Source organism: Miniopterus schreibersii (assembly GCF_964146895.1).
Source record: "Miniopterus schreibersii genome assembly, chromosome: 5".
Classification (NCBI taxonomy): domain Eukaryota; kingdom Metazoa; phylum Chordata; class Mammalia; order Chiroptera; family Miniopteridae; genus Miniopterus; species Miniopterus schreibersii.
The window spans coordinates 82331062-82403150 of NC_138106.1; the positions used below are offsets into that span (position 1 = coordinate 82331062).

Here is a 72089-nt window from a genome sequence, read left to right on the forward strand (position 1 = left end):
AAACAAGAGGACAATCTAAGGGAGCTGTGGGACAACATGAAACTTAACAATATTCACATCATATGAGTACCAGAGGAGGTTGAAAGTGAGCAAGGGTTAGAGAACCTGTTTGATGAAATAATGACAGAAACCTTCTGTAAACTGGTCAAGGAGAAAGTCACACAAGTTCAGGAGGCACAGAGAGTTCCAAGCAAGAAGAATCCAAAGAGGCCCACACCCAGATACATCATAATTAAAATGCCAAAAATTCAAGACAAAGAGAGAATCTTAAAGGAAGCTAGAGAAAGAATCTGTTACCTATAAAGGAGCTCCGTAAGGCTGTCAGCTGACTTCTCATCAGAAACTCTACAGGCCAGAAGGGAATGGCATGAAGTATTCAAGGTAATACAAAAGAAGAATCTGAAAACAAGACTACTCTATCCAGCAAGATTATCATTCAGGGTAGATGAATAAAGAGTTTCCCAGACAAAAAAGGCTAAAGGGGTTTATCACCACAAAACCAGCATTACAGGAAATGTTAAAGGCACTGCTGTAATTAGAAGTAGAAATAGAATGAGAAACATAGGCATAAAGAAATAAAATGACAGTAGATAAGTATCTTTCAATAATAACTTTAAATGTAAATGGATTAAATGCCCCAATAAAAAGACATAGAGTGGCTGAATGGATAAGAAAACATCACCCAAGAGATCATGTTTCATGCTGTCTACAAGAGACCCACCTCAGAACAAAAGACTCACATAGGGTGAGAGTGAAGGGATGGAAAAAAATTTTCCATGCAAATGGAAATGAAAAAAAACCTAGGGTAGTAATACCCATATCAGACAAAATAGACTTCAAAATGAAGACCATAATGAGAGACAAGAAAGGTCATTAGATAATACTAAAGGGATCAATCCAGCAAGAGGATATAACCCTGATAAACACATATGCACCCAACATAGGAACACCTAAATTTATACAAAAACTTCTAGGGGATTTAAAGGGAGAGATCAACAGCAATACAGTCATACTAGGGGACTTTAACACCCCACTGACTTCATTGGATTTTTCAGACAAAAAATCAACAAGGAAACAGTGAACCTAAACAATACACTCGATCAGATGGATTTAATTGACATTTACAGAACATGTCACACGAAAGCTGCAGAATACACATTCTTCTCAAGTGCACACGGAACATTCTCAAAGATAGACCACATGTTAGGACACAAAACCAGTCTCTACAAGTCAAGAAGATTGAAATCTTATCAGGCATCTTCTCAGACCACAATGGCATGAAATTAGAAATCAACTACAATAAAAACACAAAAAAACATTCAAACACATGGAGGCTAAAAAGCATGCTTTTAAACAATGAATGGGTTACCAAAGAGATCAAGAAAGAACAAAAAAAATTCCTGGAAACAAATGAAAATGAACACATGACAACTCCAAATCTATGGGACACAATGAAAACAGTCCTGAGAGGGAAGCTGATAGCACTACAAGCCTACCTCAAAAAACAAGAAAAACTTCTAATAGACTCTAACCCCACAGCTTAAAAACTTAGAAAGAGAACAGCAGGAAAAGCCCAGAGTAAGTAGAAGGAAGGAAGTAATAAAGATCAGAGTAGAAATAAATGGCATGGAGACTAAAAAAACAATACAAAAGATCAGTGAAACCAAGAGCTGGTTCTTGGAAAAGATAAACAAGATTGATGAACCTTTAGCCGGAGTCATCAAGAAACAAAGAGAGAGGACCCAAATAAACAAAATAAGAAATGAAAGGGGTGAAATAACAACTGATCCAACAGAAATACAAAGGACTGTAAGAAAATACTATGGCCTGGCCAGGCATGGCTCAGCAGTTGAGTGTTGACCTAGGATCCAGGCGATCAGGGTTCGGTTCCCCGTCAGGGCACATGCCCGGTTGCGGGCTTGATCAATGACTCTCTCATCATTGATGTTTCTCTCTCTCTCTCTCTCTCTCTCTCTCTCTTTCTCTCTCTCTCTCTCCCTCCCTCTCCTTTCCTCTCTCTGAAATCAATAAAGATATATTAAAAAAAAGAAAAAGAAAATACTATGAACAACGATATGCCACCACCTGGACAATCTGGATAAAATGGACAAATTCCTAGAAAAATACAACCTTCCAAAACTCAATCAGGAAGAGTCAGAAAACCTGAATAGGCTGATAACTGCTGATGAAGTTGAAGCAGAAACCAAAGGGCTCCCAGCACACAAAAGCCCTGTTCCAGATGGCTTCACAAGGGAGTTTTACTAAACATTCAAAGAAGAATTAACACCTACCTTCCTAAAACTATTTCAAAAAATCCAAGCTCTTTTTACAAGGCCAGCACTTGCCTAATTCCAAGCCCAGATAAAGACACTACAAAGAAAGAAAGAGAATTACAGGCCAATATCTCTGATGAACATAGATGCTAAAATCCTCAACAAAATATTAGCAAACCAGATCCAGCAATATATTAAAAAGATCATACACCATGGCCAAGAGTGGGATTTATTCCAGGGGTGCAAGGCTGGTACAATATTTGCAAATCAATAAACATGATATATCACATAAATAAATTGAAAGACAAAAAGTCACATGATCATAGTAATAGATGCAGAAATAGAATTCGATGAAATCGAACACCCATTTTTGATAAAAACTCAGCAAAGAGAGAATAGAGGGAATATACTTCAACATAATAAAGGCCATATGTGACAAACCTACAGCCAACATCATACTCAATGGGCAAAAACTAAAACCATTTCCCCTAAGACCAGGAACAAAACAGGGGTGTCTACTTTCACCACTCTTATTCAGCATAGTACTGGAAGTCCTAGCCACAGCAATCAGACAAGAAGAAAACATAAAAGGCATCCAAATTGGAAAGGAGAAAAAAAACTCTCATTATTTGCAGATGACATGATATTGTACATAGAAAATCCTAAAGGCTCCACCAAAAAATGACTAGATTTAACAAATGAATTCAGCAAGGTAGCAGGATAGAAAATTAACACCCAGAAATCGATGGCATTTTTATACACTAATAATGAACTCTCAGAAAAAGAAACTAAAAATACAATCCCATTTACCACTGCAACTAAAAAATAACATACCTAGGAATAAACTTAACCAAAGATGTAAAAGACCTGTACTCAGAAAACTACAGGACACTGAGAAAAGAAATAGAGGAAGATATAAACAAATGGGAAAATATACCATGTTCATGGATTGGAAGAATTAATATCATTAAAATGTCCATTCTACCCAAAGCAATCTATAAATTCAATGCAATCCCTATTAAAATACCAACAGCATAGTTCACAGATCTAGAACAAACACTTGGAAAATTTATATGGAAGCAAAAAAGACCCCAAATAGCTACAGCAATTGTGAGAAAGAAGAACAAAGTTGGCGGGATCACAATACCAGATATCAAAGCCACTGTAATCAAAACAGCCTGGTACTGGCACAAGAACAGACATATTGATCAGTGGAACAGAACAGAGAACCCAGAAATTTACCCACGCCATTATGGTCAATTAATATTTGACAAAAGAGCCAAGAGCATACAATGGAGTAAAGACAGTCTCTTCAATAATAAATGGTGTTGGGAAAATTGGATAGGTACATGCAAAAATATGATACTAGACCACCAACTTACACCATTCACAAAAGTAAACTCAAAATGGATAAAAGACTTAAATGTAAGACACAAAACCATAAAAATCCTAGAGGAAAACATAGGCAGCAAGATCTCAGACATCTCTCATAGCAATATGTTTGCTGATACATCTCCTAGGGCAAGAGAAACTAAGAAGAAAATAAACAAATGGGACTGCATCAAAATAAAAAGCTTCTGCACAGCAAAAGAAACCATCAACAAAACCAAAAGGGAGCCCACTGTATGGGAGAACATATTTGCCAAGGACACATCTGATAAAGGGTTAATATCCAAAATATATAAGGAACTCATATAACTTAACTAAAGGAATACAAACAATCCAATTAAAAAACAGGCAAAGGACCTAAAGACACTTCTCCAAAGAGGACATACAAATGGCTAAGAGACAAATGCAGAAATGCTCAACGTTGCTAATCATCAGAGATGCAACTTAAAACCACAAAGAGATATCACTTCACACCTGTCAGAATGGCTCCATCAGCAAATCAATGAACTACAAGTGCTGGTGAGGGTGTGGAGAAAAGGGCATCCTAGTGCACTGCTGGTAGGAATGCAGACTGGTGCAACCACTATGGAAAGCAATATGGAGTTTCCTCAGAAGATTAAAAATTGACCTGTGATTTGACCCAGTGATCCCACTTCTAGGAATATGTCCTAAGAAACCCGAAACACCAATCACAAAGAACTTCTGCACCCCTGTGTTCAAAGCAGCACAATTTACAATAGCTAAGATCTGGAAACAGCCCAAGTGCCCATCAGTAGATGAGTGGATAAAACAGCTGTGGGACATTCACACCATGGAATACTATGCAGCAGTAATAGAGAAGGATCTTTTATCCTTTGGGACAGCATGGAGGGAACTAGAAAGTATTATGCTAAGTGAAACGAGCCAGTTCGAGAAAGACAAATACCACATGATCTCACATATATGCGGAATATAATAAACAAAATAAACTGATGAACAAAATGGAACCAGAGACATAGAAGCATGGAACAGACTGAGGGATCTCAGAGGGAAGGTGGGGAGGGGAGAGGGGGTGGGGAGAGATTAATCAAAGAACTTATATGTTTATAAGCATAACCCATGGACACAGACACTGGTCTGGGGAAAGCCTGGGGGTGGGATGGATGCGGGGTAGAGGGGATCAATGGGGGTAAAAAGGGACATCTGTAATATTTTCAACAATAAAGATAAAGAAACTTTTAAAAAAATAATAAACTAACTTCTCAAAAAAACCCCCCAAAAGTTTGAGTAAGATAACAGGCAAGCTGGACATTGCAACTTTACTTCAGAGCAGGATATTAAACACTTAATTTCAACAAAAAGTTTAAGGGTGAAAAGGGGCATTAAAAATAACTATACTGCAATTTGGTAATGAAGGCACAACATAAAAAGAGATAATTTATGACAACAAAAATCATAATGGGGGAGAGAAAAAGGACTGAATATGTAGAGGTGAATGAACATAAGAGGTAATTAGAAGAAAAAAAGACTATTGTATATATGAGAAATTTTACACAAACCTAATGGTAACCACAAAACAGAAGTCTAGAGCTGAGACACAAAACAAGAAAAAAGAAGAAAAAGAAAAAAAAGCACAGAAAACTACCAAACCAAAACAGCAGACAGAAACACAAGGGGAAAGAAACAATGGAGATACAGAGCAACCAGAACACAAAAGATTAAATGGCTGTAGTATTTATATATCAATCATCACCCAAAATGTAAATGAACTGAACTCACCAATCGAAGAGCACAGAGTAGTGTGATGGATTAAAAAACAAGACCTGCCCTGGCTGGTGTGGCTCAGTTGGTTAGAGGGTCATCTGTACACCAAAAGGCCAGGTTCAATTCCTGGTCAGGGCTCATGCCTAGGTTGTGGGTTCCTTCCTGGTCCAGGCATGTATGGGAGGCAACCAAGGCAGTGGATCGATGTTTCTCTCTCCCATAGATCTCTCTCTCTCCCCCTCTGTAAAATCAAAAATAATAATTAAAAATAACACTATTTAAAAACAAAACAAGACCCAACTATATGTTGCCTGCAGGAGACTCATCTCAGCTCCAGAGACAAACAAAGGCCCAAAGTGAAGAGGTGGAAGAGATACTCCAAGCAAATAGCATTCCAAGCAAAGCAGGTGTAGCGGTATTTATATCAGACAAAATAGATTTAAAAATAAAAAAGGAAATAAGAGACAAAAACGGACATTTTATAATGACAGTGGAAACAATTCATCAAGAAGAGGTAACACTTATCAACATATATGCACCCAACCTGGGAGGACCCAAATATATAAAGCAATTACTAACAGACCTAAAGGGAGAAAGTGATAAAAATACAATTATAGTAAGGGATGGGATTACCCCACTCAGAGCCTAGACAAATCATCCAGACAGAAAGGCCTTAAATGAGACATTAGACTAAATTGACTTACTTGATATTTATAGAACTTTCCATCCCAAAACAAAATACAAAATCCTCTCAAGTGCACATAGAACATTCTCAAGTACAGACCATATGTTGGGGCACAAAACTAGTCTCAATAAATTTGAGAAGATTGAAATCAGACCAAGCATATTTTCCAGCAACAATATAAAACTGAAATTAACTACAAGAAGAAAGTTGGCGAAACCACAAATATCTGGAGACTAAGCAACATGCTACTAAACAACTACAGAGTCAAAGAAGAAATAACAGAACAAATCAGAAGAAACATAGACACAAATGAAAATGAAATATGACACACCAAGATGCTTAAGATGCGGTAAAAGCAGTACTAAGAGAGAAGTGTACAGCATTACCAGCCTACATCAAAAAACAAGAAAAAAACCAAACAACCTAACATTACACCTTAAAGAATGAGAAAACAAATGAAGCCCAAAGTCAGTAGAATAAAGGAAATAATTAAAATCAGAACAGAAATAAATGAATACAAAGCAAAAAGACAATATAGAAAATTAATGAAGCGAAGAGCTGGTTCTCTGAAAAAATAAAATTGACATACCTCTGGTTAAACTTATTAAGGAGAAAAGAGAAAAGACTCAAATAATGTCAGAGAAGTTACACTGTATACCACAGAAATACAAAGAACTATACAAGAATGCTGTGAAAGGTTACATGCCACCAAATTCAATAACCTAGAAGAAATGGAAACATTCATAGACGTATAGGACCTTCCTAGACTAAGTCATGAAGAAGTGGAAAACCTAAGTAGACTTATCACTAGCAAGAAAACTGAAACAGTAATCAAAAACCTCCCAAAACACAAAAGTCCAGAACCAGATGGCTTCACTGGTGAATTCCACCAAACACTCAAAGAAGATTTTCTACCAATCCTTTTCAACCTCTTTCAAAAAACTTAGGAAGAGGGAATACTTCCTAACTCATTTTACAATGCCCACAGTACCCTAATACCAAAACCAGACAAGGAAAACACATACAAAAAAGAAAATTACAGGCCAATATCTTTGATGAACGTACAAAAATTCTAAACAAAATATTAGCAAATCAAATACAATAATATACTAAAAGGATCATACATCACAATCAAGTGGGATTCATTCCAGGGATGCAAGGATGGTTAAACACTTGCAAATCAATCAATGTGATACACCACATTAACAAACTAAAAGATATTACTAGACGCATAAAAAGCATTTCATAAGATACAACATCACTTTATGATAAAAACACTCACTAAAGTGGGTATAGAAAGAAAATACCTCAACATAATGAAGACCATACATGACAGATCCTCAGCCAACATCATACTCAGTGGTGAAAAACTGAAAACTTCCTCTAAGATTAAACAAGGATGCCCACTCTCACCACTGTTGGTCAACATAGCACTGGAAGTCCTAGCCAGAGCAACTAGACAAGAAAGGGAAATAAAAGGTATCCAAATTGGGAATGAAGAAGTAAAACTATTTGCAGATGATCTGCTTCTATATATGTAAAACCCTAAAACTCTACAAAAACTATTAGAAAAAATAGATACAGTAAAGTTGTAATTATTATAAAAGCAGTATGTTACAAAAGCAACATGCAAAAATCTATCATATTCCTATATACTAACAACAAAACATCAGTAATAGAAATGAAGAAAATGATCCCATTTACAGTTGAAACAAAAAGAATAAAATATCAAGGAATAAATTTAACAAAGAAGGTCAAGGGCTTGTACACTAAAACTACAAGACATTGTTGAAAGAAACTCAAGACATAAAAAAATAGAAAGATATTCAGCGCTCATGGATTGGAAGAATTAGCATAGTTAAAATGGCTGCATTACCTAAATGCAATTCGCAAACTTAATGCAATCCCTATCAGAATCCCAATAAATCTTCTCAAAGAACTAGAATAAAAAAAATATTCTTACATTTGTATGGAACACACAAAACCAGAATAGGCAAAGCAACCCTGAAAAAGAAAAAGAATAAAGCTGGAGGTATCCCAAGATATCACACTCCCTGAATTGAAACTATACTATAAAGCTACAATAATCTAAACAATATGATATTGGCAGAAAAACAGACACACAGACCAATGGAATGTAATTGAGAGTCTAGAAATCAATCCACATGTACAGGGTGTCCCCCCAAAATATATACACACTTTGAATGATTATAAAGCCAGTGTTTATTAACATAGAGTTCATTTACAAAATTTAAAAGAACATACAGAAGTAAATACTTTTTTTGCCAATGGCTGTTTTCAAACTGATGACCAACCTAGTCCAGGCACTGCTGATAACTCGAAGCAATGGGATCATAAACATCAAGCATCATTTTGTTTGGTAGCTGTACGCCCTCAACTTATCGACTGTTGTCGGTTTTGTACCATAAGCTTTATCTTTTATGCATCCCCATTTAAAAAGTCTAGTGGCACTTTAGAATAAATTTTCTTTGTTCAATGCTTAGTCTGGCTTCACCCATTATTTCAAATCAATTAAACCTGAAAAGGCGTGAAGATTAAGTGAGTTATCAGCTGTTAAAGTGTGCATACATTTTTTTGGGACATCCTACATATGTGCAACTAATTTTTTACAAAGGAGTCAAAGACATACACTGGAGAAAGAAAAGCCTCTTCAATAAATGGTGTTTGGAAAACTTGAAAGCCACATGCAAAAGAACGAAACTGCTATCCTAACACCATATACAAAAATGAACTCAAATAAAGACTTGAATATAAGACCTGGAACAATAAAATACATAGAGAGAAAAAATAGGCACTAAACTTATGGACCTTGGACCTTGGTCTCAGGAGGGTTTTTGTAAACTTAACCCCAAAGGCAAGGGATGTAAAAGCAAAAATAAATAAATGGGACATCAAACTAAAGGGCTTCTGTATATTAAAAAAATTCTGATAAGGGGCCAATATCCAAAATATATAAAGAACTCATACAACTCAACAACAAAAATCAAATAACTGGATTAAAAAATAAACGGAGGACCCGAATAGACACTTTTCCAAGAAAGGCATACAGATGGCCAACAGATATATGAAAAGGTGCTCAACATTACTAGTTATAAGGGAAACGAAAATCTAAACCACAATGAGAAACCGAAGAGTCGCTAGTTTGATTTCCAGGTGCATGGGAGGAAGCTCAGCCAACTGAGCCACACTGGCCAGGGCTCCCAATACATTTTAACAATCCAACTTAATACTGGTAAAAGATAGAATTTATTAGGTGTGCCTAAAATATTTAGCACCAGATGTCCACAGGTGTTCAAATGTAAGCAAAAATGTACATTACAATAATATGAAACATTACTTAGTGAACAGTATGTCCATAGGGCAAGATGCAAAACATTAGTATTTTAAGCTCCATAGGGATGGACACACCCTACAACAGAAAAAAGATCACTTGACTTCCACATATATCTTCACGAATGTATTAAAACTATAGGAGACTGAACAGCATAGGCTAGGTATGTGGTTCCCAAACTCTGCTAACACGCTGGAAGCACCTGGGGAGTCTTTAAAGAACACTGATGCCTGATTTCCGCCTGTCATTGTTATTTAGTTGGCATAAAGGAGGATTTGGGCATTGGGTGTTCTAAAAGCTCCCCGGATGATTCTAACATGCAACAAAACTTGGGAATCACTGGACTGTTACCTGGGGATCTAAAAAAAACCCCTCCAAACTCTCAATGACTTAAAAGCAAAAGTTTATTTCTCATTCATGCTCCAAGTGCAACGTGAAGAAACACACCATCTCGGGCAGCGCTCTCAGCCCCAGGCCTCAGGGCCACCACAGGAGGGAGGCATGAACCGCAAGTTGGCTCTTAGATGCGCTCGCTCGGAAATGACCCACTTCACTCGGAAAAGACCCGCTTCACTCTCCTGACGTTCCAGTGGCTGAAGCAGGCCACCGCCTGCTGTGGAAGTGCAGCTCCCCACACGCCCAGGAGGTGGGAACAAGAGGTACCAGGACAATACCTCCCATCTTTTTAATTGGTTTTAACCCTCACCCGAGGATGTGTTTTTAGCGATTTGAGAGAGGAAGAGAAACACTGACTGGCTGTCTCCCGCACACTGACCGGGGACTGAAACCACAACTCAGGCATGCTGCCGTGACCGGGAATCAAACCCGCACACTTTTGGTGCATGGCAGAACACTCTGACCAACTGAGCCACCCAGTCAGGGCTCTTCCATCCTTTTTAAATCAATATATATTGAATGCTTGTTTTAATGATTTTCCCTGGTGTTAAAGACAAAATGTTTTTGTTCCCCCTAAATTTATGTTGAAGCTGAATTCCCAAGGTGATGCAATTTGGAGGTGGGGCATCTGGGAGGTGATAAGGTCACGAGGGCAGAGCCCTAATGAATGGGACTTGTGCCCTTCCCTGCAAGGGAACCCAGAGAGCTCCCCGCTCTTCCTGCGGCACAGCAGGGCGGCTGAGCCAGGCCGCAGGCCGCACCAGACCCCAGTCTTGGACTTCACAGCCGCCAGGACTGTGAGAAACGTTTCTGCGGCTGACACGCCACCTGTCTATGGCATTCTGTTACGGTAGCTGGGCGAACTAAGACACCTTGCCACATCTTTCGGTACCAGGTCTCGATGCTTTAGTTTTCTTCTATTTCATTTCATAAACCAATCTTACACCTACAAATATGACATTACTAAATGGCACATTGTATTTCCTTTGTAACCTGCACTGTACCCAGAAAGCAGTTGATGAATTGATCAAGTAGTTTTAAAAACAAGTGTGAAGGCCATTCCTTCTAAATCTGGTTTGACTACGGCATCGGTAGCTGAGGATGACCCTGGGACGAACCTGCTGCGGGCTTACTCCACTATTCCTCCTTCCTTCAGAACAAAAGACTGAATTCTTGCCAGTTTGCTCTGCTCTGAATATTAACGTTTTCACACAGGCGGATGAGCCCAGAAGCTGCTTTGAAACCTCCCTTGAATAAGAATTCTTAATATTCCTAGCTGTCTTTCCAGTATCTCATTAAGTCAAAGAAAGGCAGTAGCACCCCCCTTATTGTTTTGTTTTCTGTGGTTTCAGTTACCTGTGGTCAACTGTATTCTGAAAATATTACATGGAAAATTCCAGAAATAAACAATTTACAAGTTTTAAGTTGCACACCATTCTGAGTAGCAGGATGAAATCCCACGCCATTCTGCCTGGGATGTGAATCATCCCTGTCAGTGTGTCCACGCCGTATACGCTAACACTGTATATGCGTTAGCCACTGAAGGGCTCTGTTATCAGACTGCTTATCAGAGGCAGAGAGACCACATTCACATAACTTTATTACAGTATATTGTTATAACTGTTCTATTTTATTATCATTGTTGTTAATCTCTTACTGTGCCTAGTTTATAAATTAAACTTTATCATAGGTATGAATGTACAGGAAAAAACAGTATATATAGAGTTCAGTATTATCTGCAGTTTCAGGCATCCTCTGGGGATCTCAGAAGGTATCCCCCCTCAGATAAGAGAGGACTAGTGTACTTTAAATCTCTTTTCAAGCAGACTGTCATTGCCATACTCTCTTTCTTGTGTATCACCTAACTCTTACTCCCAGAGTATAATATATTTAAAATAAAAACCAAAGAAAATGGTAGTCAAAGAACACTTCAGTGATTTTTATATTGACGTGTGCTTGGTAATTCTTTACAAAGAATTAAATGGATTAAATCATTATAGAAAAAAAAATCTTTAAAAAAATGAGTCTAAGCATTTTGGAAGGAACAGTGATTCCTGAGAAATTAAAATACATCTGACTAAAGTGAAAGTTTCAATAATACTACCTCTGAGATAACATTTTATGAATGATTAATAAGTTTACTATAAACTATGCTATAAATGGGAATTAATTAAAACAACTGCTAGGCTTCCAAGCCAAGAAAACATTACACTGTTTCAGAACACATTATTTAACATTTTTATTAGAAAAATATTTTTTAAAGTAATATATTGTAAAAGTAATCTGCATCAATTTCTATTATCAGAAATAAATTAGTAAATGTTGAAAGCAATTATATGTACATGTATGCACACATACACTCCACACACAAAGCTTAAAATACCACTCAAATTTAATGCTTTAGGTCTTTACCAAATCTTGATAGAAACTTTGGGACATCAGTAAACTCAGTCATCTGTTCATGTGTGTCTCCCAAGGTGTTTCTGGATTCTTTTCCTTTACCTATCAGTTTAAATATTAGCTCTGGAAAATGAAAACCTATATCAATGTAGATGAAATAAAAATAATTTCAAATGTAAACCTGATGAAAATAATTAATTGTAATAAGCTCCAAAACCAAATATGAATTGTTTTTGATAGTCAAATGTCTTGGATTATCACTGTCATTTTTTTTCATCATATAAAAATACAAACAAAACAATCATAGGTCACATGTGGAAAGTATTTATCGCATCCTCAGATCACTAGGTTTATTATTTGAAATATCAAAATAAAATATTGTACTATTTTCTGTTTTTAAAGTCTATATTTACTTTAGAACTAAGAAAAACTTTACTTCAAATAATACAAAAGTATAAACAATTTAACACATTTACTACAACCTGATTTTTAAGGATTTATTTAAAGTTTTGATAATACAGTAATATTTTAGGATAAAAAAAGCCACATTATATATTCAAAGGCAATTTTCCCAAACTTGCCTTCTAAGTTAATAAAGGACCTCTTGAGTAAGAAACTTATATCAAAGCCAAAATTGATTAAATTTAAAATGTCTTTATTCATTTAAATGATAAATACCGTCTCCTCCTAAAAAACAATGACATTTGTCTTTCAATCTGTCAAGCTTAGCTAGAAAATTCATGTGTCTCTTTTTTATATCTTATGTTAACATGATAGAGGATGCAGGCTGCAAAAATCAATTTTAATAGGCATTATTAAATAATTTCACATATATGCAGAATCCTGAAAAACGGTTAAAATTAGAGATGAACATTACATGTGGGCACATGACCATTCCGTTACACCAGTTTCCACTGATTTCTGGTAACCAACTTGCTTTTTTTGAATCCTTAAATACCCAATTCCAAATCTTCCAGCTCCTGGAGAAGGGCTTTCTCTTTCTGAATTTTCTCCAACTAGAAAAGTTTAAAACAATAAAGTTATTAAATAGGAAATAATTATTGGCTCTATAGCCAAAATAGCAAAGAAGAAAATATTTAGACAGAATATTGCTGACAGTTTATCGGATCCACTGGTAAACACAGATTTAAAAGTGCAGATTGGAAACATTCTAATTGTTATCTGGTATGAATCCGGGCAAAGTACAGAAGCTGTCTTACTGCATTCCTTTAGGTCCAGTAAACTTTCCCTTCTATACCTGGGCTTAAAAGTGCTGAGGAAAGGATGAAGGGCAGAAACAGAGCAGTGCAACCTGAGATACAGGAAAGAAAAGAACCTTCTATTTGTCTAACATAAAAAATGCTTTTATTTTCAGCTGCAATAGCATTAACACACCTCTTAGAAATAGTGACTTTCTCATTCACCGTGATCTACATCATGTCTCCCTCTATCCTTCCGTTTAAGAGTAAAAACATTAAGAAATATGACATAATTTCCAAAAGATGTTTTTAAAATCTATGTGCTCTTTTACCCAATTAAACAAGTGCTTATAACACAAAGGGCAAGGAGAGTCATGACTATGAGCCCAAATTAAAAATGCAGAAAAGACCTGATTTTTTTCTAGCTGTTTTCCAGTTGCTGCTTGTTCTTTCAGTTGTTCAATCGCTTTCAGTTTCTGCAAATGTAAAGAGGGGGGAAAACAAGGCATTTTAGATGCAAATTTCCCTCTTAACAACTCAGTTATAGAATGTGAAACCTGAACAAAGGGAATCAATTATTTTACATTTGTATTAAGAATGGGATTTATTAAACCCAGCCAGGCATGGCTCAGCGGTTGAGCACTGATCTAGGATCCAGATCGCGGTTCGATTCCTGATCAGGGCACATGCTCAGGTTGCGGGCTTGATTCCCAGTTGGGGGCGTGCAGGAGGCAGCCGATCAATGACTCTCTCATCATTGATGTTTCTCTTTCTCTCTCTCTTCCTCTCTCTGAAATCAATAAAGATATATTTTAAAAAAAGAAAAGAATGGGCTGTTAAAATGCTAAGGTAAACTATTTTAAAAAATTAACTATAGCCCGGCCGAGCATGGCTCAGCGGTTGAGCGTCGACCTAGGATCCAGGCGATCGGGGTTCGATCCCTGGTCAGGGCACATGCCCGGGTTGTGGGCTAAACAGCCGATCAATGACTCTCTCATCACTGATGTTTCTATCTCTCTCTCTCCCTCTCCTTTCCTCTCTTGAAATCAATAAAGATATATTTTAAAAGGAAAAAAAAAAAAATTAACTATAGAATGAGATATGCTAAGAATATAGGGGGATGTAAAGTACAGCATAGGGAATAGAGTCAATTCATAAGTTATACAAATGCCTAACTGCTATGCTGCACACCTGAAACTAACATAATATTGACTGTCAACTTTAATTGCAAAGTTTAAAATTAATTAATTAATTAAATAAATATGCTCCAGCTCTGGGGGGGGGGGATAATAATATAGGGCTTGGTGAAATATTTCCAAGCTTTTAATTAATGTTATGTATGTGTATATATGTACACATATATGTATGTAAATATATCACCAACTTCATTTATTTTAGCACCTCACTGTACCTGGATGACACCTTTGGCTTTTTTTTTTTTTTTTTTAAATCCTCACCTGAGGACATTTTTTTCCATTGCTTTTCAGAGAAAGTGGAAGGGAGAGAGAGAGGGAGATGGGAAAGAGACAGTACACTGGTTGCTTCCCGCACACACCCCAACCAGGGCCGGGGATCAAGCCTGCACCCGAGGTTCGTGCCCTTGGCTGGAATGGAACCGGGGACTCTTCAGTCCTCGGGCCGAAGCTCTAACCACTGAGCCAAACTGGCCAGAGCACATCTTTGGCTTTGAGAGAAACTTAATAGTGCGGCCTGGGAAGGGCTCTAGCAACTGAATTTTACTTCCACAACTGGTTGCAATTTGACGAGCTAATCAACTTCTCTGTTTCCTCATCTTTAAAACCGGGGCAAAGGTCTGTTCCTACCTGTCTCACAAGTGTCTGACAAAATACTAAGTATAAAAGTGTTCAGCACATTTCTGTACAAATGTACATTATTTCTTATTACTCCAAAATCAGTAATAAAAAGACTAATAGGCATTAGAAGATTGTGAATAGAACTTAAATCATCCCTGTTACAGTATTTCATAGTGAGAAAGCAACAATGAGAATTGCTATAAACTTCTTAGATGCCTATCTTTAGGTGTTTAAATAATTCTTAATAGAATTGTCGTGCATTTCTTTCAATAAACACATCTGATTTGCATTTAATTCTCTCACCTTCTTTAGGTTCTTGATTTTTTTGTCTACCTCAGGGTCTCCAGAAGTTGGCTGAGAGACAGTATTTCGTGCGGAGCTCTGTGGGGCAGGTATAGGTACCAAATCCAGACTCTTGTCATTTCTTGCTTCCTGCAAGAAATATTTTCAAAATTCAATTTTCTAAAATAAAAACATTAAAGTATTTCAACCAAAACAGCCTTGGTATATAAAATGCAGAAACCAAAATGTGATTTTATCTTTTATGCTACATTTTATATAAAGAGAGGGTCTGAACTGAAGGTCTCACAAAGTATGCGACATTGTCCCATGATAAATATAATGCAGCTTAAAAAGGTATCATAGTATAACGATACCCAAAAGGTTTTTACTATAATATTTGTCATAGGGAACACTTTGCTAGATCTACAATTTAAAGTATCATAACAAAGAATTAAAAAATATGTTAGAATATAACAAAAGGCCCGGCCAGGGTTGGCTCAGTGGTTGAGCGTTGACCTAGGATCCAGGTGTTCAGGGTTCGATTCTTGGTCAGGGCACATGCCCAGGTTTCAGACTCGATCCCCAGTCGGGGGCGTGCAGGAGGCAGCCGATCAATGACTCTCTCTCATCATTGATGTTTCTATCTTTCTCTCTCTCTCTCTGAAATCAATAAAGATATGTTTAAAAAAAAAAAAAAGAATATAAAAGAACAAATGAAAAGAAATGAAATGACCGTAGCAGAGAAATCTAGGAGGTTTCTGTATCAGCCAATAAGCATTCAAAATTTCTGGATATTTTGGGAGGTGCCATTATATGAATGTTTTGGCAATGTGAGGGGGCCTTTCTAATCAAGGTATTTGAAATTTCACTCTTGTGATATCCTCCAAAATGATAGTACACACGATCAAGTACATGTGATGAATGATGCTACAGGACAAGTCCTACGGAGATTTATCTATCATCAGATCAGATGAGCTGATCTGAACTCTCTAACAAAGTGCCATGGAGAACTTTTTCCCTGTGTTGGGCACCATTCTGTTGCTGAACATGGATGGGACCAAGGCAGGTCTGCTGGACCAGTCTGGAAATGGGTTCTTGCAGAGTCACAAGAAAAGCATTTTGGAGACTCGTACATAGGACACAAGGCATAGTGGCAGATTTGATGGAAGGGTGCGGAGGCCAGAGATGCCCCTGAAGAGGCTGCCACACTGCCTCACCCACGACCAGGTGGCTCAGCTCTGTCTCACTGCAGGAAGAAGCCCAGTGCAGGGGGCCACAGGCCCAGGAGGAGGGACAGGGCCCAGAGATGCTGTGCCGTTGCCCCGACACGGGCACCCCAAGCATCTGTAGTCTAGCTCAGTCCCAACATGATCAGCCTCTGATGACCCTTCGAGCCTCATCCCTTCTCACCAAGGAACCACTGATTCTGAAGCACATTTATTTCCCCTAAAGTGCTATAAACTCTTGTTTCTTAGCCTTTGTGTTCACTACTCTTGTTGACTGTTCCTTGTGCCTAGAATACTTTCAGGGGACCTGACTGATTCTACTTATCCTTTAGGCCTCCCCCGAATTTCTCCATCTCCCGAGAGACCGGATTAGTTGCACATGTGGAATGTATCCCCACTGAACACCCTGTGCACTATCCCCCATCAGACTGCACCTGAGGTTTCCTTGCTTACTCTTCTACTTGTGCCCCCAGCATAACACGTGCTTTACTGCACACGCTAAATAAATGAAGGGAAAAGGAGTGATATTCCTTCTGTATTTAAGACAAGACATATATTTTGACAAAGGGGAACAAAGTTATTTAAGTCTTTACTGCCCTCAAGGTAGGGCTTCTGCTCCTTCATAGAGTTCCCGGTGGAATACACTGACCCCCAAGAATCCAAAACCTCTTACTCAGAGTTCGGGGCAGAATACTGTGAATTCCCAAAGCATCCCAGGGGGACACGGAATGGGTGTCACTCCTAGATTTCCAATTGAAAAATGTGTGCCCGAGAGTTTAGAGAGTACAAAATCACGTTTTCAGTCACGTTAGTTGCACTCTTTTGTATACTCCAATGAAAAAACATTAACTCCGTATCTTCTTTGGGGAAACACATTCCTGAGCATTTTAACAGAGTATTCAGAAAGAAACAATTTCGTTTCTACTCCTAAGGAGAAGAGGGATAAAGGAGAAGAGAGATACTTTGCTAACAAAGTTCACTTCTGATATCAGATTAAAATATTTAAAATTCAGTTGTTTGTAATAAGTTGAGAATATTTTTCTACTAAGGAGGAAGGTTAATGTTATAAATGTAAAACAACTATTAAAGTTAAGGGAAATATGAAATTTAATTTTCTATATTTTAAATACCAACAATAAGTTAAAATGTCTGCATTATTATATTTAAATTCTGGTCATTCTCTGGAAAGGGTATGTATACAATAAAACTAAATTTTTAGTTTCAATTCTTTTTGGTACAGTTCATAAGCTTATAAACCATCACCAGTTATAAAAGTATTTGGTTAGATTATATACATCTGACTCCTTTATCTTTGGTTGCTTAATTTGGAGCCAGGGCTGAGAAAGTGTGGTCAAGGTGATACTGTCATGGACCATTTACTTTGTTCTATAACACAGTCATAACTTTTACTAACTCTAGCCAGTTGTCTCAAAAATGCAAACTGTTTCAACAATAAAGATAAATTAAAACAGAAAAGAAAAAAAAAAAAAGCATACTGAAAAGGATTATCTTGCAAGTAGAAAACTTATGCCCCCAGCGTTTGCCATCACTGGGAAAACACGCAAAGATCAACTCCATAAATGATGGATTAATGGTATTATCTTTGGTATGTAACACATGTGGGTGACTACATAGTTGTATGGTGTGGGGAGGGTATGTTTTACATGAATGGCACTGAATGCTTTTTTTAAAAAAGCCACAAGGGCTTTCTTTAAGAAAGTCCAAATATTTTAATACTGATTTTTATAAATAAGAGACACTGATTCCATGATCCCCGACACAAATTTTATCAGATATCTGATAAAATATCTGATAAAAGGAAGAAATATTTATAAAATAGATTCTAAGGTGAGTTGGTTTCAGAAGGTCTTTAAGTCTCTATTAGAAAGAATCTTGCACAGCTGCTATGGAAAACAGTATGGACGTTCCTCAAGAAATTAAAAACAGAGGTACCATATGACTCAGCAATCCCACTTTTGGGTATATATCTACATAACAGAGGAAACAAAATCATTATCTCAAAAGGATATCTGTACTCCCACGTTCACTGTAGCATTATGCACAATAGCCAAGGTATGAAAAACAAGGTAAGTGATATATAAATATTTTTTAAAAATGAAAATCCTGTCATTTGCATCAACATGAGTGTACTGGGGGCATTATGCTAAATGAAATAAGCCAGACAGAGAAAGATAAAATACTGCATGGTATCACTTTGTATGTGGAGTCTAAAATCAGTTAAACTCAGAAACAGAGAGTAGTACGGTGGTTGCAAGGGGCTGGGGGCGGGAGAGTGTAGAGATTGATAAAGGCGTTGATACAACTTTCAGTTAGAAGATAGTGTCTGAGGAGCTAACGTAGAACGTGGTGACTACAGCTGATAGCACTGTACTATATCATTAAAATTTGCTGAAAGAGTAGAACTTAATGTTCTCACCTCCCCAAAAAGGTAAATGTGTGAGTTGATGGATGTGTAATTAACTTGATTGTGGGAATCCTTTCACCATGTATATGTATATCAAATCACCCCACTGCACACTTAAAAATTTTATTTGTCAATTATACTAGCTAGAAAAAAAGAAAGAAGGAATGTTACCTACTAGTAGTTATAAGGATACTACTGACTTGTAACATTCAGGGCCAGCAGAGGTGTCTCTACCCATAATGATGAAAGGACAGTCCTGCTTTTACACAAGTCTAACACATGGAGTAGATTATTTTGCTCAGAATGACTTGAACCTGAGCTATTGAAAGATATTTCTGGATGAAATCTACTAACAACAAAAGAGTACACTGATTTGTTAAAGCCAGGATTTTAGCAGAATGTTGTATAATGCAATTCTACAGCTTAAAACAGTTAATTGCCTCCAAAACCCATAGCAACCTAGAATTGTCAAAAAAATTCAAGTATTACCAGCAAAACCACATTGTTTGAATCTCAAATATGTAGTTACCATGACTTCACTAACCAGAGTCCCAGCCCAGCAGGTTTCACGATAAGCCATACAAGACTGCAATTTGTCAATTGTTACACTGGTGTGGTTTTTCAACTACAAAATCATATAAAAAACTGTTTTAGAACAATTCCATTTGTTTGGGTAGTTCTGGTATTTAGATTCCCAACTGAATAGTTTCCTATAGTAATGAAATACTGAGTAACAAAATGGCTTTATAGTCATGCGCTTTTTGGTCTCTCTTAACAAACACATTTTCAAGAAAGCAAACTATACCTAACTTCACAAAGGCTTAACTGCAGAGGTCTAGCAAGCAACATACTACATAATCCCATCAGGGTTTCAAGTTTTAAGGTCAGATCCGGTTTCCTTCATCTCCTATTATATACATGAGAAGACTTAAAAATTCAGAGTCAAACACAAAAGAAAGACATTCTGATGAAGTCTAACTCCAACTTCATTTTACAACGTAACAGTTAAGACTTTAGTACAACGAAACTTGAAGGCTTGAAGCTAATTTAGCAGATTTTGTTTTGAAGACATCAGTACCCCGCGTACCTGCTTTGCAGCTTTCTTAGCTTCATGTTTCCTTTGATTTTTAAGGGCTGTTTTTGATAATGGCTTATCATTTCCTGGTTGTGGTTTCATATTCTGAGGTGGTTCCTCCTCGTGCTACGGAAAATGTAAAATGAATGATTTTGAAATAGAGTCTATGTTTAAATATATATATATATATATATACCACAAATTTTGCTAGTATGGGATAAACTTATTTCATCAAATTTAAAGTCACCAGCAAAGAATATTTCTAACTCTGATCAGCAGTAGGCGCGCTCCAACTGTCAGGGTGGATTTAATGAGGGCCTTCCTATTAGTTGACAGATACATCTTACATAAGACACGGCAAAATTCACTTTAATTTTGTGTAAGCAATGGAATTTATTTATTTTAATTTTTTTAAAAAAATTAATTTTTAGAGAGAAGAAGGGAGGAAAAGAGAGAGACAGAGAAACATCAATGTGAGAGAGAAACATTGATTGGTTGCCTCTCACATGTGCCCCAACCAGAGACTGAACCTGAAACCTGGGTGCGTACCCTGATCAGGAATCAAATCCACTGACTTTTGGTGTATGGAATGATGCTCAACCCACTGTGCACCCAGCAAGGGCTGGAATTTTTTTTAGTACTACTAAAAAATGACACATGATTCTTATAAAAGTAAATTAGGTACCAACAATAGTTTCTTCTGAAATCTTTTTGGATCTCACTACTGCCAACAGAAACCGTTTCCTCATTTTTTTTCTTAGCATTAAGAATTATCTTTTAGATCTTTACAGAGATTAGAAGATTAAAAATAAAAGCAAATAGAAAAACTAAAACAGACGTCAAGAAAATAGATCCAATAGGAAGGAATAAGTAACTGCATAATTTTAAATCCAGGAGCTGTGTGGATTTTTGTTTGTTTTGTCTTAAATGAAAGTCTGTCAGTTTTTTGGCCTATGAAAAACTAAGTAACTTGTCAGATTATACAATGAAAACAGACAATCATTTCCATCACTATATATTTATATAACCACCTATCAACTACATTCCACAACAGAAAGAGGGTGAGGAAAGTATAGGACCAAGGATCATCTAATGTAGAACATGGGACTATAGTAAATAACACGGTATTGTATAATCGAAATTTGAGGAGAGGAGAACGGAAATGTTCTCACCCCAACCAAAAAAATGTGTCTACTACTTAATTCTCTCTACACTGCTATTATCTTAGTGTTAACTGTCTCTTAGACTCTATCATACTTAGCACATCAAAAGGACCAGATCTTCATGAAGTTTCTTGAGTGCTAGATCTCAGATCTGTGTTCCACTTGTAAGTGTTCTGAGGAAACGAGCAGGCCTCAAACACTCGAGAGACAGGGGAGTGAGTAGGAAACTGTCCTGACTTTATCTTAGTATTTGCATTAACTATCTCAGAGCACCGAAGTTCTGCATGCATACACATCCTACGTGAAGCAACTGAACACGGGGTGGGGTAAGGCAGGTTTACAGTTGTGAGTACTCGAAACAGAGTTTATTCCTGTATTATTATTATTATTTATTGTGTTATTTTCCATATAAACTGTAAACCTACTTTTGCCCCACCCTGTATATAAAAACCCACATTGGTAGAACAGAGAAACCTGGAGGACAAAGTCTCTGTCACCTCTTTTTTTGTCTCCACTCTGAGTGCGATGTGAGTTAAGATATACTAAAATGTGCTGAACATTTGTTTTATACATCAAAATCCTTTTAGTAGTGGGCTCTTCTATAGTACCTTGCTTTGGCAGAAAGTTTCTACTCATAAGAACTTCAAAAAATGACAAAGCAATTAAAAATGACACAATAAGAGAGTTACAAATCTCTCCCACACCATGAGCACCACGTAGCCACTGACAGACTTTCATTTAAGATAAAATAAACAAAAATCCACACAGCTCCTATACATCATGGGCTTTTCTGGCTTTAGTAGTATGTGCCCATTGTACATAATCTCATTCTTACTAATAAAATTTGTTTCTTCGCCCAGCCAGAGTGGCTCAGTTGGTTGAAAGGTTGCAGGTTCGATTCTCGCTCACGGCACTTACCCAGGTTGCAGGTTTGATCCCCACTCAGGGCACGTACAGAAGGCAACTGATCAATGTTTCTCTCTCACACTGATGTTTCCCCCCTCTCCCTGCTTCTTCTCTCTAAGCATGTCCTTGGGTGAGGATTAAAAATAATAATAATAAACAAAATAAAGTTTTTCTTGAGTTATATCAATTACTATGTGACTGTTTTGATGAACACATAGTGATTTTTTTTTTTTTTTTAATATATCTTTATTGATTTCAGAGAGAGGAAAGGAGAGGGAGAGAGAGAGAGATAGAAACATCAATGATGAGAGGGTCATTGATTGAGCCCGCAACCCGGGCATGTGCCCTGACCAGGAATCGAACCCCGATCGCCTGGATCCTAGGTCGACACTCAACTGCTGAGCCACGCCCGGCCGGGCCATAGTGATTTTTTTGAAAGCCAATAAATATTTCCTTAAGTATAATTTCTATATAAATGTTTATTTATAAAAAAAGTAATTTTTTTTCTTCAAGGGGAAAAACCCCAACACTTTTTTAGTTCTTTCTGTTATGTAACCTCCTTCCTTTGTGAAGCTATCAACTAGAAGATCTTTGTTTCTAGTAATTTCTTGACAGTATTTTCTTTGTCATTTACCTAATTTCTGTAATTAGATACAAACAAAAATTTCTCCTTAGTGGTTACTTTGACTGAAATGATTGTTAGGATCACATAAATACCATGTCACATACAAAAGGAAAAACTTAGTGAAAATCTTAAATGTTTAAAAATCTTGGTTTTAAGAAGTTCTTACCTAGTTTTACCACCGTTTTCAAAGTACAATCTTTCTACATTAATTTCTCTACCTTCCTCCACCAAAACAAACTAGTTTTATGGCTCAGAGAATAAAAATATACACCACTTCAGAATTTCTTCCTCTTGTGCTATCTTACATTGAGGTTATTCCTGTTCTTACCTTAGGTAAGAAAAATTTCAATATACATGGGACAAATCCAAAGACTACAATATACTTTCTTTTTTAAGCTAATAAAAATATCATAAATAGGGCTTAATTGGTTAAATAAGTTTTTATATACATTTACTAAATAACATAATACAACAAAAATGTTTCAACAGAACATTTGAAGAAGTTACAGACCACTGCTTTATTTTAGGAGAAGGACGGCTGCTCTTTTGTTTTTGAGAGGGTGAGGAGTGGCACAAGGAAGGCATAGGAATACTTAAAGTATTTACTTCCCTGAGTGCCTAGGAATTAAGTAACTGTATATCTCCGTTTACTTGGAACAGTTCCAGCTTATGCCGACTGTATTGTCACCTTTCTAATAAACAACAGAAAGATTTACAGAGCAACTTTATTCCTTAACATCACCACAGAAACTTAGGAGTCTTTCATAAATGCTTTCTCCTGAGCTCTGAAATGCTAACGTTTTAAAGCAGATAAGAATCTAACCAATACTCTGGTCATAACTTTACAGCAAAGGTGGGAACTGATGGCCTAACAACAACAAATGTTTTGTTTGAGCAACAGTATTTCAGAAACTGAGAAATTTTACATGAATATCCAGACTAGTTTTGCCTTGAAAAATCAAACATTTTGGCAAACTGGGCCTAAAAGCTCTTATGGAAACAATACATGCCTGAGAAACAACTCCACACCCTGAAAAACCTTTTTCCACCAATGTAGTAAAACTTGACTTACCAGTTTGGAATTGGTGGTTGGTTTATTTCTTAAAGCTGGGGGTCTATAAGCTGTTGCAGTTTTAGGTTCTTCACTGGGCACATCACTTGGAACTGCTTGGTAAGTTATTGTTTTTGCTGGAAATATTCCATCTAAAAATGGCTGCCAAGACACCTGCCATAATTCCCCATTTGACGGCACATCATGCTTGTGCAAGACGGAGCCAGTGTAATGCCAAATTTTGTACCCATTATTAACACGTAACCTGGGAGCACACGTGGCTGTTAAAATATGCTCACCATCTGGGCACCAAGCAAAATATGTAGAATCAGAGGCCACTGGTTTAGAAATAAGTTTGTAGTTTTTAACATCCCACACTTCCATTTGTCCCCTCAGATTTCCAAATCCAGCCAGGACTAATATATGTCCATGAGGGCTATAGTACGCTGCGTTACGAGGACCAGTTCCAAAGTCAAACACAGGATCACATTTCAAGTTGAAAACTGTCGCTTTGGCAGGCATAAAACCATAAACAGCACAAAACTCAGTGGAACTAGAATTCCAAACTACATCATAAATGGGGCCATTTTTTGCTAGAAAAATAATACAAAACCCAAATTAGCAATAAAGAATTATATGAATATTTATTAGCACAAATTATAATCATACTACTCAAACATGTCAAACAGTAAATAAAAAAAACCCCAAACTTCATGATATGTTAAAATTAAAATAACTTTTACATGATATACTACAAAAATTATTGTATAACCATAAATTTATTCAAGAATCCCTACTAAATCTTAATTTCTTTTACATTTTGGTAATAAATAATAACTAGCACAGGTTATTACTACTAGTTATTAACAACTAGTTTTTATTGAACTAGGTAGTAGTATATGCACATAGCAATAAAAATATAAACTATATAAATAGACATGCCACAAAAATAAATCCCTCTACACAAAGGCAACCCTCTGATATATTTCTTTTCTTTTTTGTTGTTAATCCTCCCCTGAGGATATTTTTTCCCTTGATTTTTAAAGAGAGTGGGAGGGAGGGAGGGAGGGGGAGAGAGACATCAATTGGTTGCCTCCCACATGCATGCCAACTGCAGCTTGAAATTGAACCTGCAACCCAGGTACATGCCTTTGACAGGAAATCTGTGCGAGGGCCGATGCTCTAACCACTGACCGCACAACACCTGCCAGGGCATCTCTGGTTATGTTTCTTGAATGTGCTTTCAGAATATTTTTGTTGCAGTTAAGCCTCTCTCTCTTAAACACATCCCTAAATCCCCAAAGTTCTAAACCTCTGTTGTTTCATTTCACTATTCTATTTTGGAGATTTTTCCCACAGAAGTGCATTATGATCTGCCTCATCTTTTTCAGCAGCATTGTGCTCCATTACAAACCCTCTGAGCGTTCACAAACACATCTGTAGAAGTGCAATTGCCTGGTCAAAAGGCAAATACAGTTAAGTGGATGACATACCACCAAAATGTCCTTCAAGGAAGTTGTACCAATTTACACTCTCAATAACATTTGACAATACAGAGTTCCCCCTCACTCTCACTCATGCTGCGTGGTTTCATATTTTTACCTTTGCCAACCTACTAAGGTGAAAACTGTATCGTGTTTTCCTTTCTATTTCTTTTATTACAAACTAAGCACTTTTTAAATATATTTATATATAATTTCATTTCTTTTTCTGTAGACCATGTTTTACTGTCTATTGCTTTACTTGATATATTAACAAAACTCACTTTTTCTTACACTCATTCCTTGCCTGTCTAAAAAAACTTTCTCCCCAATTTTTGTTTTGCTTAATTTATGAACTCTTTTCTTTCCCTAATGTAGACATCTATAAGTTTTATATATTTAAATTTATCCCTTTTCCCTCATGACTTCTGCCTTTAGAAAGTCTTTTTCCATTTTAAGATTAGGAAAAAAACCTCAAATATCTGCTTCTAGTTCTGTAGTTTTAGGTATAATTTTTTGGTCCAACTGGATTTTACTTTGGTGAAGAGGCAGCATTATTAACATTTTGTTCCAAATAGCTAGACAGTTGTCCCCTACCACATACTAAAAAACCAGTATTTTCCACCATTGGTTCAAATGCTGACTTTATTACACAGCAGCAGCTATAGAAGTGTGGATGTCTTCCTGGGTTCGGTTCTATTTCACTGATTTATCTGTCTACCTACCAGCCAGAACCAAAGTGTCTTAATTATGACTGCTTTACATTTTCATATCTAGTAATGTAAGAATCCCCCCTGCCCTATTCTTCTTTTGCAGTTTTCAAAACATTCTTGCGTGTTTATTTTTCAATATCAACTTTAGAATCAGCTTACCTAGTTAAATCTACTGGCATTTAAATTTCATTTTTAGATCATTTTGGAGAGAAACTGACCATCAGACATATACTATTTCTTGTATTTTGTTGCTATATGTGAAATCTTTCCTTCTATTATGTTTAAGTGGCTGTTGTTTGTACTGTGACTTCATCTATGAGCAGAGATGACTCTGTTTCTTCCTTTTAAAGCTGCATACTTGATCTTTTGATCAGTTACACTGAATACATCTTTCAGAACGGTAACTAAGAGTGTAACGGGGAGTAACCCTTGTTTTGTTTCTCACTTCAATAGTTTATACAGTTTTTCACAAGAATAGTTTTCTTTACATGTTCAATTCAACATGAAAAAATTAGGGAGTTGTGAGCATTTTAAAACTGTATTATTCTACAGTTAATTTAGCTCAACAAAACAAAAGATAAAGTGCTACCATTCTTCAGTTCTGAAGATAGTGCTAAACTCACTAAATCAATTTACTGTCCTAGTAAGTTCAATAAGTCCCAAAAGAGCTACAGCAACTGAAATGCTTCACTCAGCAAGCTTCCTACTAAAGCACTAGCATAACTAAATCAACTAACTGGGTTTTGTCAAAATCAGGTACATCTGGAGATGATTTTAAGTTTCTTAATCAAGAGGAACTTTATCTTAAAGGTTATAAAATACTTGTCTTATCATCTGAGCGACAATTTAGATTATATCATCTTTTTTAAAGTCCTTGTTTTTATCAAAGGAAGACAGCTGAAATACTCACGTAATTGCACCACAGCACTTTCTCCGTTTGTTGCAATGTAGTGCAGTGTTTGTTCCCCGTAGTAGGAAGCTCCGGTCTTGTCAACTTCTGTACTAGCTATTACCAGCACAGCAGTAGCTATAACAGTAAAAACTTTAATTAGATTTAAAACAGAAATTAACCTAATGGCGATAAAAAATATATTAAACAAGTAACAGCCATGTAAATTTTCATTAAATAAGCATTGAGACTTTTCTTCTATACACATAGGAATAAAGTCTAAATAAATACTTGATAAAGAAAATGAGAGAAAACATATTTATCATACCTTTTTTATTCCATAGCATTGTAACCTTATCCGCCTTAAAGAAACTTTTATTGGCTAAAGCTGCATGAGGTCCATCAAAGTTGGGGTACTGGTATAATCGAACAAATGAAGGTGCACCCTTACTTCCTGGAACATAAACAGCCACCTAAGATACACAGACATGGATCATTTAACTTTTTGAAGCATATAAACTAAGATGGGCTAAAAACTAAGAAAAAGGTTAATCTTATAATATCCCACATGAACAAACAAAAACATAGCCATTACCTTGTATGGTTGAGGTCCAGGCGATAACACAAAATCATTAATTTTTTGCAAATGCAACTTATTTGCAATTGTATCTAAGAAGAAAAAAAGGAAATGGTGTTAAGATTGATGAGAGATGCTAATAGTGATGTTAAGTTCTGAATGCATTTTAAAAGGTTAGTATAACTATACACTAATACTGCTCATTGTCGTCTCATGTAGATGAGGCAGAGCAACATAGCGGAAAAAGCAATGGGGTGGGAGCAGAAAGACCTAAACTTAAATTCCTACTCAGTCACTTATTAGCTGTGAGCTTGGGCAAGTAATGAGATTATACACCTAATTCTCAGTGGCTGATTTTTAAGAGCACATAGTAGGTATTCAATAAATGTTAGTTCTCTTCAACCTCTGAAATAAAGTTGTTTTAGAGCCCATTAGGTGGGAAAGATAACTTTAGCCTGCTAATATAAAATGTGGATACAGATATTCTGTAACCAATTACATGACAATAATGCTCACAACAAGAGTAACAATGGCTGACATTTACTGAGTACTAACTCTGTGCCAGGCAGTCAGAACCCATGTTATAAACAATACTGCTTCACTAGTTAACAGGATCAAGAGCTGTTACTCTTCCTTTGTTCAAACTCAGAGATCAATAGCTATTCATCAAAAGGAGTACACTAAACTGCCAAACTACACCCCCTTCTTTTGGCGTGCTCACAAAATGGCAAGCAAGATAAGCCAGCAAGCAAACCCCAAATCAGTGGGGGCTGGAATGAGCCTCAAAAACAAGAAAATGAAATATAGTTATAACGATTATATGAATGGTGCTCAAAATCAGCCTGCATGCCACCTTTGGTATATGTGAATGGAGTTACCAATTCCTATTCTATTTTAATATACTCAAAGGTGTATAATCACTAATGGTATACTCTAAGGACAAAAGAAACTGCAAAACTTTAAATTATTTTCAGTAATCATGTTATTGGTATTACTGTTGGTGTTGCTATTCTAAGAATACTATGTGGTTAATGTGAAACAAAGCAGATGAAATCCCAGAGAACCAGGATTCCTGGTGTTGGCAAAAGGCAATACAGATGTAGGATATTAAAAAAAGAAAGAGAACGGCCTAGAAACAATGATCAACACAGTAGCAATAAGAACCCCTCATCCAGATTGTGGTCTCTAAGTACCATTTTCCACTAAAAGGAATCCGTGGCTCCAAGAATTGACTGATCCTAGGTATATGACAGGAAATAATATACAAGACAGTCTTAGAACAGCTTGTCTTACCATATAGCAAAAAGTCATTAAAGACTAATTGAGTAATGGTGGGGTAATTTGAGCACCAATAAGAATAGTAATTGCAATGGATTGAAACACATCATAGATATTTAGATTTATGGTTGATAAAGATGGGGGGGTACTAACTGGTTGCAACGAAAATCGCTAGAGCCTGGCCAGCATGGCTCAGCAGTTGAGCACTGACCTATGATCCAAGAGATCAAGGTTCAGTTCCTGGTCAGGACACATGCCTGGGTTTCGGGCTTGATCCACAGTGGGGGGCGTGCAGGAGGCAACCAATCAATGACTCTCTCATTACTGATGTTTCTATCTCTCTCTCTTTCCCTTCCTCTCTCTGAAATCAATAAAGACATATATATTTTTTAAAAAAAGATTACTAGAGAAAGAACTCATTTCAAGTGATAAAAGGAAAAAATATTTATCCTGATTTTCCTCTATATATGGTACTACTAGGTACCCAGATAGATGAGCAATATCTTTATAGAAGCAGTACAGCCAATAAACGAGAGGAGAGGAGGGTAATCAGAATATCACCAATTTGCAACCACTCATGAAATAATGGACCTAGGCACTGAACGTCAGTATCAGCTAACCCTACAAAATCAAAGACAGTAAGACAGTATGCGCTTCTTGATAAAAGAATTCAATACTGCCTTATGATGTAGTCTTAGACCCATCTCTCCCAGATAAGAAGATGCTGAAGTTGACCAACTCTAGATCCAAATTAGTTACTTATAGGAAACAGATGAACAAGTTAAATTACAGGATGGGATACAATTCAAACAATGAAAAATATATAAGACAAGTAATCTTGTTTTAAGTAATAAACTGCAAAAGGGAAAAAGGAGATGGAGAGGGAACCTGTAGCTTAAAAGAAACTTAAAAGATATATCAATCAATTGCAATGTGAGAAATCTTATTTGGATTTTGAGTTTTAAAATAATTGCCACATTTGCGATTATTAGAAATTTAAGACTGGACAGATATTTTATAATATGGGATAATGGTCTTTTGGCTAAGTTAAAAAAAATTTAAGAGTCCTAATCTTCTGAGATACATACTGAGATATTTACTGGTAAAATGATATGATCCAGGATTTGCTGTAGCAGAGTTAAGAGACGGAGGATGGGCAGATGCACGGGTGAGATAGGACTGGAAATGGGTCGATGGTTACTGGGACTAGGCATCTAATTTTGTATTTGAAATTCTACACAATAAAACATTTGCATCACAGAATTTCAATAGCAAATAAATTCAGAAAGAGACATTTAAATGTCTTAGTTTAATAGAAATTTAGGTAATAAAAAGTTGTTATAAAAGAAAATTTGTAATAAAATTTCACTAGCATTTATAAGTTATTCAAATGAATATAACAGTAATTATTAATATATCTTTTATGTTTATGTATATAAGTATATAGCAACCTATTAATATTACTATATTAACAGTATTTTAGAGAACTCTATGATACCATATAAGGCAATAAAAACTATATACATTTATAGTAAATAATAAAATTATTTGATAAATCTTTCCATACTGAAATTGTTATTTTCGAAGAAATGAACTTCATTGTTAACATTTCGGGCACAAATAGTTTCATCTTCTGACCAGGATGGACACCTATAGTGAAAAGAAAGAATATTAAAAAATTTTAAACAGAATGTAACATCACATGTAAACTTATGTTAAAGTTTGTGATATTGCTTACTATTTAAGTAAAAATACTTATAATATGATGTTAAGTCAGTTACTAATAGTTTTAGTCAGCACATATAACAGAAAAAATACTAGACAAAAGAAAGATCAAGTTTTTATTACATTCCCACATACAAAATCTTTAAAGATCTAGATTTTGGTCTGACAAGTTATTTTCTAAGCCAATATCAAAGAAACAAATATTATACAATGAATATATTTAAAATATTTTGTAAATAATAAGTATTCTAAAACATTTGTTTACCAATTTTGCATCTTTTTCTGGATGAAAGACTTCAAACATGTCCCAGTTTTCATATCATAAAGTTGTAGGTTGGGAATCCCAGCTGTGCCATCTTTAGAAGCTGCAATAAAAATGAAATTTTTTATAGTAATTGTCTCCTAACAAGTAAAAAAGATGTCACTTTTAGAAACAATTTGAACAAGACTATACAGATCAAGCAAGAGAGTTGCTTTAAATCAACTTTTCCCACTATCTTTAATTGGGGATTTACTCATCCATTCCTAAAGCCATAACAATATGCCAGCTGTTTGAGCAAAAGTTTGGCATTTCTGAAATGAGTTCATTACTATGAATTTTAAGAATACTTAAGAGATTTCTTGTTTATTAAGGTTTACATGGTTTGCTGGATTAAATTATCTTATGAAAACTGGTATCTGTAAGTCACACACACACACAGTTATATAAAATCACTCATGATTCTCAATTTCCCTTTTATCTACTTGGAAAAAGAAGATTCATTAGAGTTCATGCCTCTCGGAAGAACAAACCCAGGAGGTATACAATCCAACACAGAACTATGATCATATTTTACCTAACAATAACCACATAATTAGAACATGTTTCCTTTTCTTTAGTAGAGAACTTTGAGTACTCATCTGCCAGACACTGTGTGAGGTATTTTGTTTTCATCATCTCATTGAATTCTTAAACAATATATATATGAATATAGAACATGTTTCTTAAAATAAACTCCAACTCCCCTTATTTTATTACTCATCTATGAAGCACAGCTACATAAAATGTTCACATAACATTATTACAATATCTCCAATAGTTTAGACAATGGCATATCATGTCCTATGCTTTGTCATACCATACACATTTCCACTGTACTTCCTCTTTCACTTATAATGATTTTTTAAAATGTTTTTCATTTTAAAGGTTACTCTTCTTCTTAAGTTTTGAGATCTTCTCTATCCAGTGGTTATTTACTTTCTAAATTTTCCCCTGGCTTTTTCTTTTGCTCTTATCTCATGATGGATCTTTTCACTAACTTACTATACCTTGAAATTACTTAAAGTACATTATATTTGAGGAATACAAGATTCATTGTTGATGAAGAATATTCACACACTATTTACTTTCATAAAGATTAATTACTTTCTTATAAGCTTATAAACTTTCTTTTTTCCCTGAACTGAATTGGGCCTATTAGAATATTTTTGTAATTGGAAAATACTTACTAGTGTAAGGCTGCCACGTTGCCAGGACAGTGTTTTTTGGCGAGAATTCAAGGCAAACTGCCTTCGGGAGGTCGAAGGAGTGCAGTAGTCCCTTGTTAGTGACATTGATAATATTTATTCTGGTTTCAAAAGAAATTACTTCAGCAACGAAATACTGTTTCACAATAGCCAGCACTATAAAAAATATTCGTATCTCTTTTCAAATACAGATCACTCTTTAAGTGTCTATTTTTCATAAAAATCCATTTTTGGTTAGTTCTAGAAAATATCTAATAAACACCTTAACTGAAAAAAGTACACATTTTACCAAAAGGCCCCTATATAAGGCTGGTGTTGAGAAATAATATGCAATTAGTACAAAGACACAATAGATGACTCCACCTTCAGCTGAAAAGGAAACAGGCCTTTAAGTGAACAGAGCTAACCTAAAGACAAGGTGAGATGTGTCAAACCAAAGAGAGAGGTGCTAAAACAAAAGTATATCTGATTCCCTTTTTCAGTTTTTATTTTTGGCTTAACTAACAGGCGTCTATTTCTTAAAGTTCTGGAGCCTATGAAGTACATGACCAAGGTGCTGGCAGACTGGGATCCTGGTGAGAGCCCTCTTTCTGGCTTATAGAAAGCTGCCTTCTTTCTGAGTTCTCACATAGTACAGAAAAGGGATATTTTAAAATTGGAGTAGCAGCTGAGGAAATCAGCAGAGAGACTTTTGATGTCTATTAAAACCTCAGAAGCAGCCTCCAAAAGATAGGCTGTAAAAATTATTGTGGTATGACAATGACAAAGATTACAATAATTGTAAAATAAAAGCAGTTTCCATTTTTTTGTATGTTTTCGATGTACAATGTCTGGTCTAACCACTCTATATACATTTTCTCATTTAATCCTCACAACAGTCTTATAAGATAGGTATTATCACCTCAGTTTTACAAACAATGAAACTGGGGCTTAGAAAAATTAAATGATTTGATGATTTGTCCAAGATCATACTACTGATACATGCCAGAGTCAACCTTTAAAACCAGTTTGGTGACTTGCTATTATGTACGCTTTGGGGTTAAAAAAAATAGATAGTCCTTCTTATTCCAGAAATTGTTTAAAGTTACTTTGTTCTACTCAAGTTTGAGTACACTGGGTCAGGACAAGCAGAAATGGGTAAGAATACAAAATTACCACTATTGTTTTAAAGCAGACACATGAGATTTTTTACAAGTCACTATAAATTACACATTTTAGAATTACATGAAGCTTTCTTTTTTGTAGTTGATAAACTTTAATAGTTATTCTTAGTTTAATGAAGGGTGTTTATTAAAAAAAAAAATGTTTAAGGAAAAATCAGCTATAGCTTCTGATGTAGTTAACCATGAACTCAGCAAAGACCACATATACTATATCTGTTTTTCTTGCTCCAGGAACATTACATATCTTTGTGACCACAGCACTTTAAGGAAATAAATGCTAAAACCAGGTACAGAAAATATCTATTGAAAAGATGGACATAACATATTAAAAATATTCAGAGTTGAATCCAATAGAACACTAATTGGAGATATGATGTATATAAAATAATTATAATAATTGCCAAGGTAAAAACAGATTTACTCAACAAACTCTAAGCTAGTAGACTAGGGTTCTCACAAAAAGATAACAAACAATGAAAAGTATGGTAGGTCCCACTAGACAGTAAATTCCTATTAACTCATTACTCAAATAGTATAAATTAAAATATGGATTTAAAAAAATAGAAGCCAAATAGCCACAATAGGTTCACCAAAAAATAAAAAAGTAAAATAAATAATAAGACAATTTGATATCACAACTTTCATTGAGGCTGAGATTAAGACAGTCTGTCAACATCGCAGATAAGACTCAACATGATTATATAGGGTATCACCCCAAAAATGTATATGCACAATGTCTGGAGATTCTATTACTACATTTTGAAAATGAAATGTATTTTAACAAACACTGCTTTTACAATTATTCAAAGTGTGTATACATTTTTGGGGGAAACTCTGTAACTTAATTTGAGAGTAGTAGAGTTTATTAGTTGGATTTAATAATTTAAAAAAATAAAAAACTGACTAATGTTTTTAATTGTAAAAGCTAATCCTGCCAGCTTATAGTCACAAAAAGTGAGTCAACTAATTCAACACAATCTTTTTAGCATTAACTTTAAAAAATCACGTGTTTAACCCAATCTAAACTGATAGTTTAAAGGCTTCAGAACACATTACCACTGTGTAAAAATCACTTAAAATGTACTTTAGAAATTAATGTACGTATTTTCCCCCTTTAAAAAAAACTAAGCTATTACATCTGGTTAAAAACAACAACAGCCCAACTAGCGTGGCCCAGTGGCTGAGTATCGACCTATGATCCAGGAGACTGAGGTTCGATTCCCGGTCAGGGCACATGCCTGGATTGTGAGCTCAATCCCCGGTGTGGGGTGTGCAGGAGGCAGCCGATCAATGACTCTCTCATCATTGTTTCTATGTCTCTCTCTCCCTCTCCTTTTCTCTCTCTGATATCAATAAAGCCTTATTTAAAAAACAACAACAACAAAAATAACTTTAAACCAAACAGCAAATATTTGGGCATTTTCCTGGTTCTGTGAACTGAAATGCTACATTGACTATGGAAAAATTAAAAAGGACTGGTTTCCTTAATAAAATTTGAGCATTTAATCAAAATACTTATTTTTGTAATCTGATTTTTTATGTAATATAGATTATACTAAACACACTTTTGATTATTTTATGTATATTAATATAGACGATACTGAACATACTTTTGAATAACTTATACTTAGATGATATACTTTTATATACAAAAAACAACTAAAAGCAATAGCTGCAGACAATGTCACCAATTTAAGAGCAGAGATATAAAATATCTAAGTTGAGATATTTGAGGGAGACTTTGTGAAGAATGCCCCAGACCACTTGCATAAAAGATGATGGTGAACAGAATATCCTCAAGTGGCCAAGAAATGCCCCTGGATTTGAAGGACAAGTACCTTCCATTACTTTCTCATATGGAGACCTAAACCTAAGGTAAACAAGCAAGAATTATTCTCTAAATGTTAGTGCAGAACTTAAGAAATCCTAACCAATGACCTAGAGCACTATTTAAAACAATCTCTCCGGTTATTCAGCATTAAATTAATGTCCTTTTTCATATGTTACTTTTAAATTCTAAGTAACTAGATAACTCAAATGAGTCATGGCATGTAAGTAGAAACTAACACCCTTAGAGGTATGGAAGTTATGTTGGAGATAACACCTAACTGTATCATGACATCAAAAGATGGATTTTATTAATGACACCCAAATACATGTTACTCAAATAATGCTGGCTGTGTTTCACATTCAAGACACATACATAAAATGCTATATAAATGAACACTAACTTGTCTCCGTTGCTCCAGGCAAACAAGGTCCCATCCTTACTAAAGGTATAGACTTTGCAATTTTTTCCAGATTCCCTGAAAAGGACAATAAAAAAAGTTTAAATTAACAAGCATTAATACTTTTCCAAAAAATCTGATAAAAAATTCACAATCTTACTACTAATTTAATAACTAAGAATGTAAATAAATTTTAGAAAATAATTCCAAAATGCTTCTGTCTACCAAAATACTTTCTCTCTTAAAATGCAGCATCAACATACACTGTAGAGGTAAGCTGGAAATTGATTTTATACCAACAGGTCAATATTAAGGGGGGGAAAAGAGCCCTTTCGGGTGAATATCTAGTTTGTGTGACAACCCAAAAATGTAAGCAAATGTGGAGTTACCAGCAATCAGCCCTGAAACTGAGAGGGAGACATTGTGAAGAATGCCCCAGACCACTTGAATAAAAGATGATAGTGAACAGAATATCCTCAAGTGGCCAAGAAATGCCCTTGGATTTGAAGGACAAGTACCTCCCATCACTTTCTCATGTGGAGACAGAAAGTACAACAAGAGGATCTTCACATTAAATGCAGATGCAGGATTCTGTATAAAAACAGATCTGTGAAAACCAGACTTCTTGGCAATATTCTATCAAATGATTAAAACTCTAAGTACTGTATCTCTCAACTGGAGACGGCTACTATGATTACATCTCCCAGTAACAGTGAAGACCCAAACAGATGCTGTATGTGTGTACATGTTGATGTCTACATGTTTAGTCAAAACATTAGATCAGAATTTCATGGCTAATAAGTATTTGAATTATTAAACAAAAGTGCACTGAGAACTAACCAGTGTACTTTTAAATAACCTTTTAAACTGGTTATTATCTTTGCATGAATTCATTTGAAGAAAACATTTGTGTTTCTGCAATCACACAATAATAGTAGCTTACACTCAGTTTGTGGTTACCAAAATATTATTTTTTGTCTCTTACAAGAGACAGCATGACCAAGGTGTCCTCTATCCTACATTGTGAAAATCATTTCTGAGTCTTAAGGCAGAACTTCACAATGATCATATTCAATTCCACTCAGGTTTGGGCCTATTGTTCCAGCCTACTGAGGTGTATTCACATTCTGATTTTCCTCTTTTAAGACACTAGTTACTCCTTACAGCTTTATGAAATGTATAAATTATAAAACATAATCCTAAACTATAATCTAAATTAAGTATTAAGAATGTTGAATGAGCTCTGAACAAGATCCTGTGGCTCACCCATAGTCCTTCCCTCAAACTAAAATCAATTCGTTAATCAGCTGACTTCACATCTCTTAACCAATGACAACTCTATCACTATCATCATCCAACTGAACAACTTTGTCATTTCTCAGATACTTTGCCAAAATCATGTTCAGTTCTATTCTGATGTGTCTGAAAATTCTACTCAGAAAGGAAATGAGATAAGCTTAAAACAATTTGTTTTTAGCAAGCTCATTTTGATTCCAATAATCAGTCCTTTATATCATGATTATAAATTGTCCTTTTAATAACTTATTCTAGAATTGTGTTTAAGGTTGAAGGCACGCTTACTAGACTACAGTATCCAGAATTTACTTCTTTTCTCAATCTTGGCAATTGGGAATTTTTGTCTATTTTCTTCTGGTATAATCTTTTAAATGAAACATTTCAAATATACACACACAAAAAAAGAGAAAGAGTATGATAATCCACCTGTGTACCTATCACCAAGGTTAAATAATTATTAACTCATAGCCAATTTTGTTTAATTTACTCCCTACCTTTCTATTTAATGCCAGAATTTAATATATTTTTTTTTAAATATTGATTTTAGAGAGGAAGGGAGAGGGATAGAGTTAGAAACATCAAAAAGAGAAACATCAATTGGCTGCCTCCTGCACGCCCCCTACTGGGGACTGAGCCTGCAATCCAGGCATGTGCCCTGACTGGGAATCATGGGTGTAAGTGCAACCACTAAGCAACACAGCTGGGCCAATGCCGGAATATTTTAAAGCAAAACTGATCTCTGATCTCATATTATTTTACACTATACTTTAGTATACATCTCTAACTGATGAGGACATTTTAAAAAAACATAATCACCACCATGTCACTCATCTCACAAAATTAATAACTCCTTACTGTCACTTAATACCCAGTACTTTGATATTTGGGTTTTTAAAAGCTCCTCAGGTCATTCTAATATGCAACCAAATTTGAGAACCATTCATCCAAAAGCTTGATTAGAACCAGGTTTTTGGGGTTTTTTAAACGTTTCATCTTTATTGTTGAAAGTATTACAGATGTACCCTTTTTTCTCCATTGATCCCCTCCACCCCACATCTGCCCCCCAAGCTTTTCTTTAAAATCTTCATAGAAGGTAAGTACCATGTCATAATGTCTCCTTGTTCTACTCTTAGTGATGCTGAGATTGTACCGGACTCATTATGTGCCTCCTGATTCACCTAACCCTTCCTGCTCCCAGGCATCAGCTATTCAATGAAAAGTCCTGGCCATGTCATCACCTAACACCACTGGCTGTCTCAGACTCTCCAGGAGTGAGGGCCATATTTCAGCATGGCTTCTATTATGCCAACTGATGAACCAGGAGGCAGCTCTGGCATTCAGATTCAACCCTTACAGACCAAGAGAAGCTGTGGCCGCAGATACATTTCTTACCCGTCTTCTCCACAACAGACTGTTGGATGCGCAGTGGTTCTATACAGCCTCTCTAGAGACACTCTGCATGACCTAGCAACCCAGCTGTACTCTGGGAATCTGGGGTCAGCTCAGCGCACCCAGTGTTACATTGGCTTTCACTTCTTTAGCTCATTCTCTCTCCCCCTCATTCCTGATGCCTTGGACTGCACACAGCAATGAAGTGAAGCACAAAAGCTCTGGCACAGATTCTTGTTTTCTAGAGCAGTGCTTTTCAAATCACCCAAGGAGTTGGTGAAAGTTCAGATTCTGACTCAGGAAGGTGGGTAGGGACTGAAACGTAATACCAATATGGCTAGTCTTGGGCACATACCTTCTATAACAAGATTCTAGAGAACTGGATCTAATAAAAATTGATCAATAGATTTAGGTGATATCAGCCTGATTATAAAGTTCCCCATTTACAGTTCATCCCCTAGTTTCAACATCTTTTAATGATCATTTGCATAGATCAGTGCTTTTCAAAGTGGAGTCCACAGACTTGCAGCTTCAGTATTACCAGGGAACTTGTTAAAATTCCACTTCTTGCCCTGGCTGGTGTTGCTCAGTGGTAGACCATCAACCCTTGCAAGGAAGGGTTGATTCCTGGTCAAGGGCACATACCTGGGTTGTAGGTTCATTCCCGACACTGGATGGGCATGTGCAAGGAGGCAACCAATTAATGTCTCTCTATCACATCAGTGTGACTTCTCTCTCTCTGTCTCCCCCTCACTCCCACTCTCTCTAAAAATCAATGGAAAAATGTCCTCATGTGAGGATTATAAAAAACAAACAAACAAACAAACAAACAATTCCACTTCTTGGCCCTGACCTCAGATTTAATAAATCAGAAAATCTGGGGAGAGAACAGCAATCTGTGTTTTAACAAGCTCTTCAGATGATTCTGATGCACGCTAAAGTTTGAGAACCGCTGACAGATGATTTCTTTAGAATTATGAAATAGTGATGATCTAATCCCATCACTTCACACTAACTGGAATTCTTCTATAAAGAAGTTTTCCTCATTAACTGAGAAAGTATGTACAGAAAAGGCAGGATAAGTGCTGATTCCTTTTTATTGATCAATTTTCAAAGTAATGAGAGTGCAAACCACATCGATCCTTAATGTTGACCAGTAAGTTTGGAGGAAGGGTTTGGGGAGAGTGTTTATATACTTGACATGCCTTAACCTTTTAGTCATAATTCTTTTTTTTTCCTAATTTTTAAAAATTGATTTTAGAGAGAAAGGAAGGGAGAGAGAGAGAGAGAGAGAAAGAGAAACACTGACGTGGGAGAGAAACATCAATTGGTTGCCACCTGCAGGTGCCCCAACCAGGGATCAAACCCAAAACCTAGGTATGTGCCCCGCCCAGGAATCAAACTCGTCATCCTTTGGTATGGGACTATGCTCCAACCAACCAAGCCAGCTGGCCAGGGCAGTCATAATTCTTAATGCTCAAACTTTCACATCTTAGGCTGGTGTTAGCTCCTTCAAGTTGACTCTAATCCTTTAACAAAACTCCATTAGTCTTTTATAGCTTCCTTGCTTTCCGGTACTAGATGTCTCTAGCTCAACTTGTACATTTTCTGTCCTAGACCTGGAGTCAGCCACTTCTCAAAGGACCTGGTTCCTTTCAGTGAAGAACGGTGTTTAGAGGTCACAATCTGTGATTCAGGGGTAGTCACTGCTACTACGTTATCACTACTTCTAGACCTTTTCAGTGGACAGAACTAGGAAATACAAGTGATTTTAAGGGGGGAGGGGGGAATTATGACTAAAGATAAAAATTAAAAAAATCATGAGTTCGTATTGACATGTGCAAGTGTATCCCTTCATTTCTATGCTGGAAATCTTGGTTCCTACAATAAATTTAAAATGATAGTATCAATTTTCTGTTAATAATAAAACTATTGAATGCATTTAAGAATTATTCAGGTCATCAGTTGGTTATGCCACCCACTAAATATAAAGCAAGGTTCACTTGTTTCTATTTTAATTTTTAAAAAATTTAAAACATAACATGGTCCAAAGTCAAAACTATATATACCAAAGTTCATTCACAGACATGTGCCTTGAGTCCTATAACTCTTTCCCCCCTATAGATAATCACTTTGATTCATTTTTGGTTTGCCCAGTCATTGTTTCTTTTGGAGAATAAAATATATATCTATACCTACCTAGCTGTATATTATATACATATACTTTTTTTTCACATTTTCTTCCTTTTTTATACCTTTTTCATTCTGTAATTTCATGAAAATTACAGCCAGTGTTTGTTTTTTTAAGTTTTTCCTCATTCCCTAAGATAAAATTCTTCAAAGCTAGTGGCTTGACCTCAATTACACTATTGTCTACACCTTTTCTTTTAAACATGCTTAATCTATTATTTTCAAATCTGAAGATCTTGACAGAACATATGCATTCTTTCCAGCTTCTGTTATTACACAATATGTCCCAAGAAACCAGCTGTTCTTTTTCCTTCTCAGAATATAACAAAGACTAAAATAATTTAGAATGTATTATACAGTTCCTACTAACATCTCAACAAAAAAAAACATACCTTGGAAGCACTGTACTCTCTGTAAAATGTGGTGGTCCATTCACCATGTATAGTCCTTCTGATCCTCGGACTAAAGAAATAAAATGGAAAGAAGCACCATGACTGTTAATAAATACTCAGTTACCACAAATGTCTTGAAAAACAAAAAGCTTTCAGTCAAAATATTAACAAAATTAAACATTTCTTAGACTTATGGAATGTTAGTGTTAAAAGGGCACATTTTTCTTACCCTATTACATGAAATCATAAAACTGATAAGAATAAATAGGTAATGCAATAGACTGAATGTTTGTCTCTCTCCCAAATCCTTAAGTTGAAACCTAATCCCAATGTGATATTTGAAGGTGAGGCCTTTGGGAGATACTCAGACCACAAGGGTGGAGCTCTCATAAATGGGATGTGCCCTTATAAGAGCCCAGAGAGCTAGCTAGCTCTCTGCCATGTGAGGATACAGTAAGAAGTTGGCAGTCTGCAACCTGGAGGGCCTTCACCAGAACTGGACCATGCTGGCACACTGATCTCAGACTTCCAGCCTCTAGAACTGTGAGAAATTAATTTCTGTTATTTATAAGCTACCCAGTTTGTTATAGCAGCCCAAACTCAGACAGGTAATACCCCTCTTTATTTCTTTTCCTATAAAGCATATTCATTTAGTCTCCTAGGAGACTACGTCAATAGATCCACTTTTACTATTTTATTTTATTTATTTATTTTTAATATGTCTTTATTGATCTCAGAGAGAGGAAAGGAGAAGGAGAGAGATAGAAACATCAATGATGATGAGTCACTGATCGGCTAGCCTGCAACCCGGGCATGTGCCCTGACCAGGAATTGAACCCTGTTTGCCTGGATCCTAGGACGATGCTCAACCTCTGAGCCACGCCCGGCCGGGCGACTTTTACTATTTTATAAGAAATCTATGCATGTGTACTGAGATATTACGTTCCTTCATTCAAGTGAAAAAAGGTGATCTTAGTATATTTGCACATTTTTATAAAATTTTATTGACTGATTGATTTTAGAGAGTGGGAGAAACATTGATTTGTTGTTCCACTTATTTATGCATTTGTTGGTTGTTTCTTATATGTGCCCTGACCAGAGATCGAACCCACAACCTTGACTATTTGGGATGATGGCTCTAACCGACTGAACTACCTGGCCAGGGCTATTTTCACATTTTTAATCTCATTTTCAGAATGTGTGGATGTTGGAAACAGAATTATAAGCTGAGTCTAAGTTCAATCTTCTTTGTATCAGCTTACTCTGTCAAGTAACTTTTACAAATAAAAACTCAAAATTTTAACTATCAGTGAAAACGTAGTTGTGCCGAAGTAGAAAGGACCTGAATGCAAAGGCAGACTTTTGTTCCTATCTAGCTGTGGAACCCTGGCTGCATCACCTCTAAATCTGTTCCCTAATCTGTAAAAATGAAAACATTAGAATAGAGGGTGGCAGTGTGCTTTATATAAAACAATGACATAAAAATACAGTATATATTCAAAGTTCTTAAAAATGTAAGGCATTACTAATATATTTACAATTTCTCAAACTTAGAGAACAAGTGGGATTAGACACATTCATTGACGAAGTCTCCAATGATAGTAATATCCCAAAATATTGTGTGAACAAAATTCAAGATTTAATAAGCAAAAACATCTATAGAACTAGACTATACTTTTCACAATGGCTGAATCAGATGCTTCCAAAGTTGAACCAACTAAATTCATTCAATAGTCAACAAATGCTTGTTGGGGGGAAACCACCACCACCTTCCAGACCCTATGTTGAAATACTGGAGATACAACAACCTTGTCCCTGACCTCATTAATCAAATAGCTAGTCAAATATATGGAATTCTATATCTATGTTTAGTGCTACAAAGGAAAGATATAAGGGGATAATAGAATGAATAATAAAAATTTGATTTAAAAATGGAAGGCTATGGAACATGTCTTTGATTAAGTAATTGTGCGCTGAGATCTGAAGGATGAATAGCAGTTAACAAGCAACAAGAACAGGAACAAGTGCAAGAGAGATGGCGAAGCATCAGAGGAAGGGAAAGAAGACCTGTGTGGCTGGAAGGAGATGGAGCTGGGGAATAAAACAGGGCTAAGACCAAGCAGAGTCTTGCGGCCTAAATTAGGCAATGCTGGTCTGTAGCCTAAGAATGTTGGGAGACTTCAAGAGGATTTTAAGCAGATTTTGAAAACCAGATTTGCATTTTGAAAAGGTCAGTTTAGAGAATAACCCAAAGGGAGTAAGAGTGGACATGAAGAGACTAATCAAGATGGTTCTGCAGTAGCCCCCACAGGAGAGATTAAGAAAACTTGGGCTAGGGTGGGGCAGTGGAAATGGAAGGCGGAGGATGAGCATTCAATACATAAGAGCTAAAACTAACAGGACTTAGTGATTGAGCTACTATTTTGTGAGCTAGAATTACTATTTTATGAGCTAAAAGAAAACATTTTACTGAGGTCCATGCCATAATTACAGCTGCTGCTTTTTCTGCAAGCTATTCCCAAATCTTCCCCTCTTCTTTTGGTTACTGGGAAAACAGCCAAGTTGGTAGAGGGGCCACTCTTGGCTCCAACTCTAGTCCATATTTCCCTTCCCTTCTCCAGGGACACTTCTCAGATCACTAATATTCTACCCGAGAATTAATTACCTCAATTGTCAGATATCAAAAGTAATATAATTTAGACACTCCCAAAGAAAATAATTTAAAGTTAGAATTAAAGTAAAAGAACTGCTGATAAACAAAATCTGTATCCTCAGGGGGCTTCCATTTTAGTGGAGCAGAAAAAATAAGTAAACACATACAGGAACGATGAGTATACAAGTATACAACTGGATACCATGTTTTCTCACACTGTAAGCAGAGCACCAGACTGAGCTGCCAAACTGCTGTGGGTACTTTGCCCTTGAATAGGATGGAGCCCAGCAAAGTACTCTGCATATATTAAAATCTGAACTCCTTACATCACGGCCTACGAGGCTCTCTCTATAAGACCTGGCCCCTGCATAACTGCATATGCTAGGCACTAGGAATTTAAAATGAATCCATCACTGCACTCAAGTTGATTTCAAAGGAGCTCACTCTATTGCCACACATTGAGTGAAACACTAAAGATATCTAAAAATCTAATGACATTTAGAAAATGTTTTGAAAATTCTTAATCGCTTCTTGGCCTTCTGACTATTCTCTTACTACACCAGCAAACAATGCTATTTCTTATCACCAAATCGGTCACCTGCTGCGATATCACATACAACACAGTATGATTTAGAACAGGACATTCTTTTCTTAATATTGTAATTAAGGTTTTAACAAACACTTATTTGAGGGATTGATAAAAAATGAATTTCCCGAACTAGGGAATTCAGTTACCAGATTTTACTTTAACTAGGTTACATAACATTTTGTCAGCTTAATGAGGTCCCTCCCACAAGCTGCAGTGGTAACTGCACACAAGGAGAGCTCTTTCAGAGAAATCACATGCAGGTCTAGGAAAACAAAACAGCTTATCTCCAGTGTAGTCCTGATTAAGCTGCGGTGTAATTAGAAAATGTGCCATATGGTGATGTAATCAAACCACATTCTATTGACTTAACTGCCTGCCCCAAGAACATATGCTTAAGATGATTGGCAAAAAAGAAAAAAGGCCTTCCCTAACTCAGTTTCTTATGTTCTCATGACACTTGTAACTAATGACCTTGGTCCTCATACTTGTATTGCCGTTATCACTGACCACAATGCTTACTTGGGGAAAACTGAACTTTCAGGGTATTCGAAGAAACCAGTGCAAGGCTTTCCTTTCCTAAATTTCTATTTCATACCTACACCCCAAACTAAGATAGGTCAAAGGCCCCAAAGGAGTTGCCAGACTGTTTGTGTACCCCACCCCTCAAATTCGTATGTTGAGATTTAATCCCTAATTTGATGGTATCTGGAGGTGAGACCTTTGTGAGGTAACATAAGTGCCCTTATAAAAGAGACGCCAGGGAGGTCCTCTGCCACTTCCACCATGTGAGGACACAGAGGAAGACAGCCATATGAATCAGAATGCGAGGGCTCACTAGACACAGATTCTGCCAGTGCCTTGATCTTGGACTCCCCAGTCTCCAGAACTGTGAGAAACACATTTATATTGTTTACAGGCCACCCAGCCTGTGGTCTTTTGTTATAGGAGCCCAAATGAACTAAGACTGAAGTAGGAGGGGAAAACCTCACCTAACCCACATTTCATGTAGATTAACCCAAAATCTTACAAGGCAACAGGACAGAGAAGTCAGTGTGAAAAGTGTCATGTCTTTCCTGCTCAAGTAGCAGTCAGTCTCATGTGCTTTTCAACTCCTGGTTTGAATATGTTTCTGGAGAAGTGAAAATCTTGAGTCAAATTAATCAACTGCTTTTCAACACGCATATGTTCCCACTCTACATAAAGAACACTTTAAAAACAAAAATCCAAAGGTTATATATGCTATGATTTCATTTATATGACACTCTAGAAATGACAAAACTATCATGACAGAGGACCGATCAGTGGTTGCCAAAGGGCAGAGCTGGAAGCAGGTGCTATATAAGAGGCTGGTGTCTTCTTTGTGGTGATGGAGCAGTTCTATATTCTGACAGCGATGATTACATGAACTACATGGGATAAATTTCCTTAGATGATACACACACACAAACTAGCGAAATCCAAATAAGGACTATAGTTTAGTACAGACTACTGTGCCAATGTCAATTTCCTGGTTTTGATGATGTACTATGGTTATATGAGGCCTCTGGGGAAAGCTGGGTAGAGGGTCCACGGAAGCTTGACTGTTTTGCACCTTCTCATAGTCTTGAGTTATATCAAAATAAAGGGCCTTTAAAAAGCCTGTGGTTTGGGGTAATGCTTTCTTCACAACACAGCAAGAAATTAAGCCAATCAAAAGTTGTTTAACATTCATCAAAAATTTTAAATTAAAATCAAAAGTTGAATAGACCAAGATTTTTCTATTAAGGCAAAAAACATACTCCACGAGACAAAAGTACTCATTAAATTAGGTAACCTTTGTACATGATGCTTTACAATAAATATACCTATTTTGGGGGAACTAATTATCAATTGAATTCATTATATAAATCATACTGATTTGTCAGTTTTGTTCATACATATAAACATTATTTAAAACAAATATTTTACTTCACATCTCCCTACATAGAAGCGTAATTATGAGAAAGTGCTGTAAGACATTTTGGTACCACTAAAGATATTTTACTGGATTTAATCAGTTTGAGCAACTTTTACACAACTTTGAATAAACAGATATACAAAGTTTATTAGAAGAAACACAAGATCAGGTTCATAACAGAATACAAACTGTATCACAAGTTAATAAAAGCAAAAGAATAAATATAAACTCAAAACAAACTCTTTTCAATAATTTTTTTCTACACAGGACTTTCTAATGAGGAATTAATTTTATTTTACTTATTTATTTTTTATGTATCTTTATTGATTTCAGAGAGAGGAAAGGAGAGGGAGAGAGAGATAGAAACACTAATGATGAGAGTCACTGGAGATCGAGCCCTCAACCGGGGCAATGTGCGCTGACTGGGAATCGAACCTCAATCTCCTGGATCCTAGGTCATGCCTGGGCGGGCAGGAATTGATTTTAATTAGAAGTGACTGAAACAGTGAATAGAATGTGCAGCTAACTTAATAGCGTATTGAGACTTGATATGATTTCTTGTTTTTAATAATTTCCCTTTCAATCAAAGGGGATCTGGCAATATATTCAATTAGAAAGAAAAATCTAGAATGTAAACAGTTCTTTTCATTAAAGCAACAAATAAGTGCCAGAGTTTCACACAGAATAACTGTTTAAAAAACAATAATTATATCAAATATTGTACATACATAATATATTTTTAAAACTTACTATCCTTTCCAGATACTCACGTATCATTTATTACTCCAGGGCCTGAGTTAATATGAGAAAACTACTGGGCTTCAACAAACAAAGGTCCTATGGTAGGGGTAGGGTGATTATTACAATGATACTCTTTCCAACCTTTACATCCACTGAAGTATATATCAGTTTAGAAGAAATGATGTAATTTTTAATAAATTTTCTCAATGGTCTCAACAGAGCAAGCTGACTAGACAATATGGGTTTCCTGTAAGGGCACTGTTGTTTTACATGCCTGGCATCCAGGCCCTCCTTTTCAGATGACTCTAATTTTCCTTTGAAAAGTATCCAGGGGTGAGAATACAATTTGGTCCTGGTGATCTAATTAAAAATTGACTGATTTGAAGAAGAGCAAGAACCAAGCCAAGCTAACAACAGCCAGCCTTGTGACTAGCAAACATGTACTCTTTCCTTTGGGGCTGCTAATCTGGTTGAATATAAACCTCTCAGAACGTTAGCCTGGGAATGAATTTAACGGAGAAGAAATCAAGAGCACAGTGATGAAGAAAAACAGATTTTTGGAGTCATGCAAATACTCAGATGTGGCAATACTGAATGAAGCTTTAAGGTTACACAGTTTTCTAAAAAATCCCCTTTTCACTGGCTTTGTTTTTTTTTGCCATTTCCAATTAAAAGTTGTGACTAATAAAATTTACTGGATAATCTCCAAAGAAGATTCTGGAAGTAAAATGATCTATTGTTAACTAAAATATCTATACTAAAACTGTGTACAAGATTAATCATGTGGATGAAAAAGAGGGGTTCTATGGAAAGTAACCTCACAGGGTGACCAGATCATAAACTGCTAACTGGGGAGGTCATGGTGGGCAGTCATGCCCCAGACATAACTTTTTGGTGAAAGCTTTGTCTTTGCCCTAAGCAGTCTCTGTCCATTGTTTCTGTGTATCTAGGTTAACACACCTTTGAAATAAACACCCTTAAGAAAGCATGTATCTTGTTAACTATCCTATAATCCAATCCCTCTCCAGGTAATCTTCCTTAAGCTCCCTCCTTAATTTCAAATGCATAAAAGAAGCTGCAGAACTTATTCTCTGGAGCAACGGAGATCTTGCTCCCCTGCATATGTCATCAATTTGGCTCAAACTCTTATAAAAAAATCTCTACAGGTTTGGACATTTCTTAAGTCAACAATCAGTATGTTCTAGTGGGGGGAAAAAAAAAAAAGACCATGAAGTTGAATGACTGAGTATAATCTTGACTCTACCAATTTGCCATATGAATCTGACCACTTAATCCCCTTGGGCCTCTATGGATATGAGAATATGATGGGTGCACTGACTAGATAACCTTTAAGCTCATACAAAGTCCTTGATTTGAAGCACTCTAAGAAAATTGTCATTCTTGGTTAATTTGATTAAAAATGAAGTGGTTATTTTTCATTAATTTATTCCTCCATCAAACATTTAGAGTATCTACTGTTTACCAAACACTGTACTTGGTACTGAAAATATAGGAATGAATAAGACTATCCCTACAATCAAGGAGTTCAGTCTAGCAGGGGAGAAAAGCACCTAACTAGTAACTAGAAAATTATCCCATGCGATAAGTATGAAAAAAAAATTCAAGTATATATGAGGTACAAAAAATAGCCTGGGGAGTGACTATATGGGGAGAGTGAGGAAAGCTTCACAAAGCAATGATGTCTGAAATGATTTTAAAAAGGTAAAAAGATGCTAGCCAAACAAAGAAAACTGTGACAGTCCTAGACTGACGAAACAGGTTGTCCAAGTGTTTTATAAGCAGTTCAATAAAGGTGGAGCACAAAATAGGATGGAATGGCAAGGCGGCGAATGTCAAGAGCTATTCAAGGATTATAAAGATTCCACTTGCCATGCTAAACAGGATGAAATTTACTCTGCAGGCAGTGAGGAGCCACTGCTCAAATTTTAAAAGGGGAGAAAATTTATCAGATTTTAAAACGTACTGATTTTTTTATTAGAGTTCAAATAAGCATTTAGTATTCCAAAATTATGACTAGCATACAAGTTACCTTGATAAAGCTAGAGGGGAAAAACTTATTTAACTATATAATTATCCCTTTTAAACGGTATCTGCCTAGCATACTAACAAATTATAGCCAGTATTTGATAAATGTTTGATGAATAAACTGCGGTAGACGGATTGAATATGAGTGGGCACAGCGCGTAGTAACAAAGATCTTAAAATGTAGACTAGGAAAAAGCGCAAAAGCTAGAAAGGTTCCTTTCAAGTCTCAGGAAGAAATATTCCCTTTCCACAAAAGTAAACATACTTCCCGTTAATGACTTTTTCCTTATGAAGCCGCTGGTGATTTAATCAAAGCTTTCTTTTGCCCTCCCAACTCCCCCCGCCGTGCTGGATACTCGCGTGGGACCCCGGGCCATTACCTAGTCCAGAGTCTTCCCTGACACTGTCCAAGGCTGTTTGTTATCTTCTCCAACATTATAAACTCTGCCTCAGCTTCAAAATTCTAACTCTAAAGTGCCCATAACCACTTCAACACCGGACACTGTATTCTCTCCCCAGCGCGCGCCGCTGCCATCCCAGGCCGCGCCCGCGCCCCGTGAAGCGTACGCGGCCGCAGCGCCCCTCACGCCAGTCCCACAAATCCACCAAAGCAAGGGCTCCAGAGCTCCGTATTCCTTAAATTCGCGTGTTTTTCGTGTGTGGTCATTCCAGGGGGCGGTCATGTTTTCGTATCTTTTTCCATATCACAGAGCTAAATGACGTCGCACTGTCAACAGAGTCTGTCAACAAATAAGCGTTCGTACAACCCTAGTAACTGCAGCCTAGGGTGATCAGCTCGGCCAGCGCCTTCGGCTCTCTCCCCTCCTCTAGTCCTGCGACGGGAAGAACGAGGGATGCGCCCGAGGGAGGGGGAACGCGGCAGCCCGGCGGCGGAGGCCCTCACTTCCCACTGCCACGCCCCACGAAGAAACCCAAAAGACCCTCCGGCTCTCTCGCGGTCCGCAAGAAAAGGCCGCCCAGGCTCCAAGCCTAAGCACAGAGACACAAAAAAGAAACGTCCGAAGAAACAGACCCTCGCTCGCCCAGAACTCACCTGTTAGAAGCGGCGTGGACGGCGCCATCTTGTCCCGGAAAGAGAAACCCACGCACTCGGGTCAGAGTTCACGAGGGCCAAACCCGGCCTCTACACGTCTACCCCGGCGCGGGCACGGCCATCTGGCACTTCCGGGGTCGCCAGCCTCGCCGCCAGCGCGCCTCCGTTTGGAGACGGTAGCGGAGAGGGAGCCCCCGCGCGCACGCGCAGCCGAGGCGACGCGTTTTTACGGAACTCAGGGGGGTTGGGCCCGGGCCGCGGCTCCCGCCTTCCCCCTCCCGCTCGCCCTCTCCCGCAGGCGGGGCCCGCACTTCCGCGGGGCGGAGTCCAGCCAGTGCTGACGTTGGCAGCCGAACCCAAGTAGTTCCAGCGGAGAGCTGCGAGGTCCGCTTGTTGCGTTTCCTTCCTCTTTCGCTCCACGCTCGCGGCGGCGGCGGCGGGGCGAGCCTGTCCCGGGCCTGCTGTCCTCCCGCGCGCCCGCCTCTCCCGGCCGGTCAGCCCGGCGTCCCCAGGCAGCGGCCGCCCCCGCGCTCACCGGCTCAGGCCGTGGCCGAGCTAGCGCCCCGCCTGAGGACCTGCTCGTTGCGGCGGCGCGGGCACCGGCACCGGGAGCGGAGCGTCGCGTCGCGGCGGCCCGAGGGGGGTGAGCGAGCGAGTCCCAGGGGCTTGGGCAGGTGGTGGCGCCGCGAAGATGGTCGCCAAACAGCGGATCCGTATGGCTAACGAGAAGCACAGCAAGAACATCACCCAGCGCGGCAACGTCGCCAAGACCTCGGTAAGGAGAGCGGACGCGCCTCCGCTCTGCAGCCGGAGCCGAGGCCCGGCCGGCCGTGGGGGCCCGAGGCCGCGAGCCGGAGGCGGGCTCGGGGGCTCGGGGAGGTGGGTGCAGGAGCTGGGCGGCTCGGGGGCGCAGGGGAGACCCGGCCCGAGAGCCGGCGGCGGGAGCCCTGGGTCGGAGTGGTTTTTTGCATTTGAAACGGTGGGTTTTCCTTTTTGCAGAGAAATGCTCCCGAAGAGAAGGCGTCTGTAGGACCCTGGTTATTGGCTCTCTTCATTTTTGTTGTCTGCGGTTCTGGTAAGTGTTTGGGGGCTACCGTCGGGCTGGGTGTTGGATCACGGGTTTGGGATGACGTGGTGACCCATTAGTGGTGAATCGTAACCTCGTAGTTCTCAGCTCACCTGCCGGGAGCTCCACATAATTCTATTTCATCTGAACCAATTTACGTGTCCCACATATGCACAGAGGGTGGTGCTCCAGAAACTTCTCCCAGCTTGATCTGTGCTCTCGGGGCATCAGGAAAGGAGGTCGTCAGGTCCTTGGTAATGATCAAGTTGGAAGAAATTTAGACCAAAACCGAAACATCTCATGGAAGGAGATAGGATGTTTTGCAATTCCATTATCAATACCTTAGCAAAAAAGAAACTTTTGAACATTTTGTACATACCGACGTTCGAACTTAATTTAAGATGCCCCAGAATATAACGTATTTATGTCAAAGCTGGGTATATTTTACAGGGTAAACTAGTGCAAAGAATTGATTCACTGTAAAGGAAACGTGGCAATTTAATATGTGACACATGTTTTTAGATTAATAAAAGAAACGTTTGACATATGGTAGAAAAATTCATTATCAGGGCAGCCAGCTGTTAGAGTTAAGAGTCTCTTGCTTCTGCAAATGAATTACCAAATGTCTTTCCTCTCTTCATTTATTATCTTATATAAGCTGTTGGTACTGAAGGACATGTTTCTGTGTTTCAAGTCCTGACATCCTAAAGTATTGAGGTTTCTTTTAAACATTTCACTTTGCCTGTCTCCTCAACTTACCAATTGGAAGCTTCTTAATAAATGGCCAAGAGCCAAGCAATTTATATAACCTAAAGATTATTGAGTGTCAGCTTTGTGAGAATGAGGAAACATGCATATGTTATAGGCCAGGCCTTCAGAGGACACATAATATTTAGCGATAAACCAAATCTGTGCTTGAAAAACCTGTTTGCTTTGGTACTTTAAGTTCTTTCTAAAATGATTGCTTATTTTCAAACTCTCTTCAACATTTAGACATAAAACTCAGAGAAGCTGAGATTTTAAAAAATAACTTATGGACATTTAATTGTTTTATTAAGGTAGGTCTGTCTTCGTTTCTTATTACAATGAAGTTATATTGCATTTTCAAGTAACTGTTTACGGTACTCTTCGGCACAAACTACCTTAATAAATATTTGCCGCTTGCCAGACCTATTTTATTCAAAGCATGTTTTAATATTTGCTCTTTCTCTTTACAGCGATTTTCCAGATTATTCAAAGTATCAGGATGGGCATGTGAAGTGACTGACCTTAAGATGTTTCCATTCTCCTGTGAATTTTAACTTGAACTCATTCCCGATGTTTGATACCCTGGTTAAAAACAATTCAGTAAATCATCCTGCCTCAGAATGACTTTTCACATCATCATTCATGTGTCATTCCAAGGTTTCTTCACGAGTCATTCCAAGTTTTCTAGTCCATACCACAGTGCCTTGCAAAAGCACCACATGAGTAAAGCAATAAAATTTGATTGTTAAGCTACAGTAGTGGACCCTACTTATTCAGTCATTTAAGAGTAAGTTTTTTAATGTGGTTATTAAACAGTATACAGTATAAATATTAGATTAAGTCTGTGTAGACAGGGTCTAGATTTTGTTAACCCTAATGTGTACATGCAATTAGCTTAATTTAAAATTTGAAAACTTACGTTTTTTTATATAGCTAGGCACTTACTACAATATCTTGAATTGAAAGCACACTCCCATATAGGGTCATGTACCTGTCCTGTAATAAGGTGCTTATAAATGGAACGACTATACAGTTAGCCTAGTTTTCCCACAATCTCTAGCACCTAGGAAATTTTAAAAGCTTCCAAATGCCTGATGTAAAGGGAGATGCTTATAGCCACGTTTATTTTAACAATATTATTTCTGTTACACTACCTTGGATTTTGCATGAGTGAATATACTAACCTAAGATGCCGTAAGAAAATAACTTGGTTGAGCATCTTGTAACTTTATCAGTCACTTCAGTTTTACTAAAAGCTATCATGGTGGAGTAAAGTCAGGGAAAATTTGTTTATGTCACCAGTGATTTCACCAGAATTACTTTCATGGATCAAAGGGGTCTACTATGGTAGACAACGTCTTGGGGGAAATACTACTAAAAATGGATGCCTCATTAGGACATACTGTTGAGCCCAATGTGCCATAAAACATCTTAGCATGTTACTAGCACTTTTACCACCAAAAAGGCACATCAACTAAAAAGTTACACTTAGTTTGAAAATGCTTTTTCTGGATTTATCATTAAAATTTTGTTAGGGTTCTAGATACATCAGACCTTTATGTCACTTGGAATTAAATGGATTTACTGATAAGGGAACAGTCTTTAGTCTTCCCTTTGTTGTATGATTTTATAGATTATGATCAGACTTTCTTTGTACTAATGGTAAGGGTGAGAGAGAAAGCAGATTTGGGGTTTTTCTGGTACTGTTAAAAACTGAAAGCATTGGCTATTTAAATACTTAGCCATAACTTAATGAAAAAAAGCCTGAGAGATGTCTATGTATTAATTGGAAAGAAAGCTGCTTGTTTGCTTTGTTAATTGCCTCAGGATATTTCTTTTAAAAATAAGCTGTTTTAAGAGGAACAGAAGGGAAATCTGCTACCTAGTCTATACACAGTGTGAACCTCAGAGAGAGCTTCTGATACCCCCAAAGAAGGGGGAAAAGTGAGGGAGAGGAGTGGTTAAGGACTGTCAGGAATTTGACTACTCTAGAATAGGAAAAGATTCAGCTGACCTGGGGCCAGCAGGTTTTATCGTCATTGTTACCTGCCTTTCTCACCCAGGAAGTCAAACCCTATACTTGTTTCCCTCTTTGAAACAAGTGTCTTGGTTAACTAATTCTATTTTATTGTAACTTTAAAAATGAAAGTTATTGTTCTAAATTCATAGCAGGTGCCTTATTCTTTGCTTTGAGTCAAACCATTCCATATCAGAATTTCCCTTGGTGTACTATAGATAATTGACTTTAAGATGGTGGTGTTGTTTTTAATGTACAACGTCTATTAATTTGACTGTTAAAATTGCTATAGCTAGCAATCATTTTACATATGTAAAGTTGCATTCCCTTTGTATTTCTTGTGTAATTTTGCAATTGAGTGCATTTTATATTAAGGGTGGATTGTGCATGTTTGGGTCAATCAAAGCTATGTCTTATTTGATTTGTTCTTTAAAAATAAAGTTCCCTGAATATTTGATGTCTTCTCAAAGAAAATGATTTTGCAGAGTTCTTATCTGAGTGCACTTTTCACAGCTAATAGGAAATGATTTTAAAGACTGCCTAGTATTATGTTGTATTTGAGATAAAAGAAATAGTACCCAGATGCACAGATTTAAGGTTTATAACTGGGAGTAGGTAGCAGGAAAAACATAGAAAAGCACAATGAATTAAATGCTTCCCCACCTGCAGTTTACGATCATCTCATTCTTACCCAAGTTGTTCAAGGACAAAGCACAGTTCTTTTGATCTCCCTCTCTCAATTGAATTTTATATATCATCTAATATTGAGCACAGTGTGAGAATGTTTTGTTGCAGTTGTCTACATTATCCAGTTACTCTTTGTAATTTAGCTACATTTCAAAGACTTGTCACAAATTTCATTATATCTGTTGGGTTGTATGTAATGTTGCTCAAAATAATTGGGTGGGCTTCCAGAATAAGTAAAAGATTTTCGTTGTAACAGGATGCATTGTAATAGATTTTGACTTACATTAAAGAAATAGATATACTCAACTGCAGGACCATGGCTCTTCTCACAGAGGCTACTGGAGTTTTGTTGGTACAAAGGACTACCATGTAGTGCTGGGTTATGTTCTTGGGAGGCTCAACAAAATTGTGCTTTAGCATCTGTAAAATTTAGATCATCATGTTTTATATTTTTTATATTTATAAATTGTTCTGAAGTTTGATTTGTCTTTACCTACCTTTTTAGTTAGTTGTGTTTTTTTTTTAACTTGTTTTAGACACAAAACACAAGAGGTAGGAGTTGGGTTCAAGAACACATTCTACATCACTGCATCAGAATCCTTCCTTGTCTAAACATAGTCCTACTTTAGCTGCTTGTACTGCTTTATCTTTAAGTTGAAGTAAGATAAAAATGTCCTAATTTGGAAAAAGTACTAGTATGCAGTAAGAGGCTATAATGTAAGCTGAAGGGGAAAATTCAGCTGTCTGGACTTAGATAATTAAAAGTAAGTTCATATGTATTAGAATCCAAGATGGAAAGGACATGGGAAATTTTGTCCAACTGCCTCACTTTACAGATAAAAAAACTCATTCAGTGAATATTGAGTAACTTACGTGCTGGATAGAGAAAGTAAGCTGTGAATACAGAGTCCCGGCACTCAGGTATCTCAGGGAGGGAAAGGACAATAATAACCATAATTGTGGTATTTCAAAGGAAAGGTGAAGTGAGATAAATGGTGTCTTTGCCCTCACAGAGCTAGTCGAGGTAGAACAGAAACTGGAAACAAGGTTTTCTGCAGAACCTAGGAATGGCTGTGAAACCCACACAGAACACTTCTTACAAAGGACTACCATGTTTTCATGACTCTTTGCTTCTGTTTTTAGAAAAGCTCTTAATTTTTTTTTCATGTTGGTAATTCAAAGGAAAAAAAAAAAAGGGACTTGTCCCTTTATGGATACAATTTCTTTTGAAAATGAGTTGGTGACAAATTTAGTATTGGTGTTTCCTGTACATCACAAAAATACAAAGATCGAATCAGTATTGTTATCCACTGTAACATTCAAGAGTACACTTTTTAAAAAGTATTTTGCTATAATTTTACTGTATTTTGCTTTAAAAATTTTCATCTGTGATTTTGAAAAATGATTCTTATTTGACAATTCAGTAGTCAAAAAATGCCTTCATCTGCCCTCCATAGATGCTTTTTATGACAAAGTTTTAGAGAATAAGTCATGTATGACTTCTTTTCCAGCATGCAAATGTCTGCTTTGCAGTGCAGCTAGAATTAGAACAAATCTGCAAATTTAAGTAATTAAAACTGATTTCAATGTCATTAAATAGGGTATAACAGGTTTTTCTTTTCTCACTGTGATGGAGAAAGTCAAACAGGAGAATGAGCTAGAAGGAACTTTAGGAATGATCTTGATTAACCCTTTTATTTATAGTCAAAGACATTGTGGCCTAGAGGTTGTCTTTCCCATCACCAATGAGCCTGCAGCAGAGCAAGGATGAGAAAGTTGGTTTTGTGATGACCAACCTGGCCCTTTTAGTGTTCTGAGTGCCCGGGGATTATGATTGTGTAGGAATGTCTCCTTTTACTTTAGGAGATTAACCTCAGGAACCCCCATGAGTGTTCCACTAAGGTAAATCTGAAGATTTACTAAACTTCAGTGTGTTCCCACTGCCCCTGGGGTGGAAACAATGCTTTAGCTTTGATTTTCTGGACTCTGCAACGTGGCAACAACCTACCTTTCCAACCTGTTCCCACAGCCTCCCTCCATAGGCATGGTCTAGTCCAAGAGCCCCCTTTCACTTTCAGATACCTTGAGCTTTAAGTGTTAATGTTCATTTCCACTTCATTACCACACTACCCATCTGTCAGAGTCCAGCTTAAATTTCACCTCCTCTGTGAAGTTTTCTCTTGCCATCAGGAACACTCTCTTTGGGATTTATGACTGGACCAGTTAGCGTTTATTACATTGCCATATTTATTAGTTTTATTTTTTTTTTACTAGTTTTATTTCTTAGTTTCTCAGTCAGAGTATGGAGTCCTTAAGAACTAATGCCATATCTTTCTGTTTCACTTTATATATATATATATATATATATATACTCTCACCACCCCCAGGGCTAGTATGAAACTTTACACACAAAGAGGAGCTCACCATCTCAGCTGAGTGATCAAGTGAGGGCCCTGTCGTATCAGAATCTTAGAGTAAGAGCATGTTTTGTAAAATCATCTATTGCTGATACAACAGTTAACTTCTTCCAGTCCTGGCAACCCCTGCTTAACGGCTGGGCTCAGCACCAGAATTCAGTCTTCCCTTGAAGCAAACTCTCCCAGGATAGGTTTGATATTTGGAAATACATCAACAGAGGTATTTGTCCTTCAGTAATATTTGAGAACCGTTCATAATAAGTGTCATTGAGGAAACCAAAAAGTGTTCTATAAAGAAAGCTGACACCTCATCATACCAGTCTGTCCGGTTAGAAGGAAAGAGTCGAACACCCATGCTTGCTGCTTAGAACAGGGGCCCGTGGGCTGTCAGCTGGCCTCTGTCCTGTCTTATCCCAGAGCACAGGAGGGGCAAGAGTGCCACATGGAGCACCCTTCTCCACACCGGACCACAAAGCCAGAGTGGCTCTGGATCCCCGAAAGCAGATCCAGTCTCTGGAAGGCATAGCTCCCTCTCTCCTCAGAAACAAATTTTCTACATACAGTAAGGTCACACCATATTGACTAGCATTTCGGATGTGGTGGGATGACCAAACCAGATTTCATATGTTGTGCAAAGGAGATTCCCAGGGCTTGTGTGGGAAAATGCCGTCCACGCAGACACGCAGAGCTTGGGCAGAGTGCTTAGGTTCCGGCACCCAGGGGTGCCTTTCGACCAGATTCCAAGGCTCAAATTCATCTGGGATTGAGATAGATTATAATTTCCGACAAAACCTAAATCATAAAGATAAATGCTGGGAGCATCCAAACATGTTTCTGCCTACCTCCAGCCTTGGTTACCCCTGCACACCCTGCCTGTTAGTTACAGGTGGATTACATGAAGAAGGAAGGTGCCCCAAGAATGAAAACCACCCCAGAGCCCTGAAGTCATTTCTGCTTGATTGAGAACAGCAATCAGGATGCTTTTTACGGTGAGATCCCTTTTTTTTGCTAAACATTACAAGAAGTCCATCTGCACTGACAGGTGGGCACAGGGAAAGTGGGCCAGTGCAGTTTAACACCAGCCTGTGTCAAAGGTCAGAAGGGAGTAACCCATCACTCAGAGTGGGGCCAGAGGACCAGCAGTGACCTGGAAGCCTATTAGGAACGCAGAATCTCAGGCCCCACACACTGCCACTGAATCAAAACTTTCATCTTCACAGGATGCCCAGGTGAGTCGTATGCAGGTTAAACTCTGAGCGCCATTCTGGAGGGCTCAGGGGTGTAGTTCCGGAGCCTTAAACAAACCCCCAAGTTCCTGGGGCTTCACTCTCCTCTCAGAGGGAAAGGAAACACCCACCCTCCTGTGTCATGCAACTGTTAGGAAACCTAATGATCGTAAAAGCTCATTGAAAATCTAAAATACTCTATACAAATAAGATCCCACTAACTTTGTGAACGGCAAAAAAAAAAAAAAAAGGGTGAAAGGCCTCCTCTCTGAAAACAGAAAGCAACAGCGGCCTCTATGTTTTACTTGGCAGGACGCTGCCGACTTTCTTAGGATCACTTGCTACTTACACATCTTGAGCTATAATTTTACCTTTCCAAAGTTTTGCCTTTTGAATGGCCTCTCAAAACTTACAGCTCCGTGAGTCATGTTCACCTAATTAGCCGCTGCCACGAAATACTTGGCATATCCCAGGCTCTCCAGGAAAATCTGTTGTATTTGGAAAACTGAAGAGAAACCAGGAGACACATACGGTGGGCAAAAGTAGGGTTACAGTTGTGAAACAGAGCTTATTCTTGTGTTATTTATTATTTTATTTTTTCCTCAAAGACTGCCTGTCCACAGAGGCCTGTCCCTGAAGCGGCTCATGTGACACCCTCCCAGTACTCACATCAACATTTGCATTGCTGCAGAAATGTGGTGATGGCACCTACAGACAATGCCACTCAGACCTGAAAAGGCCACTAGGTAAGTATAGAGGCTCATAAAACTTACCCTTGAAAAGGGTTGAATTTCCATCAAAAGAAAAACATTTAGAGAAATATATGGAATTTGATTTAATACCTTCTCATTTTTTGAGATAAGCTTAGATTTACAGAAAAGTTGCAAAGATAATACAAAAAGTTCCTTTATACCCTTCTCTCAGCGTCCCCTAATGTAAACATCTTCCGTAACCACAGCACTTTTGTCCAAACCAAGAAATTAACATCAGAGCAATGCCATTAACTAAATTAGGAGTTTATTTGGATTTCACCAGTTTTTCCACCAATGTCCTTTTTCTAGTTTAGGATCCAGTCCAAGCTAGCACATTGCAATTTAGCTTTCACTCTTTTGTGCCTAATATAAGATATTGGTGCTTTGAATGTTTAAATCTTTTAATTATTAAAATTTAAATTACTATACACAAAATAACATGTCTATATGCCATCATCAGAATGCCACAGTTGTTAGAATTTTACCATATTTGCCTTCAATCTCTTTTTTAAAACTATAAAATATTAAAGATATGACAAAACATCCCTTCTTTGCCTTCTGGTCAGTATAGGCCATTCATATATACTTTTTACTGCACACATATAAATTCACAAACAATACATATACTTATTTTGTGAACTTTTAAGATTTGCATAGGTACTATCAAGCTATATACATTCTTAAAAATATGTTTTTATTGATTTTTAGAGAGAGAAAGGAAGAGGGAGAGAGAGAGAAACATCGATATGAGAGTGAAACTGATTGCCTGCCTCCGGCATACTCCCTACCGAGGATCAAGCCTGCTACCTGGGCATGTGCCCTGACCTGGAATCGAACTGGCAACTTTTCAGTGCCTGGGACTACACCCAGCCAACTGAGCCACACCGGCCAGGGCAAGCTGTATGTTTTATATGCAGTTTTACTTTCCACTCAACATTAATTTGAGGTTTCTCCAGTGGATCTGATTCATTCATTTGAATTACTACGTAGCGTATACCCTTAAATGCATTTATGTATCTAGACTCCTGAGAGGTGCTGAGGCTGTTGCAAACTGAGCTGTAATGAACGTGGATGTTTATACGCCAGTATGCTGTATAGGTGTTTATTGAATTTCTCTAGCCTAGAAGTGGGACTGCTGGGCATAGGGAGTGCACATCTTCAAATGTATTAAGTATGGTGAAATCACGATCCAAAAAAGTTCTAAAAAATTAAATTTCTACCAGCAATGTGTAAGAGTTCCGATTTCAAGTGCTCGCTAAAATATCACATATCAGACATTAACTTCTGCCCTTCAAATAAGTAAGTAAAGTTTTTCTTAATATGTGTTTCTCTGTTACTGGCAAGGCTGAGCAACTTTTCAAGTTGGCTCTGAAACCTGGGCTTGTATTTGTTTTTTGTCACATGAATCTATGTGACCTTGGGCAATCTATTTAATGCTCAGTTTTCTCAGCTATAAAATGAGATAAATGAGTGGATACAAGCAAGGCACATAGAAAAGACTGGCATAATAAGATGGCCCAATTCACCTGATGTGCTTTCTCCCCTCGACTTTGAATCAGCCGTTTTCCCAAGGAGCTGTGGTTCTTTTTACCAGATGGTGTTTAGAACTCACAATCTGAACACTAGGGGAGCTCACTGCAACTGTGCTCTCACTGCTCCTGAGTGAACAAAGCTAGAAAATAAGTATATTTAAGAAAATGCATCATACATTCATATTGATATTTTCCAATTCAAATGTAAATTTACAGGTTTTCACTTATTTCTTGAATGTTATATTTGTATCCTTTTTTCTTAAATTCAAAATCTTGGTTCCTAACAACATTAATTACATAGTTGATTTATTCTACTAAATATGTAATAGTTTCAAAATATAATAATTTTATTATCAACAATATGATTACTGAAAACAATTTTTAAAAAATATTTCTTTGCAGTTTTTTGTCCTTGGGCAATATTTCATGAGGGATATAAAATCAAGTTACTGGATTTAAAAAAAAAAAAATCTTCACCCAAGGATATGTTTATTGATGCTAGAGAGAGAGAGAGATAGAGAGATAGAGAGAGAGATTGATTAGTTGCCTCCTGTATGTGCCCTGACCAGGGATTGATCCTGAAACCTAAGTATGTACCCTGACTGGGAATTGAACCCACAACCTCTTTGGTATACAAGATGACATTCCAACCAACTGAGCCACACAGCCAGGGCAGATTACTGGCTTTTAAATCACCTGAAATTTCTCTGAGGTCATGCCACTAACTTGAAGCACAGTTAGGTTCATTGATCCATTTGACTTTGATTTTCAGGATTTATTTATTTATTTTTAGGATGCTATTATTTTTTTGATTTTTATTTTTTGATTTTTTAATGGTGCTGTGTTTATTTATTTTATTAATTATTAATTTTTATTTTTGTTTAAAATATTACAGATGTCCCTTTTTCTCCCCAATGACCCATTCCCCTAGGTCCCATCCCCCTCCCCAGGCCCTCTCCCCACCATTGTCCGTGTCCTTGGGTTGTGCATATATGCATATAAATTCTTTGGTTACTCTCTCCCCCTCCACCCACCCGCCCTCCTCCATCCCTCTGACATTTGTCAGTCTGATCTCTGCTTCCATGTCATTGAATCTATTCTGTTTATCAGTTTATTAAGTGAGATCATGTGATGTTTGTTTTTCTCTGCCTGGCTTATTTCACTTAGCATAATATTCTCCAGGTCCATCCATACTGTCCCAAAGGTATAAGATTCCCCTTCTTTACAGCTGCGTAGTTTTCCATGGTGTAAATGTCTCACAGCTTTTTTATCCACTCATCTACTGATGGGTACTTGGGCTGTTTCCAGATCTTAGCTATTGTAAACTGTGCTGCTATGAACATCGGGGTACATGTATTCTCTCTGATTAGAGTTTCAGGATTCTTAGGATACATTCCTAGGAGTGGAATGACTGGGTCAAAGGGCAGCTCCATGTCTAATTTTTTAAGGAACCTCCATACTGTTTTCCACAGTGGTTGCACCAGTTGGCATTCCCACCGGCAGTGCACTAGGGTTCCCCTTTCTCCACACCCTCGCCAGCACATGTCGTTTGTTGATTTGTTGATGGAGCCATTCTGACAGGTGTGAGGTGATACCTCATTGTGGTTTTAATTTGCATCTGTCTGATGATTAGTGACATTGAGCATTTTCTCATGTGTCTCTTGGCCATTTGTATGTCCTCCTTGGAGAAGTGTCTATTTAAGTCCTTTGCCCATTTCTTAATTGGGTTGTTTGTCTTCCTCTTGCTGAGTAATGTGAGTTCTTTGTACACTTTGGAAATTAGCCCTTTATCAGATACATCCTTGGCAAATATGTTTTCCCAGACCGAGCGGTTCCTTTGTAATTTGAGGCTGTTTTCTTTTGCTGTGCAGAAGCTTTTTAGTTTGATGCAGTCCTATATGTTTATTCTTTCTTTTGTTTCTCTTGCCCTAGGAGATGTATCAGTGAAAATTCCACTACATGGGATGTCTGTGACTTTACTGCCTATGTTTTCTTCCAGGATTTTTATGGTTTCGTGACTTACATTTAAGTCTTTTATCCATTTTGAGTTTATTTTTGTGTATGGTGAAAGTTGGTGGTCTAGTTTCATTTTTTTGCATGTATCTGTCCAATTTTCCCAGCACCACTTATTGAAGAGACTGTCTTTACTCCATTGGATACTCTTGCCTCTTTTGTCAAATATTAACTGACCATAATTGTGTGGGTCTATTTCTGGGGTCTCTGTTCTGTTCCATTGATCTATATGCCTGTTGTTGTACCAATACCAGGCCGTTTTGATTACAGTGGCTTTGTAATACAGTTTGAAGTCCAGTAATGTGATCCCTCCCACTCTGTTCTTTTTTCTCAAGAAGGTTGCAGCTATTCAGGGTCTTTTTTGGTTCCATATAAATTTTCGAAATGTTTGTTTTTAGGTCTGTGAAATATGCTGTTGGTATTTTAATAGGAATTGCATTGAATTTATCAATTGCTTTGGGTAGTTGGACATTTTAATAATAATTCTTCCAACCCATGAGCATGGTATAGTCTTCCACTTGTTTAAATCTTCCTCTATTTCTTTTTTCAGTGTCATGTAGTTTTCCAAGTACAGGTCTTTTACATTCTTGGTTAAGTTTATTCCTAGGTATCTTATTTTTTTAGTTGGTAAATGGTATTGTTTTTTTAGTTTCTCTCTCTGAAGGTTAATTGTTGGTGTATAAGAATGCCACTGATTTCCGGATGTTGATTTTGTATCCAGCTACCTTTCCAAATTTGTTTATCAAATCTAGTAGTACTTTGATGGAGTCTTTAGGGTTTTCTGTGTACAATATCATGTCATCTGCAAATAATGACAGTTTTACTTCCTCGTTTCCAATTGGGATACCTTTTATGTTTCCTTCCTGTCTGATGGCTGTGGCAAGGACTTCCAGTACTATGTTGAATAAGAGTGGTGAAAGTGGACATCCCTGTCTTGTTCCTGTTTTTAATGGAAATGGTTTCAGTTTATGCCCATTGAGTATGATGTTGGCTATAGGTCTGTCATATATGGCCTTTATTATGTTGAGGTATGATCCCTCTATTCCCACTTTGCTGAGAGTTTTTATCAGAAATGGGTGCTGGATTTTGTCGAATGCTTTTTCTGCGTCTATGGATATGATCATGTGATTTTTGTCCTTCATTTTGTTTATGTGATGTATCATATTTATTGATTTGCGGATGTCGTACCAGCCTTGCATCGCTGGAATAAATCCCACTTGGTCGTGATATATGATCTTTTTAATGTATTGCTGGATCCGGTTTGCTAGTATTTTAGTGAGGATTTTAGCACCTATGTTCATCAGGCCTATTGGCCTGTAATTTTCTTTCTTTGTAGTATCTTTATCTGTTTTTGGGATTAGGATGATGCTGCCTCATAAAAAGAGTTTGGGAGTTTTCCCTCCTCTTGAATTTTCTGGAATAGTTTGAATAGAATAGGTGTTAATTCTTCTTTGAATGTTTGGTAAAACTCTCCTGTAAATCCATCTGGCCTAGGACTTTTGTTTGCTGGGAGTTTTTGATTACTGCTTCAATTTCATTAGTTGTTATTGGCCTATTCAGGTTTTCTGCCTCTTCTTGATTCAGCTTTGGAAGGTTGTATGCTTTTAGGAATTTGTCCAATTTATCCATGTTGTCCAGTTTGTTGGCATATAGTTGCTCATAATATTTTCTTACAATCCTTTGTATTTCTATTGGGTCAGTTGTTATATCGCCTCTTTCATTTCTGATTTTATTTATTTGGGTCCTCTCTCTTTGTTTCTTAGTGAGTCTGGCTAAAGGTGCATCAATCTTATTTACCTTTTCAAAGAACCAGCTCTTGGTTTCATTGATTTTTTTTTGTATTTTTTTTTTTTTAGTCTCTATGTCATTAATTTCTGCTCTGATTTTTATTATTTCCTTCCTTCTACTTCCTCGGGGCTTTTTTTTGCTGTTCTCATTCTAGTTCTTTTAGTTGTTGTGTTAGATGGTTCATTAGATCTTTTTCTTGTTTCTTGAGATAGGCCTGTAATGCTATGAGTTTTCCTCTCAAGACTGCTTTTGCCGTGTCCCATAGATTTTGGGTTGTTGTCTGTTATTTTCGTGACTTTCTATGAAGTGTTTGATTTCTTCCTTGATCTCCTTGGTAACCCATTCATTGTTTAATAACATGCTATTTAGCTCCATGTGTTTGAATATTTTTGAGTTTTTTTATAGTGGTTGATTTCTAGTTTCATGGCATTGTGATCTGAGAAAATGCTTGATATGATTTCAATCTTCTTATATTTGTAGAGGCTTGCCCTGTGCCCTAACATGTGGTCTATTTTTGAGAATGTTCCATGTGCACTTTAGAAGAATGTGTACTCTGCTGCTTTGGGGTGAAATGTTCTGTAAATGTCAATTAAATCCATTAGGTCTAGTGAGTCATTTAAGGTCTGTTTCCCTGTTGATTTTTTGTCCTGATGATCTGTCCAATGCTGACAGTGGGGTGTTAAAGTCCCCCACTATGATTGTGTTGCTGTCAATCTCCCCTTTAAAGTCCCCCAAGAAATTTTTAATATATTTAGGTGTTCCTATTTTGGGTGCATAAATGTTTATAAGGGTTATTTCCTCCTATTGGATTGATCCCTTTAGTATTATGTAGTGACCATCTTTGTCTCTTATTGTGGTCTTTATTTTGAAGTCTGTTTTGTCAGAAATAAGAATTGCTACTCCAGCTTTCTTTTCCTTTCCCTTTGCAAGGAATATTTTACTCCATCCCTTCACTTTTAGCCTGTGTGAGTCTTTTGCTCTCAGGTGGGTCTCTTGTAAACAGCATGTATTTGGGTCCTGTTTTCTTATCCATTCTGCTACTCTATGTCTTTTGATTGGACCATTTATTCCATTTACATTTAAGGTTACTATTGATATAAACTTATTTAATGCCATTTTCCCTGTTGATGCTGATGTACCTTTCTCTCACTATTCTTTCTTTTTCTTAGAGCAGTCCTTTTAGCATTTCTTGCAATGCTGGTTTAGTGGTACTGAACTCCTTTAGCCTTTTTTTGTCTGGGAAGCTTTTTATTTCACCTTCAATTTTAAATGATAACCTTGCTGGATAAAGCAATCTTGGTTGCATGTTCTTGCTTTTCATTACTTGGAGAATTTCATGCCACTGCCTTCTGGCCTGTAGAGTTTCTGTTGAGAAATCAGCTGTCAGCCTTATGGGGGTTCCCTTGTAGGTCACTGCTTGTCTCTCTCTTGCAACCCTTAATATTTTCTCTTTGTCCTTGACATTTGCCATTTTAACTATGATGTGTCTTGGAGTGGGTCTCTTTGGGTCCCTCTTGTTTGGAACCCTCTGTGCCTCCTGAACTTGTGTGGCTTTCTCCTTCGCCAGCCTAGGGAAGTTTTTTATCATTATATCCTCCACCAAGTTCTCTATCCCTTGCTGTCTTTCCTCCCCCTCTGGCACTCCTATAATGTGAATGTTGTTTTGCTTCATGTTGTCCCAAAGCCCCCTCAGACTGTCCTCATGCTTTTTAAGTGTTTTTTCTTTTTGCTGCTCTGATTGATTTTTTCTACCTTGTCTTCTAAGTCACTTATTCTATCCTCTGCTTCATTGAGCCTGCTTTTAATTCCTTCCAGTGCATTCTTGATATCAGATACAGCATTCTTTATCTGTGTCTGAGTTTTGTTTATGGTATGTGTCTTTTTTCATGTTTTCACTAAGATCTTCGATCTTATCATCCAGTGTCTTCTTAAGTTCCTTGAACATCTTCATAATCAGTACTTTGAACTCCGTTTCTGATAACTTGCTTAACTCCATCTCATCAAAGTATTTTTTTGGCGATGTTTCCTTTTCTTTAATTTGGGGGTTGTTTCTTTGTCTCCCCATTTTGGTAGGTCTTAGTGTTTGTATCTATATATTAAATATTTTTGCTGTCTCCCAGTCTTGTGGGATGGGATATTGTCTTGTGGGTCCAGTGGAGCCCAGAGGTGTGTTTTCCTCATACTTCTGAGCTCTTTGCTCTAGGAGTGTCCCTCTTGTGGGTGTCCCTTTTGTGGTTTCTTTTTGTTCTCCTGTTGTGGTTGGGTCTAGATTGCCGTTGATCAGTCCTTGGGAGGACCCTCCTCTCAGGTTGGCTGTGTCTCAGCCCCAACCTTGTTGTGTGCTGGCAAGGCAGGACAATACCCAACTAAACTTCCAGGAAACAAGGGGTATCTTACAAAATATCTTGACAGTCACAATGAAAACAACCCACATGAAAATAGAACTGGGAGAGTGAAGGGAGAACACACACACACACACACACAAATGCTTAAAAGAAGGAAAGAGAGAAAGAAAAGTAACGCTTAGAGAGAGAGATGTATATTCTTGTTAATAGTGGTGATAATTTAGAAAATAATAAAAAACTAAAATGTAAAAAATAGAGAAACTACTGAGAGATAACAGAAGCACAGAAAAGATTCTGAAAGAAGGGCCAGCAAAAAATTAAGGGAGAGAATAGGAATAGGATAATAGTTGAAAATGAGAAAACAAAAATACAATACAGAGAATAAGAGAAACTAACAATCAAACAGACAGACAAGAAGACAGAAGGGAGGATAACAAAAGAATGAAAGAAAAGTAGAAAAAGAAAAAAGAAAAAGAAAAAAAGTTATGCCAATGGATCAACAGGAGAGAGAGAGTTATAGCCCAGGCAGGGAGGGAGTCTGGTAAGAGATTTGGGGGAAACTATAGAGGAAAGCAGTAAACTTAGTTATAATGATGAAGTCCCAGTCATTAAGCAGGGATATCAAGAAAGTCTTGAGAGTAGAAGCAAGGATAAAACAAAACAAAGCAAATAAACAAAACAAAAATAAAAACAAGCAAGACAAAATTCTTTTATAAAAAAGAAAAAAATTTAGTTAAAAAATGTTTTTTAAAAAATTATTATAAAATGTGAAAAAGAAGAAAAAACAAAATTTCTCCCCTTTCTCTTTTTCCTAAGGAAAAAAGAGAAAAAACAAACAAACACACAAACAAAAAATTAAAAACAAAAAACACACACACAAAAACAAACCAAACCAAACCAAAAAAAAAAAAAAAAAAAAAACCAGAAGAAAAAAAAGACAGTCAACCAGGTGAGTCTCTTCTGGGCAGCTTGTGTTGTCTGAGGCTCACTGTTTTGTGGGCTGATTTCTGTTCTCCTGGGAGGTGCTTGTGTATCACCCAATGTGAGGAGCCGTCTAGGTTTGGCTCTGGTGTCCTTAGGTAGATGGTTGCTCTGAGGCTCTCCTTGGGCCACCTCCTCTTGTCAACTATTTTGCAACCTTGTAGTTTCCTGGTCTTGCTCCAGAGCCTTCTGTAGAGTCTTTAGGGTGCAGGGTGGCTAGTGTAGCTCAGGGTATCACTCCCCTTAGAGGTGTCGCTCACTCTGCGGGAGTTAGTCTCTGCTCCATTGCCAGCTCCTCAGTCCCTACCTTGTCCTCTGATTCTAGTTCCGCAGGCTCTGTCCTGCGGATTGATTTCAGATTGATTTCAGCCTGTTGCCTTTTCTGTAGGGGCCATTTCAGCAGCCTGGGCTCAGTGGATTCGATTAAAAAAACATTCCCGTGAGCCCTGTGCCTGCCCAGCCCCCAGCAGGGGTTTTCAGCGTTTCCTCCAGCTCCCAAACAACAGTCCCCAAGAGTCTTATTCTTGTGATGTCCTCCTGTGAGCTGCTCTCCCTTCCCCCCAAGGACTGTGCCCTGCGGGGTGTCTGGGGCCTCAGTGAGCGGGACCCGCCCCTTTCCTGTTGGGGGCGGGGCTCCTGCTGCAGGAGAGGCCGGCGGGCCCCGCCCCTCCCTGCTCAGCTCTGGTTGGCTGGTCGCACCAGGCCCGCCCCTCAGACCGTCTACTGCGCAGACCCCAGTCCCAGCCTCCGCTGGTCTGTCCCCCAGTGCAGGCCGGGAAGGTGGGAGCCAGTTCCCTGATCAAACTCACAAATGCACAAAGCAACACACAGGCCGAGAGTCTGCCCCGCAAGGTCCCGCCGCCCATGTGCCAAGGCACCCAGGGAAGGGGACCCAAAGTCAGCTCCACGCAGCTCCCAGCACCGCTGGTCTCAGCAAAGCTGGGGCGGCTTCATGTGACACCACGGGGCCCCGCAGGGCTGTTCACAGGTCCCAGCCTCTGGGCACCGGGGGCTCAGGGCGGGAGGGCTCCTCCCCTCCCCCGCGCCCCGCAGATTCAGCGCTTTCTGGGGCTCAGCACAGTGCCCCACAGGGAGGCAGGGGGTCCCCATGTGCGCTGCTCAGCGCAGTCCTCTGGTCCCTCACCACTCAGGTGCCGCAGACCTTGGGACAGCCTTCCCTATCATTGGCACCCTGAACACTAGACACCGGTCGCAGCTGCCACTAGAAGCCTCGTTTTGCTAGGAAGGCGGCGCCGTCCGCCATTAGAGGCTCTGTTCCCTAGGAAGGCGCCGGCCGCCATTAGAGGCTCTGTTTCCTAGGAAGGCGCCGTCCCCTCCTCGCGGGCACCCCGCTCCCCCGGCTCCCTCTGTCCTGTGTGCGGGGCGCTCCTTACCTTCTTGTCGCCCCGGGTGTGGGATCCCCGCTTTTGGAGGACGTCCGCACTCCCGAGGGGCGGGAGCTTTGCAGCCTCTAGGCCTCCGGGCTCGGGGCCCAGCACGGGCTTCAGGGGGCCTCCCCCTTCCTACGCCCCCCCTCTCTTGCCGGACTCTGTGATGTGTCTTCAGTGCTCCCCACTCGCGCTCCGTCCACTCGGGTATGTTCCTCTGGCTTTTCCAAGCTGGCTCCGTAGGATATTAGGAGGAAATCGAGCCCGTGGCTGGGAGCGGGGCCTCTGCTGCTTCTCACAGGGCCGCCAGCTTCCCAACCCCCACTCTGAGTATTTATCCAAAGAAAACAATAGCACTAATTCAAAGAGACACATACGCCCCTATGTTCATTGCAGCATTCTTTACAATAGCCAAGATATGGAAGCAGTGTGTAAGTGTCCATCAAAAGATGATTGGATAAAGAAGAAGTGGTACATATATACAATGGAATATTATTCCCTGTTAAAAAGAATAAAATCTTGCTATTTGAGAAAACATGGATGGATTTAGAGGTTATTGTACTGAGTGAAATAAGTCAGAGAAAGACAAACACCATATGATTTCACTTATATGTGGAATCTAAAAAACCCCCAAACAAATGCATAAACAAAATGGAAACAGACACATAGATACAGAGAACAAACTGATGGTCGTCGAAGGGTAGGGGGGAGTGGGGTAGGAGTAGAAAATGGTGGCGGGACAAAATGTAAATAAAAAAAATAAAATTGATAAATGAAAAAAGCAATGCCGCTATAAACATTCGTAAAGTTTTTGTGTGGACATATGCTTCTAGTTCTCTTGGATACATGCTTAGGAGTAGAATTGCTTGGTCAATGGTAACCGTGTTTAAGGTTTTGAGGACCGCCAGGTTGCTTTCCAAAGTGGCTGCCCTGCTTTGCATTCCCACCAGCAGTGTATGCGGGTTCCCTTTTCTCTACATCCATGTCAACATTTGTTATTCTTGTCTTTCTGATTCTAGTCATCCTAGTGGATGTCAAGTGGTATCTCACTATGGTTTTCATTTGCATTTCCCTGGTGGCTAATGAATTTCGTCGTCTTATTGGCCATGTGTGTATCTTCTTTGGTGAAATATCTATGCAGATCCTTTGCTCATTTTTATTTTATTTTGGTAAGAACATTTAATACAAGATCTCTTTTGCCCATTTAAAAAATAGAATTATTTATTTTATTATTTAGTTTTAAGAGCTCTTTATATAACTCTAGATACAAGACCTTTATCAGATATGTGGTTTGCAAATATTTTCCCCCAGGCTTTGGGTTGTCTTTTCAACTTTTTTTCAAAATATGTTTTTATTGACTTTAGAGAGAGAGGAAGGGAGAGAGAGAGACAGAAACATCGATCGGCTGCCTCCTGCATGCCCCCTTCTGGGGATGGAGCCCACAATCAGGGCATGTGTCCTGACCAGAAATCAAAACAGTGACCTCTTGCCTCATGGGTTGATGCTCAACCACTTAGCCACACTCGCCGGGCCCTTTTTAACTTTTTTGATAATATTTTTTGAAGCACAAAAGTTTTAAAGTTAGGTAAAGTCCCATTTATCTATTTCTTTTGTTGCTTGTGCTTTTGGTGTCCAAGAATCCATTGCCAAATTCAAGGTCATAAAGATTTACCCCTATGTTTTCCTCTAGGGGTTTCATAGTTTTGGCTCTTACATTTAGGTCTTTGGTAAATTTTGAGTTAATTTTCATATATGGTGTGAGGTAAGTGCCCAATTTTATTTTTGGGTGTGTGGCTATCCAGTTGTCCCAGCACTATTTATTGAAAAGACTATTGTTTCCCCATTGAATTGTTTTGGCATTCTTGTTGAAAACTCAGTTCACCATCTATACAACGGCTTATTTCTGGACTGCCCATTGATCACCATTAGCTTCGTGCCAGGGGCACAATGTCTTATTACTCTTGCGTCATAGTAAGTTGTGAAATCAGGAGGTATGAGTCATCCAACTTTGCTCTTCCTTTTCATGATTATTTTAACTATTCTGGGTCCCTTGAGTTTCCATATGAATTTTATGATCTGTTTGTCAATTTCTACAAAATAGCCGGCTGGCATTCTGGGAGGGATGGTGTTGAACCCGTAGATCAATTTGGGGAGCATTGCCATTTTAGCAATGTTAAGTCTTCCAATTTAAGAACATGGGATATCTTTTCATTTATTTAGGTTTCCTTGCATTTATTTGAACAATGTCTTGAGTTTTGGGGATATACATTTTGCACTTTTGTTAAATTTATTTCTAAGTACTTTATTTTTTATTCCATTGTAAATGGAATTATTTGCTTTTATTTATTGATTGGTTTTAGAGAGAGAGGACGGGAGGGAAGGATGGAGGGAAGTGGGGGGGAGAGACTTATTGTTTCATTGGTTGACTCTTGCATGTGCCCCGACCAGGGATTGATCCTGAAACCTTGGTGTATCAGGATGATGCTCCAACCACCTGAGCTACCTGGCCAGGGCCAGAATTATTTTCTTAATTTCATTTTTTGTTTACTCAATGCTACTATATAGAAATATTTGTTTCTGTATATTGGCCTTGTGTCCTGCAACCTTAATGAGCTCATTTATTAGTTCTAATAGTTTTTTAGTGGATTTCCTAGGCTTTTCAACATACAAAATTACATTACCTGCAAATAATGATGGCTTTACTTCTTTTCTTTCCAATCTTTTATTCCTGTCCCCCTTCCCCCCCCCCCAATTATTCTGGGTAGAACCTCCAGTACAACACTGACTAGAAGTGGCAGCTGTGGGTATCTTAGGAGGATGTCCTAACTGGATGATCTTAGGGGGAAGGCATTCAGTCCTTCATCACTGAGTACGATGATATCAGCTGTGGGTTTTTTGTAGATGCCTTTTTCAGGTAGAGATTTTGGTTTGCTAGTATCTTGTTGAGGATTTCTGCATCTACACTTATAAGTGTGAGGGAGAATATTTGGTACATTTCATTACTAACTGCAAATGGAAAATATATATATTTAAACTGGTAGACATTTTAAAAAATAAGAGGTTCCACTCTATAGTAATTTATCCAGTCTTGTCCATAACTGATCCAATCTGAGTACCACAGAACAGAAAGGATCACAGGGAAGCCAGCTGCTGTGATTACACCCAGTTCATTAGCATCCCTTCCTGTCTCTGCACTTGAATTACAGGCTTTGCTGAAGCTTCATTTTATCATCAAAACCTCTTGCCAGACTCTGGGTCCCTTCTTTACAGTTGAAATAAT

General features: G+C 37.8%; 2 protein-coding genes and 1 pseudogene across 3 annotated transcripts in view; 1 reads left to right on the forward strand and 2 right to left on the reverse strand.

Annotated features, from left to right (window-relative positions):
- Positions 1-12876: 12876 nt before the first annotated feature.
- On the reverse strand, positions 12877-49982 carry EIF2A (eukaryotic translation initiation factor 2A). Its single transcript, XM_081137689.1, has 14 exons — positions 49851-49982; positions 40832-40901; positions 35568-35642; positions 32156-32274; positions 30933-31032; positions 30510-30592; positions 27683-27756; positions 27416-27560; positions 27109-27225; positions 24026-24597; positions 20272-20385; positions 15555-15683; positions 13848-13913; positions 12877-13254 (listed from the first exon to the last, which is right to left on the reverse strand). Exons 1-14 carry the CDS (start codon positions 49876-49878, stop codon positions 13189-13191), a joined length of 1758 nt encoding a protein of 585 aa, XP_080993815.1. The 5' UTR covers positions 49879-49982; the 3' UTR covers positions 12877-13188.
- A 128-nt stretch (positions 49983-50110) lies between these two features.
- Positions 50111-54137, forward strand: SERP1 (stress associated endoplasmic reticulum protein 1). Its single transcript, XM_081137690.1, has 3 exons — positions 50111-50625; positions 50850-50925; positions 52134-54137. The coding sequence occupies exons 1-3, from the start codon at positions 50542-50544 to the stop codon at positions 52172-52174; spliced, it is 201 nt and encodes a 66-aa protein (XP_080993816.1). The 5' UTR covers positions 50111-50541; the 3' UTR covers positions 52175-54137.
- A 17718-nt stretch (positions 54138-71855) lies between these two features.
- LOC308557510 (beta-hexosaminidase subunit beta pseudogene) overlaps positions 71856-72089 on the reverse strand; it is a 4334-nt pseudogene continuing 4100 nt past the window's right edge. The window contains exon 2 of the transcript in view: positions 71856-72089. This exon is cut by the window's right edge and continues 433 nt beyond it. The product of the transcript in view is annotated as a beta-hexosaminidase subunit beta pseudogene (transcript).

Excerpts from the sequence above, each read along its gene's own strand:
- EIF2A (XM_081137689.1), bottom strand. The coding sequence starts at position 49,878 with ATGGCGCCGTCCACGCCGCTTCTAACAG. Across the intron at positions 35,643-40,831 it reads GAGAGTACAGTGCTTCCAAG|GGAATCTGGAAAAAATTGCA; the intron begins GTATGTTTTTTT and ends TGTCCTTTTCAG. Across the intron at positions 27,226-27,415 it reads AATGCTATGGAATAAAAAAG|CTACTGCTGTGCTGGTAATA; the intron begins GTATGATAAATA and ends TTACTGTTATAG.
- SERP1 (XM_081137690.1), top strand. The coding sequence starts at position 50,542 with ATGGTCGCCAAACAGCGGATCCGTATGGCTAACGAGAAGCACAGCAAG. Across the intron at positions 50,626-50,849 it reads GCAACGTCGCCAAGACCTCG|AGAAATGCTCCCGAAGAGAA; the intron begins GTAAGGAGAGCG and ends TCCTTTTTGCAG. Across the intron at positions 50,926-52,133 it reads TTTTGTTGTCTGCGGTTCTG|CGATTTTCCAGATTATTCAA; the intron begins GTAAGTGTTTGG and ends TTCTCTTTACAG.